Source organism: Lepidochelys kempii, chromosome 6, assembly GCF_965140265.1.
Source record: "Lepidochelys kempii isolate rLepKem1 chromosome 6, rLepKem1.hap2, whole genome shotgun sequence".
NCBI classification, from domain to species: Eukaryota; Metazoa; Chordata; order Testudines; family Cheloniidae; genus Lepidochelys; species Lepidochelys kempii.
In genome coordinates, this window is record NC_133261.1 from 57,086,232 (window position 1) to 57,158,320 (window position 72,089).

Below are 72,089 nucleotides of genomic sequence, written 5' to 3' on the forward strand. Positions count from 1 at the left end.
TAGGAAAAAAATCTAGTCTTGATTTTAAAATTGCCATTGATGGAGAATCTACCTCAGCCCTAGGTAAATTGTTCCAATGGTTGAGAACCCTCACTATTTAAAATATATGCCTTATTTCCAGTCTGAATCTGTCTAGCTTCAACTTCCATTGGCTAGATTGTGTTATGCATTTATCTGCTAGAATGAAGAACACATGAGGAAATATTTCTTCCCCATGTAGGTACTTAAACAGTGTGATCAAATCAGCCATATCCTTCTCTTTGGTAAAGATAGACTCAAAGAGCCCAGTCACTATAAGGCAACTTCTGCAATCCTTGAATCATTCTTGTGGCTCTTTTCTGAACCCTCTCCAATTTGTCAACATCCTTCTTGAATTATGGACACCAAAACTGGACATGCTATTTCAGCAGCAGTCATACCAATGCCAGACGCAGCAGTAAAAATAACCTCTCTATGCCTACTCAAGTTTTCCTCGTTTATGCATTCAAGGATCAGATTAGCCCTTTTGGCCACAGCATTGCTCTGGGAGTTCAAGTTCCGCTCATGATCCATCATGACTCCCAATTTTTTTCACGCACTGTTTCCCAGCAGGGCCGGATTAACTTTTTCTGGGCCCGGATCCAAACACATTTGTGGGTCCCTATGAGAGCAATGGAACAGGCATGGGGAGGCCGGTCCTTGGAGCGAGGAGCCAGCCAGGGGCAATGGGGCATGGCACAGTGGGGGAAGCCCTGCTCCGCCTAGTGTGAGGGCACTGTTTACAAACTGGCAGTTGCCAGATATGCACTGGCCCACCCAGCACTGTGCTGCCAGCATGTCCCTTCCCTGTGGGGGTGGGTCCATGCCGCGCCACACAGTTCCCCCCGCAGCATCCCCTGGACCCGCTATGCCCAGCACACACCTACACAGATGCACAGTGCCCTGAACACCATCTCTACCCGGCACCCCCTGCCCTCAGTCCCACCACATCTGCTCAGTACCCTTTCCCACAGCCCCCCCCCACCACAACTCATAACACCTCCCCAGCAAACCCCGATTGGCTAGCATCCCAAAATACACAAACCTCCCCCACTGCCCAGCACCTCCCACCCCCTCACATCCCAGTATACCCCCCACAGACCAACTTCCCAAGTCCCTGCCCTCAGACCCTGCAGAGCCAGTGCAGAGCAGGGATCCTCCCCTTCCAGCACAGTGCTAGGGGGCAGGACCGCAGAAGCTCAGGAGCCCAGAGCGGCCACATCCTCCAGGGCCCACCCAGCCCTACTCGCCTGGCACTGATGGTGCTTATGGTGGAGGAGGCGGTTCCTTGCATGGGCAGGGGGAAGAGAGGCAGCCTCCAACTTCCCAAGCCTGTAGCTTCCACAGAGTGGCAGGGAGAGGCGGGCATGGCAGGAAGCCCGAAGCAAATGGTCACCAGCCCAGCCAGAGTGGCAGTAGCTGAGGGCTCCTCTCCATCCCTGGCTCCGCCAGCGGCAGTCTGCGGGTGTCGGGGGCAGACAGGAGCCCTCAGCCAGTCGTTGGCTGAGAGGAGCAAGCAGAGGGCGGGGGGAGAGGGGAGAAGTCAGGGGGCGGGGAAGGAAGGAGCCAGGAGGTAAGGCCCAGGGCAGAGAGAAGTCCTGGCTGGCCAGCCAAGAGGAGCGAACGGTGGGGGAAGGAGCCGGGGGATAAAGACAAGCCAGCTGCTCCAGGCACAGCACAAGTGGAGCAGGCTGTGCCAGGCCGGGCCCCTTTTGAGCAAGTGCCTGGCACCATGGTGCCAGAGGTGCCATTGTAAACCTGGTACTGCTTCCCAGAACTGAGACCCCCATCCTGTAAGCATGGCCTACATTTTTTGTTCCTAGATGTACAGCTTTACATTTGGCTGTATTAAAATGCATATTGTTTGCTTGTGGCCACTCTGCATCAGTGATTTTTCCTCTTCACTATTTACCACTCCCCAGTCTTTGTGTCATCTACAAAATTTATCAGTGATGATTTTGTTTTCTTCTGTGTCATTGATAAAAATGTTAACAATAGGGCTGAGAACAGATCCCTGAGGGACCACATAGAAATACACCCACTTGATGCTGATTCCCTATTTGCAATTACATTTTAAGACCTGTCAATTAGCTAGTTTTTAATCAATTTAATATGTTAAATCCATTGATTTTATTTTGTTCTTTTTTTTTTAAATCAAAATACCATCTAGTACCAAGTCAAATGCTTGGAAGAAGTCTAATAATATTACATCAATACTATTACCTTTACCAACCAAACAGGTAATCTCAAAAAAGTATATCAAGTTAATTTGACAGGATCTATTTTCCATAACCCTTGTTGATTGATATGATTTATATTTTCCTTCTTTAGTAATATTATATTTTAATTCTTTATTAATCAATTAATCAGCCATTCCATTATTTTGCCTACATTTCATATCAGGCTGATGGGCCTATAATTAATCTTTTTTACTTCTTTTAGATAAAAACACAACATTAGCTTTTTTCCAGTGTCTTAGAATTTCCTCAGTGTTCCAAGAGTTATTGAAAAATCAACATTCAGGACCAGGTGAGCAATTAGCCAGCTCTTTTAAAATTTTCGGATGCAAGTTATCCAGACCTCCTGATTTTAAAATGTCTAACTTTAGTAGCTGTTGTGTAACATCCTCTGGAATTATTATTGAAATGGAAAGTGTTCTGTCATCATGATATGATATGACTACATCGTCTGTTTTCCCCCCAAACATAGAACAGAAATATTTATTGAACCAGTCTGCCTTTTCTGAATTATTATTGACAATTCTACCATTTCCCGCTAGTACTAGAGCAATACTATTTTTAGGATTATTTTTCCTCTAATGTACAAGAAAAATAAAAAAGAATTTTTTTGACTCTGGTGGCCATAGATTTCTACTTGTGTTCTCTTGCATACTTTATGAAATTTCTACAGTTCCTAGCTTCTGATTTATATTAATTAATGCCAGCTTCACCTTGGTTCCATTTGTTTATATATATAAGGTGAGAGAGAGAGAGAGAGAGAGAGAGAGAGCACACATTCTAGCGGACACCAACTAGTATCCTATCTTGTTCTTTATTTGTTAGGACATTGATCCATAAACATTCATAGGCATTTTCTTCTTGTCAGTGACTCAGAAACAGGTAATATCATTCCTGACATACAATGCCATTCCCCCTCTCCTTTTGCTCATGTTTCTTTCTAAATAGACTATATCTATTGATTTTGACATTACAGTCACATGAGTCAACCCACTTGGCAACAGTCTTTTCTTTATGTCACTGGGTTTCTTGATTAATTTTGTTCTCATCATCATGATTTTGAACTAAATGAGTGCTTATTTGTTCCCTCTTTTCCACCATCCCTTTTGTTATTAGATTAGTATCCTCCTAACTATTCTAGCCAAACTTTCCCCAATAAGTTTGGTTCCCCTTCTACTGAAATGGAGGCCACTCATTTCCACATTTTTCTTCTCAGCTTTTTGGCCCTTCATGGAGTAGCTCTATCATATTTGAGCTTTTTTCTTATTTTCTCAACAGCCATTCAGGTTGGAGTCTGTAGTTCCAGAGCTGGTCAGAAAATAGGATTTCTGTTCTGTAGGAAATTACAACACTTCAAGGTTTTAGTCTGTTTTTGTTTCTGTTTTATTTATTTGAAATCAGATGAAAAGCTGACATTTCAAAATTTCCCGCAAAATGAAAATTCTGAACAAATGTTTATTCAAGACCTTTGAAACAGTTCATTTTGATAATGTGGAATTGTTTCATTTTGATAATGTCAAAACAATAATACATTCAAAATATCATATCACAGAAACCATGATGCTTGTGTTTCTGGGTCCTGCTGTGAGATTCAGTGATTGAAAGTCCATAACACTTCTCTTGATTCATCGCATATGGAGCCTTGATTTAACCTATGCTATGCCAGCACAAATAGTAAAGGTATGTCCTTTTCCATGAATAATGCAGATTTACTCTTCACCAATTCTACAACTTCAGTGATGCTGAAAATATATTGACAAAAACATGTAAGGGAAAACAACCTGTCATTATTACTTCTAGCAGTGATTTTTCCAGAGTGATGGCACAGGTCATGAAAACAGTGTTTCCACTGCCTTAATCATCTGTTCAATGTCAGAAGAGCTGGGACATGGATCTGCCCCATCCATACCCATCATGAGACCCAGAAAAAGTCTATAAAGTACCATGAATATGACTTTGATAAGATCTCCTTCTAGTGTCCATTTGGGCATATCACAGAAGAGAAGGGTTAGTGTGGGTCTGGAATGAGGTGTATTGGCAGAGTTATGTGTAAACCTCCCGTTACTGTGAAAAGAAGTGGCACACTTCCAGCTCATGTTACAGTGACAGAAATTCTTATGTAATACATCTTATGTAAGACAGCATGGTCACCAGGAGAAACAGAATCCAGTACCCAAAGTATCAGATCCCTGCACCTGAGCTACAGGAGTAACTCAGTTAGCGATGTGTAAAAGGAGACCCTTATCCTCACTTGAGCCAGTCACTGGTGGGAAACATGATCATTCACACTACAGCTTGTTAGGCAACATAGTCTTGAACAGTTGAAATGCACAGGAAATTGTCACAAAAATATTACATAAAAACAGCATATGCATGTGTATTGTCCACACAAACAAGAACAGAGCTCTTCAAAAGTTTATCGGTTCAATAAATGTGTAATTGTTGTGCACTGCAAAAGGTTTCATGGCTGAAGCTCAGAACAGAACTCAAGTCCTATCTTGGGTACCACTCTGATGGCTATGTACCTTGAGTGAACCAATAAATAAAGCTTTCTTTTGAAGATGCTGTCTTCAAAACTTAATCAGCCACTGGTCACTGGAGTAAAAGGGTTTACAGGTGCCAAACACAGTGGGACCTATCATATTGACTCTGCATGGAAACAGGAGGACCTGCCACTCAGAGATCCACTCCAGTGTACTTGAAGTGCATGGATCCACTATTAAGAGAGGTGCAGGAAGCCAGGTTTGTCACAGTCACAGTGCACTTAAGAGGGCTAAAAGGAGTTTAAAGCACAGCTTACCCTGTAACCATGACAAAGGTGCTTCAGCGATTCAAATAATGAATCAATGCACTGTTAGTTTAAAAAGGTAAATTATCAACATGGCTCTCACTCACTCATTCTGTAACAACCTTCCCAACAGCACCAATAATATGCTCAGTGTTTAAAAGCATACTGCTGTTGTGATGCCATAAATTCCACAAAAGAATTTACCAAGTGATTAAACTGTAGAAAATTATTCTAGTTTTATTACAATATGTTTTTTTCTCAGAGATGCAAAAAGGTTTATACTGCTTCACATAAAGCCCTGTTACTCATAATAATCAGTATTTATTTTACTATATCCTATTACTGTTCGGGTTTATTTTCTTGTTTTGCATGAGATTCAAATATTAATATAGTTTACAAGAAAGAAGATAAAGTGCCCTACTTCAAAAATACCAGTTAAAAATAATTATCTTTTTTCCTCATTGACAAATAAATAATTTTGAAGAGATTGTATTGAATAAGACTTTTGAATTTTACCTTGTATTTTGTTTTTCTCTCTCGTTAAGAAGTTTAAAAATAGAACAGATTTAATAGAAGAATAAGATCTAATTCTTCCTTCAGTAGCACAGATGTATTTCCTATTGAAGTCTTCCATTCACTATAGTACGAGCAGGACTGGACCATAACTGAAGACAGAATTAGGCCCCATAGAAATTAGAGATGGAAAAGAATTAGGTCACTTTGCCCAGTACCCTGAAAGCCTGTGCAGAATTTTTCCCTACAGGGTATCTTCTAGTGTTTTGTCAGTGCAATTTTAAACAATTCAAGTGATAGGGCTTTGGTCATTTCTCTTGGGGACTCCTATGTAGTCAAACAGATCAGAAAATTAGGAAATTTCTCCTGCTCTTCACACTACACTTTCCTTAGCTCAATTCCATCCCGTTGCTCCAACTTGCATCTCTCTCAATCATCCTAGACAATTTCTGCCATAGATGCTACCGCACCCCCTTTCTTAAAGTGTTTTCCATCACATACAGGGTTTACAATTTGGTTCAATGGCTCTCAGCACCCCCACAATGCAAATTATTCCAGCGCCCCTGATTTCTGCATAGCCTGCAATGAACAAATGTGGCACAGAATCTCTTCCCAAACACCCTGAGTGTTTTCTAGTCCTGTGCATTGCAGGGATATGTTTTACATCTCAAAGCTGTGATGGCAAGCTTTGCTTTTACTTTCCATGCATCTCAGGACACGTCACTTTCTCACAAAAGCAGATTCTTTGTTACCAAGATCAGAATTAAGGAAAATTTAGTGCCCTGTCCTCAGCTACTAGCTGATCTGATCCATACTTACTGCAGAGAAATGTCAGATGCAATCAGACCAAGAGAAGCAGGGATTTATTTCCCTTTATTCTGGAAGAAGTGTTGTGTGCTTCAGTGTGACATGTCCTCCTTTTTAAAACCTATATTCTAGCACAAAATAAATTTGCTTCCATAGTGTGGTCTGTGATGAAGGCCAGACCAAAAAACAAGATTGCTATCCTGTCCATTTTACACCTTTATCTTAAAGGTGAACTGACAAGCATCTGTAAGATAAATAAACAGTAGTTTTCAGACTTATCCAGCAGCTTTACATGGCTTCCCAAAGCACACTCCAAACAATATCCCCAGGAATTGTTTCACATACAGTCAAAAAGCAGCCACCTCTGAGGTGGAATATGGAAGATATATAATGGTATGCAACAATACCGCACAATAACTTAAGATGGGAAGCAAAAAATACTATTTGTGTTGCATGTTCTTACAGTGCCTAGCACAATGGCTCTTGTTCACAAGTGGGGATCCTAACCACTCTCACCATGAAAATAATAAACAGTAGTAATAATGATATATCCATGTAAAACCGCAGGGAGAAGAAAAGGTTAGCAGTATGCACCTGAGTTGTAATTGAGTTAGGGCTTCCTATCTCTTAAAATATGTCAAGAGTGTCTTGTTGACCGCAAGACTTTGGGAATTCAGGAAAGTGGGTGCAAACACCACCACATCAGAGTGCTAGTATTTTACACTGACTTTGCACTGAGGGAATCATATTTTATGTTAAGGTTCCATTTATAAATAGTTTATAAAGAGTTAATTACTAATAGGCATTATAATAAATGGTTAATAAATAGTTATAAAGTCCATCTGATTGATAAGTTGTTTATGACCATGGCTCATAATGATTTATAACACCTTATAACCATCTATTTATTCATAAAAGAAACTTGAATATGCAATTTTACCTACTTAAAATACATTTCTTCTGGCCAGGCTACCAACATTAACCAGTCAAAATCTATCTATCTTTTGTTTCCAACAGACCAGTCTTCAAGTAAACATATTGTACTAATTTTCAGTGAATCCATCTTCTGGTTACCATAGACCCTATGTCTTAATCATAATTGCTCTTCTTTATACTCTGAGCTCTATGGGGAAAAGACAGTACCATTACCTAAGTGTTATACTGTTCCAACCACATTGCCGATGTGCAATAAATACTACAGGCAGCAGCTCATTGTCATGGTATGATATCGATCCCTAGTTCATATTGCACTTTTTAACAGGTTGATATGGTGCTGTTTCTATAGCTTGCAACTATGCAGGTCATCATATGATTCCCAGGGTCATACCTGCACTTGAACCATCCATACCTCATGCTTTGAAATGATTTGTCAGTCACTTTGGAACAGTCATGATCATTCAGCACTAAAAAAAGAAAAGAAAATGTGCATTGCAAAAATTCTACAGCAATATAAACTTTCATCTATGACTCCAAGAGGAATTGTTATCATGCTATAATCACCCTGCAAGGGAATTAGAGCCATTCAGCCATAGGTTCTGCATAACAATGTCTCAAGGGTGTGATTATCTCTCCATTCTTTGCTTAGCCTTTCTTTTTTAATTACATTGATACTTTTGAAACCAAGAAAAATGAAACCTTTCTCCAATCAAACTGCACTGTGGGAAAACCATGCAGGGAGTGTGTTGGTGGCAGCTGGTTGTGTGAGAAGACAATTAAAGATGCCAGTGGATCTCTGGTTAATTCTTCCAACTACTAGGATTCATAGAATAATAGAAGTTAGTAATGGACAGGAACACATCAGCTGTCAAGACCATCTCCGTATCCCAGCCCCAGCCAGTACAGAATTGTTTGCTACAGAACTGTATATAGGCCAAGATTTTCAAAAATGAATGCCTGAAGTTAGATTCCTAAATCCATATCTAGGCACCTAAGCATGTGGACTAATCTCCATAAGAGCAGAGCTCCCAACAGCTTCTATTGACATGAATCAGTGCTCAGCGCATTTGAAAATCAGTCCACTTGCCTGTTTGCCTAAATGTGGACTTGGGAGCCTAACTTTAGGGATCCATCACAGCCACAGTCTATGGAGCTGGTCCAATAATTCTTTGTAATAAATGATCTCTTGAATCTAGCCTTTTACTGTCTGTTTGCAAACCAATCCTGATTTCTGTTACTGTATTTGTTATTCCCACATATTCATCAGACAGTTAACACCAACAAATTTCATCCTACTAAAGTGTTCAAAACATTTCTTTTTGAATATTCTCTCTTTGTAATTCATAGTTTGTGATCAGGTAAGCCACATGGTATTGTTTCTGTTTTCCTGATTGGATGACTAAAAAATCATGAAAAATAGCAGGTAATGATAGCAAACTCCTGGCAAAAATTGTTTGGATTATCATTTGTGCTTAAATTCATGGAACATTTGGGATTCATAAACATTGTTGCTAGTAAAGTGCCAACTGTCTGAATAGTGGGGAGTATAATGTATAAGATCATTCCATGAATAGCAATTCAGTAAACTTGTCACTTTTATTTGAGACAATATTTTTGAATCCATTTTAGTATTATTCATCCTGCTCTAATAGTATGTCTGGGCACTGTGAGGACTCCGAATCAAACATTGGATTATCCTTCTTTTCCTGAAAGTTTAAGTCTTTTGACATCTCAGAGAAAATCTTTATTTGGAGGTTTTAAAGAATACAGACGAAGGAAACTATCTGCATGAAAAAAAATCTACATATTATTCAATGGGGAATGCCCAAACTGTGCTACACTCAAGTCCTCATTGCTTGTTTGCCAGGAATCCATGGACCATACCAAGTTTGCATAAAAATGAACATATATATTTTTAAATTCAGGATTAAATTCACAGCAGCATAATATTTGCTTCTGTCTTCTTGATAGAGGAGTATTAAGCCAGGTGTTGTTGGTTTTAGTTTAATTTCCATCAGGTAAAATCCAAATCACTTCTATAAAACTAATAACTGGTTGTATGCAGGTGAGTTGGGATGGAGAGGTAACTCCACTCCCAACACAGAACTAGGACATAAGTCTTCAATGGAAATCACTGCTTCAGCCATTTAGTTGGAGTTACAGCTGCAGCTTCTCTGTGGCTTTGGGGTCATGAAATCCCACGAAAGCTTATGCCCAAATACATTTGTTAGTCTCTAAGGTGCCACAAGGACTCCTTGTTATATAAACCACCCTCTGTCCACCTTCTTCACTGGCCTATGCAGGCCTGGTTGGAGACCCCTCCCATGAGATGCTGATGCAGGAGATGCACAGGCTCATGTCTGGTCTCCTCAAAGTCCCCCTGGACAGGCCTAATGCAGGTCTTCAGCAGTGAAGAGGGTTTTGCCCTGGGCTTCCACATCCTGGGTAAATTTCACTCGTGAAGCAGTGTCAATAATAAGATCATACTGGTAAATGTGGACTTTGTGATCAGTGGGTGTCTGCAGAACTAAATTGCAAAGTTCCTGACACATACAGCACTTTTACATACAGCATAAACACATATGGACAGTAAGTATCCGTTTTCTTTACTTTGGTTATAGTGTCCACATCACTTGGAGGACAAAACTAAAGAAAGCGATCACCATAATGAGCAAAAGTAAAACATCTGTACTCCCTTCCGCTGACCTCTCCATGATATGTCTTTTATTTTATTTTATTTCACAGCAATTTTATGTCTGTGCTTCTTGCAGCTGTGTTGACATCTGCTGTGCAAACAGAGTTCATGGTGGCAAGGAGATTTGTTGGCCAAGTTTTCTCTAATTTTACTTTTAATGATGACATCGCTAGTGTAAAAACTAATTACTTCTACCCAGGAATTCCTAGTGGCAGGAGACAGTCTCATCTATCATCCAAATGACTTTGTTAGCATCTAGTGAGGTGGCTATCAGAACGCCAACCTAGAACTTAGTTGGGACTTGCCCTTACCTCCTACTATGTCCAGCATTTCCAATCTCAGCTCCTTCCTTTCATCAGTGATGCAGGCCTCATCCTTATCATAGAATCATAGAATATCAGGGTTGGAAGGGACCCCAGAAGGTCATCTAGTCCAACCCCCTGCTCAAAGCAGGACCAATTCCCAGTTAAATCATCCCAGCCAGGGCTTTGTCAAGCCTTATCCCTTCTTCCCTTTCTGTAATTATTCATGCTGCCACTTACAGTTGGAATGCTTTCCCAAACCCTGTTAGCTAAGCTATGCCATGTCATCACTCAAATCTCCCCTTGTCATTTACAAGAAATGAGATTGTTTTATACATAATTTTTAAATTTCTTTTTGGAAAGCGTCAACATGTGCATGTACCAAAACTGAGTGTCCACATGACCATGCCACTCTAAAATTAGATTGTAAAGTGTTCAGGGCATGGACCTTGTCTTTCTGTTTGTTCTGAAAATTGGCTACCACACTTCTGGGCCCTGTAGTGAATTTTAATAATAATAAGAGATTGCTACTACCAAAGTAGCTGGGCTCAAAGCAAGGGGAAATATGTGAGTCTGGTTTAGAAAAGGAGTGGGATCAAAGTAAATTCTTACAAACTACTCAGCATCCCTTAACAATATGCACGCTCATTGGTTCAGGACTGGCTCAAAGGAATGAGTGTCAGTGATTGAAGTACCAACATCTCTTTCTACTGCACCCTTGCTTTTCCTTGGAGGTCCCCTCCCTAACCAGGTTCAGTCTGTTTTGTTTATGAGATCTAAGAAGATGAAAGCCAAAAGTGGTACAGCCAGAGGGAAAAACATTTAGAGGGAGAAAACAAAACGCAAAGGGTCTGATTCTTCCTTGCCTTGTGCTAAGAATAAAATCTTACCAAATAACAATGTATTTAACATCCATTTTGCACCAGTGTAAATGACAACACAAGGTATAAGGCAAGAGAGAATTGGGCCCTTAGTTCACAAACCCTCTTTATTTAGAGCCCTTTCAAGAGAATCAAACCCTCCACTTTACAGTCATTTGTGTGATGATCCCTGGGTTTTCCATCTTCAAGTGAGATGATGAATTTTAAAAGAATCACATGGCAAACTACTTGTAGGACCTCAATAAAACCAAAGGGACTCAGGCCCCAATTTCATGGGTGAGATGTGAGGCTACAGCATTTTATCAGTTGACCTCTTATGAGTTACAACAAACCTCAACTCAAATACATTTCTTATCGTAAAAATGCATCCTGCTTGATAATAAAACAAATGACATTTTAGAGGCAAGCATTGATTTTATTTTAATACTTCTCATCACAGTCCAAGGTTAAGTTGTGCCAAGGTAATTTGCCAAAATAAAATGCAGCAGAGTTTTTCAGTGTATGTGTTTGTTTGTTTTTTTTACTCAACCTGAACAGAGAGATCTAACAGTAGTGAAAATAAATTGCAGAGAATTAAATTATAAGAGAGGAGCAAGAAAACCATTAATCCTTGTTTAAATCCAGGACATATGGGATGTTTTTTGAATGTCATTGTTTCTACACCGCAGATATTATTGATGTCGAGGCTCATTGAAGGAAGTAGCACATTGGGTGATATGAAAGGTACAGTAATGCAAGGTCTTCACCTGCACTCCATAGGAGAAATTCTCAATGGATCATCTCACTTCTCAGCAATAAGTAAAGCTGAATCACTCATGAAACCTTCTTACCTAGCAGCACTTATTTCTCGTTCTCCAGAAAATGTATGATCAGGGCTCAGAAAGAGAGTGAGAGAGTGAAAGATAGATCACTCACCAATTCCAGTTTTGTTTATTTCCATAACACGTACCACATCATGTATGCTGCTGGAATGCCTAGGGTACTGGATCTCCAGCAGCCTTAGCTGTTGCTGGAGAGTAGGATGGATTAATTCAAGAAAGGTAATGGAATAAGGAGTCTTTTGCCAATCTGGGCCACATTGGCAGTGACAAAAAGTTGTTACCATTTGACAGGTGTTTAGTGGCCTACATTAAATGAATAAGTGGCCTCCATCCAGGTTTTTAATGGACTAGAGACTTGTGCCAGACACAAAATGAATACAATTACTTTGGCATTAATTGTTTTCCTTGTAGACAGTCTAAAACTGAGACTCAAGGACTAAACAGGGCTTGGAAACTGAACTCCTCTCTCACCACTAGCTGTGATCCTCATGCAAGAGAATTGAGATAAATTTGAGGAGAGCAGTTCAATCTCGATATGACAATGAATCCTGACTGATTATGAAAGATATAGGTTACTAATCTCCTAGGTTACTCAGAACATTCCAGCAATTAAGCAAGTGTTTCTATGGTGTTAAATCATGTAACTCCACATTGCATCAGGATAGTTCCTCCAGTACCAGTGATCAAGGAGCTCTCTTTGCTTTCCCTTAACATATGTTTGGAGGGAGTAGGGAGCAGGGCTCTGGTCTGAGCAGAGGATAGCAGAGAAGTATACTGTGCATTGCAACAACATAAGCCCATCTGTCTCCATTTGATAAGTAATTTCCCTCTGTCCATTTCAAAGAGGTTTTATGTTTGTATTTTCTAAATGGCTGGAGTTTTATTAAACTCCTTATGGTCAAGCTGGCAAATTGAAAGTTGTATAAATTCAAGTGACTAGAGACTAGCCAGAAAATACAAAGAATTAAAAAAAAAAACCTTCTAAAATAAAGTTTTTTAAATTCCTGTTTTGAATGTTTTTATTGGTATAATAACTGCAACGTGTAAAACAAACCACATGCAAGTTACTCTTCCTTCTTTTGTTATCAGAATGTGACTTTAGTTGAGATGAAAGTATCCATTTTTGTAGATTAGTTCAAGTCGGCAGAAATTAACCCAGCCCTACAGCCAGGGCCAGCTCTAGGATTTTTGCAAATCCTAAGCAAAAAAATTATGGACGCTCCCGCTTTTTTTTCATGCCCCCCCGGCTCCGCCCCAACTCCACCCCTTTCCAACCCCTTCCCCAAATCTCCGGCCCCACCTCCTCCCCCGTGCATGCCGCATTCCGCCCCCCCATTGCTCCCTGCAGCTCCCCCCCGCGCGACCCCCTGCCCTAGCTCAGCTCCATTCCGCCTGCTCCCCTGAACAGGCCACCGCCCCGCTTCTTCCCCCGTACTCTCAGGCGAGGGAGAGGCAGCGCCTTCAGGGGAGCAGGCGGAGCGGAGGTGAGTTGGGGGGGGGGAACGCAGGAAGTAACGGGGGAGGGGGTAGAGGAACCACTCCCCGCCCCAGCTTACCTCCGCTCCACCACCGCCGCCTCCCCTGAGCTGTTTCGTGCGTGGCAAGCCTGGGAGGGAGGGTGAGAAGCGGAGCAGCGGCGGTGCACTCAGGGGAGCAGGTGGAGGTGAGCTGGGGTGGCAGAGGCACGTTTCTAGGGGCGGCATGGCCGGCGCTGGAATGCTGCCCCTAGAAATGTGCCGCCCCAAGCACCTGCTTGTTTTGCTCGTGCCTAGAGCCGGCCCTGCCTACAGCATATTGTTCAGATACATTTATATTGGTGGCACAGGCATAGGGCCTGGTTGTCCCTTCTGCTGCACAAGAGTGGGGGAGCATGGAAACCAATTCCAGTGGTAATAAATTGCATCAATGTGCCCTTGTGCTCCCCCAGACACCAGCAGTATTGTTCAAGTGAGTGCTACTTCTGGGTGCAGAAGATGCACTCACATGGAACAAGATGTATTAGAGGAGGGCAAGTGGGCATGTCTACAGGGTCATTGGCATGCCACAGCACAGGCCTGATCAAGTGCATTTAGGAAAGCATCCTAGTCTGCTTTAAAGAACATGCCGATGGTATTCCACATGGGAAAACATGAAATGGGACTCCAGGAGTGAACATAGTATCAATGTGTATCTCGCTATTAATGGAAACCAATTAAATAGAAGCCAGATAATCACAGCTAAAGGGATTTGTGCATCTGCTTAAGTACTGCCAGCACTAGAAAAACTATCAAGCATAGAGCACCTGTGTGTTGATGTGTCTGTCTGGGGACAACATACCACAAGCACCACCATAGCTTTGGAAAGGACCTCTTCATCACAGCTCAGAAATCGCGGCTGAGATTTTCAAACCCACCTAAAGAATTTGGATACCCAATTTCCACGCAAATGAATCTCACCAACATTTCTTGTGTGCCCTGTATCAGGCTGCCAATTGTGAATATGGGTCAGGAATTTGAGAAGACATGCAGGGGTCCTAAAATACAGTAGTATTGAATACATTAGGGCAAGCATGTACTTCTATCCTACCTCAGTCTCCAGAATAGTGGTTAGATACTAGTTATTATTTTTAACTTTTATTGTAGAACTTAGGAACCCAGTCATGAAGCAGGGCCTCATTGTGCTAGGCACTGTACAAATACATGAGTGTAGCTCTGTTCTCCCCTCAGCCTCTTGGGCATCTTTTGTGACGCCATCAGGTCCCTTCCATGGCTTCTGTGATCTGGCTACACAGCTTCTCTCTGTAAAATGGGTCATATGTGTGGTAACTGGTGTGGTAATGACTGGCAAGGGTTGACTTTTCTAATGGCTTCTAATATACTTGAACTTAGATTAACCAGTGCAAAGGATACTTGCCCACTGCCATGAGGTGTATAGTATATGATCAATAGATATCTGGATAACATAGGTAATGCATTGTCACTCATAGCAATAAATCCTCTAAGTAAATGTGCAAGCTGCTCATACACGATGGTGGTGAACATGGTATAAATATCCAGCTAGGTTAATAGTTCCTGCTCCTGCATGCATCTTTAGCATGAGAGAGACTTACAGTGGCATAGCTTCTTACAAGCAACGCATAGGTTCAGTTAAATCCTACAGAAGCTGAGAGCAAACCAAAGTCTCGTCTGAACAAATCTTTTTTGTATCAATAACTAATGACATCCCTGTTCTGCCTCAGTAATACAGATTGATAGTTCCATTAAAGTGTTTAATTAGAGTAGTTTTTAATTTATTAGGAAGAAATCATCTAATTGGTGAAAGAACAGATGTTGTACGTCACGTGGCACAAGGATAATCAGTGAGATGTAAAATGGCAAACTTGGCTATGTAAGACACATGGAATTTCTTTCAAAGAGGGAAAGGGGAGACCACAGCTTCTCAGGTTTCATTTTAGTCAACAGACATTAAAGAACTGGCAAATGCTACCTGGAAGACCTGGAAAAAGTGAGCTCCAGTTAGGAGATTCTTGGCAGGGCTCCTGCCAGCTCCATCAGGAAGGAGGCTCACAAAGCAGAGCTGGTGTCTACTGTCTACACAGTTTGGGCCTCAGATGCAGTCTTGTGCTGCACATACAGCAAGTGCACCTACTGAAAAGGAGACTTTACTAATTGGGTATGTCAGTTCTAGCAGACACAACAGATCCAAATCAGAGCAAGCACTTGGTGCTTCCTTTACGCCTGGTTTCATGCAATGCTGCTTTCCCTCTCAAGTATGTGAAGGACAAGGAGAGAATTATAACCTCTTTTTCTATCATTCTCTATTAACAAAAACACTGGCTCATGACAGCAACAAAACACTGTGTTTGATTCAATTTATGGTTTGCAAACATGATTGAGGGAAGCTGAAATATTAAAATTCAAGATGGGCCCTGAACCAAAACTTCTAGAGCTGAACAATTTTCTAAATTTTAAGCTGTTTCGTGCTTTTATAGACCTCTGTCATAGTGCCCCTTAGCCATCTCTTTTCCAAGCTGATTAATCCCTGGGGAGGCAAACAGCTGTGCATATCTCTCTAGCAGTGTTATAGAGGGCGGACAATTTATGAATTTACACTGTATAAGCTTTATACAGAGTAAAACGGATTGATGTGGGGTTCAGGCTCCCAGGAAAGCTGAACACTGGGCGCTGGGAAAGTTCCTGTTAACTAAGAAGCCCCTGGGCTGAGTGAATCTCAGTTTCAGTGAAGTGGGTGTGTGCTGGAGCTGACTGGAGTGTCTAACTCAGCAAGACAGGATTGGTGGGGCACCTGTTCTGGCAGGAGGGTTGTTCTCAGTGGTATCCCAGCTCATCGAGTGACAGTCTCGAGGGGAGTGTCTGTGACCAAACCCGTCACACCCCTAAACATTTTTGATAACCCTTCTCTATGCTTTTTCCACTTCTAATATATCTTTTTTGAGATGGGGCAACCAGAACTGCACACAGTATTCAAAGTATGGAAGTACCATGGATTTATATAGTGACATTATGATATATTCTGTCATTTTATCTATCCCTTTACTAATGGTTCCTCATATTCTGTTAGCTCTTTTGACCGCTGCTGCATATTGAGTAGATGTTTTCATCTACAATGACTCCAAGATCTCTTTCTTGAGTGGTAACAGCTAATTTAGATCCCATTATTTTGTATGTATAGTTGGGATTATGTTTTCCAATGGTTATTACTTTGCATTTATCAAGTTTGAATTTCATCTGCCATTTTGTTGCCCAGTCATCCAGTTTTGTGAGATCTCTTTATAACTATTCCCAGTCAATTCTAGACTTAACTATATTGAGTAATTTTGTATTGTCTGCAAACCTTGCAACTTTATTGTTTACCCCTTTTTTCAGGACATTTATGAATATGTTGAACAGCAAGACCTCTGGAGGACCCTGCTATTTACCTCTCTCCATTTTGAAAACAGATAATTTATTCCTACTTCTTGTCTTTTAACCAGTTATAATCCATCAAAGGACCTTCCTTCTTATCCCATGACTGTTTACTTTGCTTGAGAGACTTTGTTGAGGGACCTTGTCAAGGCTTTCTGAAAATTCAAGTAAGCTATATCCACTGGATCACCATTGTCCACACATTTGTTGACTCCCTCAATTAATTCTAATAGATTGGTGAGGCATGATTTCCCTAGACAATAGACATGTTGAGTCTTCCCAAAAAAATCATGTTCATCTATGTTTCTGATAATTCTGTTCTTCACTATAGTTTCAACCAATTTGCCTGATACTGAAGATAGGTTTGCCAACCTGTAATTGCCAGAATCTCCTCTGGAGACTTTTTTAAAAATTGGTGTCACATTTAGCTACCCTCAAGTCATCTGCTACAGAAACTGATTTAGGTGATAGGTTACATACCACAGTTGGTAGTTCTGCAATTTCATGTTTGAGATCCTTAAGAATTCTTGGGTGAACACCATCTTGTCCTGGTGACTTACTACTGTTTAATTTATCAATTTGAACTAAAACTTCCTCTACTGAGACCTCAGTTTGGGACAGTTCCTCAACTTTGTCACCTAAAAAGAATGGCTCAGCTATGGGAATATCCCTGACATCCTCTGCAGTGAAGACTGATGCAAAGAATTCATTACCTTCTCTGCAATGGCCTTGTCTTCCTTGAGCATTCCTTTAGCTCCTTGATCATCCAGTGGCCCCGAAGATTGTTTCACAGGCTTCCACCTTCTGATGTATTTTTTTTCCTGTTAGTTTTTGCATCTTTTGCTAGTTGCTTTTCCAGTTCTTTTTTGACCTGCCTAATTATACTTTTATACTTGACTTGCCAGAATTTATACTCCTTGCTATTTTAACTTCCAATTTTGAAAGGATGCCTTTTTACCTCTGTCATAAATATAAAGGGAAGAGTAAACACCTTTAAAATCCCTCCTGGCCAGAGGAAAAACCCTTTCACCTGTAAAGGGTTAGGAAGCTAGGATAACCTCGCTGGCACCTAACGAAAATGACCAATGAGGAGACAAGATACTTTCAAAAGCTGTGGGGAGGGAGAAACAAAGCCTCTCTTTTTGTCTGTGTGATGCTTCTGCTGAGGACAGAACAGGAATGGAGTCTTAGAACTCAGTAAATAATCTAGCTAGATATGCGTTAGATTCTGATTTCTTTAAATGGCTGAGAAAATAAGCTGTGCTGAATGGAATGTAGATTCCTGCTTTTGTGTCTTTTTGTAACTTAAGGTTTTGCCTAGAGAGATTCTCTGCGTTTTGAATCTAATTACTCTGTAAGGTATTTACCATCCTGATTTTACAAAAGTGATTCTTTTTACTTTTACTTCTATTAAAATTCTTTTTTTAAGAATTTGATTGCTTTTTCATTGTTCTTAAGATCCAAGGGTTTGGGTCTTTGTTCACCTATGCAAATTGGTGAGGATTTTTATCAAGCCTTCCCCAGGAAAGGGGGTGTAAGGGTTGGGAGGATTTTGGGGGGAAAGATGTTTCCAAACAGACTCTTTCCCAGTAATATACCGGTTAAATGTTTGGTGGTGGCAGTACAAGTACGAGGGCAAAAGGTAAAATAGTTTGTACCTTGTGGAAGTTTTAACCTAAGCTGGTAAAAGTAAGCTTAGGAGGTTTTCATGCAGGTCCCCGCATCTATACTCTAGAGTTCAGAGTGGGGAAGGAACCTTGACAACCTCTAACTGCCTCTTTTACTATATTGTTTAGCCATGGTGGCATTTTTTGGTCCTTGTACTATCTTTTTTTATTTGGGATATACATGTAATTTGGCCCTCTATTATTATGTTTTTTTAAATGTTCCACACAGCTCGTGGGCATTTTACTTTTGAGACTGTTCCTTTTAATTTCTGTTTAACTAGCTTCCTCATTTTTGCGTAGTTCCCCTTCTTGAAGTTAAATGCTACTGTGTTGGTTTTCTTTGTTCTGTACCTCCCACTCCCCACAATTATGTTAAATTTAATTACATTATGGCCACTACTACCATGCTGTTCAGCTATCTTCACCTCTTGGAACAGATCCTTTGCTCCACTTAGAACTAAACTGAGAATTGCTTCTCCCTTTGGCATTCAAGGACTATCTGGAAGCTGTCTTTAATGATGTCTAGAAATTGTATCTCTGCATTCCATCCTGAGGTGACATGTACCCGGTTTATATGGGGATAGTTGAATGCTTCACATTATTATTGAATTTTCTATTATATAGTCCCTCTAATCTCCCTAAGCATTTCACAATCACCATCACCATCCTGGTGAGATTGTCAGTAGAATATTCCTACTACTATACGCTTATTATTCAAGCATGACATTTCTACCCATAGAGATTCTATGGAACTGTTTGATTTTTTTGCAAAAAGAAAAGGAGGACTTGTGGCACCTTAGAGACTAACCAATTTATTTGAGCATGAGCTTTCGTGAGCTACAGCTCACTTCATCAGATGTTTACCGTGGAAACTGCAGCAGACTTTATATACACACAGAAATCATGAAACAATACCTCCTCCCACCCCACTGTCCTGCTGGTAATAGCTTATCTAAAGTGATCAACAGGTGGGCCATTTCCAGCACAAATCCAGGTTTTCTCACCCTCCACCCCCCCACACAAATTCACTCTCCTGCTGGTGCTAGCCCATCCAAAGTGACAACTCTTTACATAATCAAGTCGGGCTATTTCCTGCATAGATCAAGGTTTTCTCACATCCCCCCCACCCCCATACACACACAAACTCACTCTCCTGCTGGTAATAGCTCATCTAAACTGACCATTCTCCAGGTTTAAATCCAAGTTAAACCAGAACATCTGGGGGGGGGGGGTAGGAAAAAACAAGAGGAAACAGGCTACCTTGCATAATGACTTAGCCACTCCCAGTCTCTATTTAAGCCTAAATTAATAGTATCCAATTTGCAAATGAATTCCAATTCAGCAGTTTCTCGCTGGAGTCTGGATTTGAAGTTTTTTTGTTTTAAGATAGCGACCTTCATGTCTGTGATTGCGTGACCAGAGAGATTGAAGTGTTCTCCGACTGGTTTATGAATGTTATAATTCTTGACATCTGATTTGTGTCCATTTATTCTTTTACGTAGAGACTGTCCAGTTTGACCAATGTACATGGCAGAGGGGCATTGCTGGCACATGATGGCATAGATCACATTGGTGGATGTGCAGGTGAACGAGCCTCTGATAGTGTGGCTGATGTTATTAGGCCCTGTGATGGTGTCCCCTGAATAGATATGTGGGCACAATTGGCAACGGGTCCAGTCCACACAAGAGATCCACTTCCTGGACACTACAGTGCTAATAAACAATGGCCACATAAACACCACCCTATACCGTAAACCTACTGACCGCTATTCCTACCTGCATGCCTCCAGCTTTCACCCTGACCACACCACACGATCCATCGTCTACAGCCAAGCTCTGCGATACAACCGCATTTGCTCCAACCCCTCAGACAGAGACAAACACCTACAAGATCTCTGTCAAGCTTTCTTACAACTACAATACCCACCTACAGAAGTAAAGAAACAGATTGATAGAGCCAGAAGAGTTCCCAGAAGTTACCTACTACAGGACAGGCCTAACAAAGAAAATAACAGAACGCCACTAGCCGTCACCTTCAGCCCCCAACTAAAACCCCTCCAACGCATTATTAAGGATCTACAACCTATCCTAAAGGATGACCCAACACTCTCACAAGTCTTGGGAGACAGGCCAGTCCTTGCCTACAGACAGCCCCGCAACCTGAAGCAAATACTCACCAACAACCACATACCACACAACAGAACCACTAACCCAGGAACTTATCCTTGCAACAAAGCCCGTTGCCAATTGTGCCCACATATCTATTCAGGGGACACCATCACAGGGCCTAATAACATCAGCCACACTATCAGAGGCTCGTTCACCTGCACATCCACCAATGTGATCTATGCCATCATGTGCCAGCAATGCCCCTCTGCCATGTACATTGGTCAAACTGGACAGTCTCTACGTAAAAGAATAAATGGACACAAATCAGATGTCAAGAATTATAACATTCATAAACCAGTCGGAGAACACTTCAATCTCTCTGGTCACGCAATCACAGACATGAAGGTCGCTATCTTAAAACAAAAAAACTTCAAATCCAGACTCCAGCGAGAAACTGCTGAATTGGAATTCATTTGCAAATTGGATACTATTAATTTAGGCTTAAATAGAGACTGGGAGTGGCTAAGTCATTATGCAAGGTAGCCTGTTTCCTCTTGTTTTTTTCCTACCCCCCCCCCCAGATGTTCTGGTTTAACTTGGATTTAAACCTGGAGAATGGTCAGTTTAGATGAGCTATTACCAGCAGGAGAGTGAGTTTGTGTGTGTATGGGGGTGGGGGGGATGTGAGAAAACCTTGATCTATGCAGGAAATAGCCCGACTTGATTATGTAAAGAGTTGTCACTTTGGATGGGCTAGCACCAGCAGGAGAGTGAATTTGTGTGGGGGGGTGGAGGGTGAGAAAACCTGGATTTGTGCTGGAAATGGCCCACCTGTTGATCACTTTAGATAAGCTATTACCAGCAGGACAGTGGGGTGGGAGGAGGTATTGTTTCATGATTTCTGTGTGTATATAAAGTCTGCTGCAGTTTCCACGGTAAACATCTGATGAAGTGAGCTGTAGCTCACGAAAGCTCATGCTCAAATAAATTGGTTAGTCTCTAAGGTGCCACAAGTCCTCCTTTTCTTTTTGCGAATACAGACTAACACGGCTGTTCCTCTGAAACTTGATTTTTTTGAAGATTTTGACTATATTTGACTCTGTGCTTTCTTGCACATATAGTGCCACTCCACCACCAGCACAACCTGCTCTGTCATTCCTATATATTTTGTAGCCTGGTATTACCTTGTCACATCGACTATCATCATTTGACTGAGTTTCTGTGATACCTATTATATCAATTTATTCATTTCACACCAGGCACTTGAGTTCACCCATCTTAATATTTAGACTTCTAGTATTTGTATATAAGCACTTATCAAATTTGTGAATATTTAGTTGTCTGCCTTCATGTGATATAATGAATGGGACTGTTTTTTGTTTGACTGTTTCTCTTCAGTTCCTACCCATACTTTATCAACTCCTATCCTCTCCTCATTACTAGGATATAGAGAATCCCTGTATATAGATTCTCCCCTAAAGAGTGTCTCTGTCTGAACTGTGTGCTCCTCTGCACTTGTCAGCTTTCCCCCAAGCCCTTACTTTAGGGGATAAGCTGACTCTCCTGTTTTTGTAAAATTATGCAGTTGATAATCACTGTGGCCCTCAATAACCAAGTGATGGCATTAAATCCATCAAGTAAATACATAACCTAGGATATAACTTTCAGCTGAGGTTTGGTTGCTGAAGCCAAGCATTATTTTCACTCTGGTGTTCACCTCTTTCCCCAGTGCCTGGCTGTTGGAATGTCCTATGGCATATACATCAAGGTTCCTTTTTCTTTATTACAAAGCAGCAACAAATATCAGATGCCAAGACCCACATCTTGCACAACCTCTGTGGTGTCTGATATATTTTGAATAGAATCTTTTGCTGTATCAGAGCAGTCTGAGCTCCACAGAAGCATTTGTAACATTCTGTAATATGCTGTGCCAGTGGGGTTCTTTGAAGGGTTATGATAACTCCCCTTCCCAGTCTTTCACAAAGGACTCCAGACCAGTGGAGTTCCTCTCCATTAATAAGGCACATATAGTGGACAGGGGTCTGTGGTGTTTATAAAGCATTTCCACGGTTCCTAGTAGCTCTGGGGCCTCTGGCAATGAGGGCATCTGCACCAAACTGATATGGTAGCAAGTGTTTTAGTTGTAAGTACTGCCTATTTGCTGGGGGTAGCAGGTGGTATGGTTGCTTTAGTATTGAAAAGAGACACAGCCTTCATCATTGACTAATTGGGAAATCCATGCAATGCCCTTTCCCAGTCAGTTCTTCCAAATAATAGGGTTTTCCCCCAATTTTCAAGTCTGGGTTATCCCAGACAAGTGCTCTTGCATGAGAGCCATGGTGATTTGAGATGTTTCTAATTTGTATCAGAATCCAAACACTGAGCCTTATGCCCATCTCTGAACAAGAATGAGAGCTTTAAGCTTTTTATATTTCAAGGTAGAGAGATCTAAAAATTCATAGCTTTTAAAATCCCCAAAACAAAATGTCCCAAGACAGGGAAGAACTGTGGAGCTGTCTAGTACATGGGGGAGGAAAAAATCATAGCCATTTGGCACTGATCACTGCTTTCTTTTTATTTTATAATCATTTTTGTTAGGCCCAAAGAGTAATGAGGAAAAGCATTTAGGTGATAAGAGAAGCAGAATAAAATGGAGAATTCATACACAGACTAGACTTTGCTGATTTACATAATTTTCCTGTAGTAATTGCTCAAATTTAGGTAATGCTTTCCACCCCAAAGGATGCCAGTGCACTATACAAAGCAGAGTACATAGCTGGGGTCACTATAACACTATTGTAATGCAGCTACCTCTAGGGATATACATAATTAATAATTATAGTTATTAAAGAGCCATGGGCATTGTTCACAAATGTGTTCCCAATTTTTCACTGGGAGTTAACCTCAGTGTCATTTCCAAAAGTCTCCTAACTTAATTCCCTTCTGCCTTAAATTTCCACTGCTGTTTGACTCTTTCAGAGATGGGTGAAGTGACCCTATACATAATTTATCACTCATGCCAGTAAGGTACTTTGGGTATTGGGATGAAATGTATTATTTCATTTATAATTAACCTTTGCATACTTTGCTGAATTGTTTATTTTAAAAGTGGGAAACATTAGCTGTAAATAATTGATTTAATGGGCCAAATCTAAAGTCCTGTCTTAAGCTACTATCCAGCAAACACTTATAGAACTACCCACATACATGAAATTAAGTACATGTATGAGTGTTAGCGGGGATAAGGGCCTCAGTCTATATTTATGCAAATCTCCTGTTGAACTCAGTGGAAGTTTTGTTTGATTAAGGACTGAATACAAAGTTGACAAAGGAACTCAGGATTTGGCCCCATTATGTGTAGGAGACAGAAGGGTCCCATCTAAGGATAGTGGCTCTAAATGTTTGAATAAAGCTAGCATTGAATATTTAATTTTCCTGGATAAGGTTACCCTTAAGGACAATTATTTTTGAGAAGGATTTTAATGTATTGTGAGGATCTTTAAAACTGACAGATTTTGCTCTATTTTAGTTATAAAAAACAGACATCTCAGAGAGATCTCATCATAGAAAAAAAAGCTTGCAGAAATGAGAGATAACAGAAATCGTTGCCCTAGAGGGCTTAAATTTTCCCTCTTATCTGTACTATTAATGTCTATGGTAGATTCACACCCATCTATATAATGCAAACAACATTGGCACAGTAAAGAGTGATAAACTTTAGTATTTTAAGAGATGTTAACCTTTGCCTTCTTCCAGTGTCATGTTGCCAAGCCTTAAGCTGAAATTTCTAATCAGAAGTTGTAATTTGGAGCTGAGGATTTTAATGTGTTGCCCACAGTAGTGAAGGTGACTGATGATCTAGTTAATGGAATTATTTTTCCATGAAAATGAAAAGGGTGGGTCCATTAGTAGTGGGGTCCCAGTGCATCATCCCTCCATTAATCAGAGACTGAATTAATGAACACAAGTCACCCTACAGCATTTTCTGGGTGACTGTGGTAGCCAAAGTAGAAAATGCAAGTGCTACCCATTGTGCTGAGAGACAAAGGAGGGTGGACATGAACATGGGCTAATTTACATATTCAGATTTGAAAGACAAAGGATACCCAGTCATTCATTCTAATCATTTGTGTAAATTTTAGCAGAAACTGAAATGTCTGTACTTAGGTTCCCCAAGGTAAAAGGTTTTATTTCCAGGCATTTGTCACCAAGTTAAATAGATATCCTCATCATGATCTGAAGGCTAGTGGAAAGGGCACAAGACTGGGATGCAATTAAGCCTGAATTCTGTTCTTAGCTCTGCTTCTGGCTTAAACTGTGATCTTGAGACTCAAGTCAATTTACTTCTCTGCACTTCACTTCTCCCATTGGGACAATGACACTCACTTTTATGAAGCACTGTGACTCAGAGGCTCATTGGTGGATCAGTACTCTGTCAGCAACTCTCATCAGGCCTGACATACTCAGTGTACCTCACACATGATATTAATCCCAAAAGATGGCATGTAATATATCATTGGAAAACTAATAACGCATTGATCATTGATATTCATGTATGATGTATGTACAGATAACCTGCAAAGAATTATACTAATGTGCTGGAAATAATGTGTTTAAACCGGGCATATCAGGGGAAATTGATAAACAGGTTTTCCAGACAAATGAAAGGGGTCGACACCACAAGTCTGGTGTGACCAAAGACAGTGGACTATTCATTTGTATCAGAGATTTCAGGAAGATCATTTTCAATTGCATTCACATAAAAATCACAGGTAGGGGAGAAGCCAGCATAGCATCTGCACCAGAAAGTGTGCCTTCTACACCCTGAAGGGGAAAGGAACTTTATCTGGGGATACACTTCTGAAGAATATAGTTCAAAGACTTATTGGACTCTACAGAAAGTGGGAGAGAACCCCCATTTTATCCATCACATTGAGGAACTACAGGGACTAGAGCTCTTGAAATCACAGAACAATGGATCCTTCATCTAAGGTTGTTGAAGTCTCTCAGAACTGAGTATAGGCAAGAAACCTGCTTAAGCAAAGATTGTAACTTGCTGAAATTAAGGTTTAGTCTTAGAAGCTTATTTTTACTTCCATGTGTTTGTAACCATTTCTGGCATTATTCCTTATTCTTGGTATCACTTAAATCTATGTCCTTTTGTTAATAAACTTGTTTTACTTTTACCATAAAACAACTCAGTGCTTTGATTGAAGTGGGGGGGGGGGTTGTCAACACTAATTAAATGAATAAGCTGTTCTTTAAAGGAGCAGACAACTTGATACAGTTTTGTGGGTGCTACAGTAAGAGAGATTGAGCACTGCAGAGGAGATAGTTTTGGAAAAACACGGGACTGGAAGTGCTTTTGGTGTCACCCTGCAAGGAGTAACCAGGCTGGTGGAAACCAGGGTGAGGTCATTGTACTGTGAGCAGGCAGCTGATGTCAGGATTCTGAACTAAAGCAGCACTACACAGAAGCATTCAGAGTTACAATGCAGATGGTGACAAAACCCCTTCTTGGTTGGGTTGAATCCCAGAGCATCACAAGGACATCAAGATCTATGAAAAGGAAGTGACAGGTAAGGGATGAGAAGAAATGGGGTATGGAGGACGTCTGGTTCAAAAAATAATTAATGATAAAGGAAAGTTTCTAGAAAGAAGGACTCTGACAAATAGAGTGACTACAGATGGTTTTAAATAACACAAAAAGAATCTGTCTTAAAAGGAACCCGCATGGACCTTCCCACCACACATACCAGTGGTATCTTAAAAGTAAAGCCTGTGTGAACCAAAGTGCAACAAAAAAAGCTGTTGGTCAGCAGGAAGTGGGGAGGAGTGATATAAGGAGAAAAGACCTTGGGGAGAAAGGAGGCTGTAAATCTTAGCTAGATTCAAATTGAAAATTAGAGTGAACTGTCACAAAATAGCTAAAGTGGAAATTGGCTATGACATCATTTGTTTGTTGAAGGGTATAAAAAGAGTTATGAATTTGAGGATTCTTTGTCAAACCCTACCTGATCATGCTGGATTGTGCCAAGATGAGACAGTTTTCCCTAGGTCTGGCCTATTAGTAAGTATACTGATCACATGCTTTATTAATATTTTGTTACTGTATTGCGTATAGTGATTGCTTATTTTTAGACTATTAGGCATATTTAGAGCAATTGTATAAAATATAATTTGGCCTTAATAAAGGAATTTATGGTTAAATTAGGGGTGGTCCCCCTTGTAAATATTAATAATTTCTAATATTATTAATAATTCCAACATATGTAGTGCCCTCATCCTGCAACGATGAAGTTAATGGAGCTTCAGAAAGGTGCAGAGTTCAGTCTCTGTGCAGCCTCTTGTAGGATCAAAGCCTAAGTGGTTAAGCATTACTATTATAGCTGTAAACACTGGGGGAAATGACTCTCTGACTGTAATTGCGACGGCCAGAAAAAAGTGACATTAAAATATCAATAATGCTGCTTTTCTAGGCCTGCTTCCCATAAGAGAATTATAGAGCCTAATCTGTAATTCATCTCATTTGGGCTAGAGACTAACACTCTGGAAATGGACAGAATACAGCCCAAGTCTGCTCCCAGGTGCTCATGCATGGCTCCGGCTGACTTAATGGCCACTGCATTTGTGCAGAATGTGGCCTTTACAGCTGATGTTATTCATTGTCCTTTACACATTCATGAGTTTTGCCTTGTCTCTGAATCCTATGATAAATCACACAATCCATGGATGTGTCTCTGTAGCTTATATTACAGAGCAATAACAAATATATCTTGGTATCATAAAGATGAGGCATTAATGAGTATCCCTGTCACTTTAATTGTCATTTAGAAAACACTCTATGATTATTGTTAGATTATTAATGCTGTTACACGCTTCCCTACAGATCAAATCCATAGAACTCAACATCTTGCCTTATCCTGAATGCAAATAAAGAGCTGCAGGAATTATCAGGAATCTTTCAAGAAAGCCTGTTCTTGCTAGTTTTCCAGCCCAATTTCATAAACTCTCAAGGCTGGGATAGTTTGAAATAGCTTTGGAGATGAATGTGAACTTTAGGCTAACAGTACCTGAATCTGTGAAGTTTTCCCACCAATATCAAGCACCCACAAGTTTAACTAGACAGGCATATAAATAAAATATCCAAAAGTATACCTAGACAGGGCAATGAAATATAGATCTGAATCTTTGATGATGGCTTTAACCAATTGTATTATAACCATTGATTGGGTCTGCTTCATATATTGTCTGCCGGTTATGACATTCTTGTTTTTGGAGATTGGCCCAAGCGATAAATATAACTCCAGGTCCCGATCCCAGTTAGGACGTTCACAGAGCTGAGGGATGTTCAGATCTGGGGCCCACCTTTGCTTTCTATACAATTTATACCCACCTTTTGGATGTAGCATTTCCAGGGGAAACTGCCTGACCAGCTATTTTCTTTAAACTCTAGATTAACAACCTACTTGTGTGTTAAAAGAATTGGCAATAAACTGTATCGCAAATTTAGTGATGGAGAGACAGAGGCAAGTGATGCCAAGTGATTTGCTTAAAGAAGTCACTCAGTGAGAATAGGCTCTAGATGATCTGCTACCTTAGGTAAAATACCTTCTTCTGCCTCTCTGCAGTCATTCACACAAACAGTTGTTTAGGTAGGCTGCTGTTTAGGTTCTTGTTAGGATATAGATATTCAGGCCAGTCTGTAAAGGCCTATACTCTAATTTAGGTGTATTCTTATCACTTGGCTAGTTATAGAGGTATAAAAGAAAGAATCAAAATCACTGTCTCCTGGTGTAAGGGCCTTCTCTTACTGTGACAGTCTGAGGCCCTGTTCTTAGGCTAAGATCTCTGGCTAAGCAGCAGAGGCAGCCATAAACTGGGAAGCATATGGTCACATCCTCACATTCCAAACTAGTCACACTGAAATAAGGCAATCTGGGGCTGTTAGAAAGGTGATCTGATCTATCACCTCCAGAGAAAGAGAAGTGCCTAGCAAATATAAAAGGAAACTTAGTTTGATAGCATCCTGTCTGGCAAGAACTCACTTATCAATACCTGGGATGTGAAATCCTCATTTCTGTGGTGTTCTATCATTGTAGTCCCCATTTCCCTATTGTCTGTATAATGTCTGTCTGGTTCTGTGATTGTTTCTGTCTGCTGTATAATTAATTTTGCTGGGTGTAAACTAATTAAGGTGGTGGGATATAATTGGTTAAATAATGCTACAATATGTTAGGATTGGTTAGTTAAATTAGAGTAAAATGATTGGTTAAGGTATAGCTAAGCAGAACTCAAGTTTTACTATATAGTCTGCAGTCAATCAGGAAGTAAGGGGGAGGAATGGGAACAGGGAATGGATTTGGGGAAATTGGAATCATGTTTGGCTAAGGGCAGGAATGGGAACAGGGACACAGGTAAGGCTCTGTGGTGTCAGAGCTGGAAAGGGGGACACTAAGGAAGGAAACTGGAATCATGCTTGCTGGATGTTCACCCCAATAAACATCAAATTGTTTGCACCTTTGGACTTTGGGTATTGTTGCTCTCTGTTCATGCAAGAAGGACCAGGGAAGTAAGCGGGTGAATGAATAAGCGCCCTAACAGTTCTGTTCTGCTTATATGGAGAGCTGGTCCCAGAATAGAACCCAGAGGTCTTTACTACCACAGCCTGAGCTAACCATTAGATAAGTTTCCTTCCTCTCACATACCTTTATATGTGGTAAGAGAGGTTTGCATCTCTCACTATGACTGTGGCAAGGAAGTCAACAGTGCTGAAACAAGCTATGCTATTAGGCTGGTCTGTGTCTGGATGACCACAGGGTTCTCACATAGCAGTGGTCTGAGAAATTCAGCCTAAAAATAAAGTTTGTTTGTGTGCATATTCAGGTGCACACCCTTAATGGTAATTAATCGCCAAGAAAACAATGCTGCCTATTTAATCTCCAGGGAATCAAGTGGGTAAATTACAGTTTAGGGAAGTACACCCCTGGGCTGTCTCTAACCTTCAGCTGTGCTACTCTATTATTTCACATTCAGACAGTTTAATACAGTTCCTGATTGTTAATATGATTTTAATATCTGACAGTGCAAAAGGGTAATAACATTGTGGAGCTTGGAAAGTAGAAAAGAATAAAATAGCCATCATTGCTGGTGATTCATTGCTGATATGTCATCCCTAAAAATATGTTTTATTGCTCTGATGTGGCTGCACAGCTCAAGGAAGGAATCAGTCATTCAACTCTCAGAGTTGTAAAAAGGGTGTTAATTCCCCCCCATCGTACCAGACATCAGCCAGTGATTAATAGGCTCCACTCCTGGCCGTGTATTTGCAGACCTGAAATGTTCTCCAGCAGTAGTGATGGACAACTACAAATTCTGGGGAGCACTGTGTGCCAAGGATGCAAAGTGGCACTAGGGGTGTATGTGACAAGAAAGAAGTCAGGTGATGGGTTTGTGAGGTTCACTAGTGTGGATCTAACCCAGCTTGCCTCTAAGATTCCCTCTTTTGTATTACCTTTGCCTCTTGTTTCGCCCTTGCAAGTGTTTCCTTTTTATTTCAGATGTTTAGGGGGAGACGTAGCAGAGGGACAAAGGGAGATAGGTGTCCAAATCTCATTGACTTTCAGTGGAAGTTAGGTGCTGAACTGCCCTTTGTGCCCCTCAGGGTATGTCTGCACAGCCCACTAGGCCTGGGTCTATGCAACCTGGCCTTGTTGACTCATATTTCCAAGCCCGCCTAAGTGTCCACACTGCAATGGAAACTCAGGCCTGAAAGTCATGCTGGTGCGTTCATACTGCAATACAAAGACCCAAGTCAGAACTTCAGCTTCTGTGGGCATGGACAATCATGTCCCAAGGTTCCTAGTACCCTCATCAGTTGAAGATGTTCCAATGTGAGTTGTCAATGAACTTGTCTGCCTGTCCCATGGGAGTTGGACGGAAGTGTTTTGGGGTAGTTGTAGCCCACATACTCAACCAGCTGAGCCATTTTGTGTCCACATGCTCCCTGCAGCCAGAGCCAACATGGGTCTTGTCCTGGTGGAAGAATTTCTGTGTTTCATGCTCTCAGTCCTATTTTGGGACACAAGCAGAGCATCTGCAAGATGCTGGTGGACATTGCAGTGGCAGTTTTTGAACTGTCAAAGATCCTAGAGGAGGTTACCAACGTGCCATCTCCAAACCAGGTCATGCTGCTCATGCCTGCTGTTGTCTTAGCTGCAGATTAACCCTGTGTAGACCAGCACTTCTGGAGCAGGGCCACCAGTGCATACTGGTGGGATCACCTCATCATGCGGACCTGAGATGACCAACAGTGGGTCCAGAGCTTTCAAATGAAGAAGCAGATGTTCCTGGAGGTTTGTAATCAGCTTGCCCTGACCCTCCAATGTCAAGACACACACATGAGGGTGGCTATGCCAGTGCAGAAGTGATTCCCTATAGCCACCTGAAAGCTAGCTGCCCCACACTGCTACAGGTCTGTTGCTAACCAGTTTGAGTTGCAAATCAGCTGTGAGGATGGTCGTTGCAGAGATTTGTGAGATGATCAGGGCTGTGATATACTCAGAGGTGACGGGCATAAGAAATGTTCCTGAAACGATAGCTGGTTTGAAGAGAATGGGGTTTCCAAACTGTATCATAGCCATTGATGGTACTCATCTGCCCATAGTTTTCCCCCTGCAAGGAGCACATGAGTACATAAACTGCAAAGAGTACTAGTCCATCATTATGCAGGCCCTGGTGGACCACAAGGGAAGATTCATGGACACTAACATGGGATGCACTGGCAGGGTACATGATGCCTGGGTGTTCCAGAGATCAGGACTTTACCTCAGAAAGAAGCTGGGTGATTATTCCCACAGAACGACATTGTTATAAATGGAATAACTGTTTCTACTTCCTAGGGGACCCCTGCTGCCATGGTTTATGAAATCATATCCTGATTTCAGAGAAACTGGCAAAAGAAGGTTCAGCTACACATTCAGTTGCGATAGGAAGATGGTGGAATGTGCATTTGGCAGATTGAAATCCTGTTGGTGCTGCCTTTAAAACTATTTGGATGCCAGTGTCATTAATGCAGTCTGAATTATTGTGGTTTGCTGTGCCCTATACAATGTTTTCAAAGAGAAGGTGGAACCTCTTCACTGGGGAGTGGACACAGGCTTTCCACATTGACAGAGGGGCAGACTGGGCCATCCGGTAAGGACCTAGCATATGCTTTTGCTGCTCTGGCCTCTGTGGTTACCAGGCTCAGCTCCAGGGTCACCTTTTACTCTTCATCCAGTGACTGACTCTCCTCTGGTGGTGTTGGTGATGGAGAGGAAATAAGGCTGCCATCCTCAGTCAGCAAAAGTTTCGTGCACGGTGGGGGGTGAGTGCCTGGTGCAGTTCCCATTACCTGATCAAATTCCTCATGAAAGAGGCAGGAATATGGGCTGTTCCAAGAGATGCCAATTGCATACTTGACTTTAAGGCAGCTTGATCTGCTCTCAGAATTGATCTGCTGTTTCTCAATTCCCAGTGGCACCAGCTGCTTGGATATTGTTTATATCTATGTTCTTACAGAAGTCAAGTGTCTTGGTCACCTCACTCCAGAGGTTAACAAGAATCCAGCTGTGTTCTGCTGGCCAGCTAGAAGCATACTTTCTAAAGGACTTCGTCATACTGCTGGCCAAAGCTAATAAACATTAGCATTGACTGTGTTTGTTGTTTTCAGTTGAGCAGTCCATGTGGAAATGAAGGGTTAAATGCCCTGCAGCTGATTTTGCTTCTGGTTCCTTTTAATTGAAGGGCTGGGAATCACAGTCCCAAGGGATTGTGGGATAGCGTTGGTGGACTCTCCAGACCCGAGTCTAGTGGCCTGGGCTCGAGCTGTGTCCACACTACAGAATGCCTGGGATCTGACCCACATCACAATAGAGCTCAGGCCCTGACGCACCTCGTAACAGGTTCTGAAGGTCTTAGTCAAGAAGGGTTATTGGCACCACTTTGCTACTGAGTACATCAACGGAAAGTGATACTTTCCCATGATTATGCAAGTGCTGGTAGATCACCAGGAATGCTTCATTGATATCAGTGTGATTTAGTTAGGAAAGGTGCATGACGCTAGCATCTTTAAGAACACAGGCCTTTTCAGCAAGCTACATGCAGGGACATTCTTTCTTCTCTGGCAGATTATCTCTGGCGATGTGGAAATGCCAATAGTAAATCTGGGGGATCCAGCCTATCCCTTGGACTCCTGGTATAGGCTGTCTGGATAACACCAAAGAAAGATTCAGCTACTGTATCAGTAGGTGTAGAATGACTGTGGAATGTACTTTTGGTAGATGGAAGGGTTGCTGACATTGTTTACTCACTAGATTAGCTCTCAATGAGAAAAACATCCCAATGGTTATGTTGTGTACTGCATATCTGTGAGGCAAAGGGGGAAAAGGTGTAGAGGGTAGAGAGGTGAGGTGAAGTGGCTACCTGCTGAATTTGAATGGCCAGACACTTAGCTATTAAAAGAGCCCGTCGTGGAGCTATTTGTTTGAGGGAAGCATTAAAGGTTCATTTTCAGTCAGCTGTGTTGTGTCTTGCTGCCCTTGAGATGTCTGTCTTTAAATTTAAATTACATATTTTATCTTTTTTGCCTGCTTGTCTCTATTCTATTGTGCCTGCTGCAAATTGTAAATATTGCTGGGCCTAATGCTTTGCCTGCTGCTCAGAATTGTGCGATACACTTGCTGTACATGTATAAAAATGGCTGTGTGTTTTCCTGACACTAGGATTTCTGTGGTTCTTGGTACACTTTCAGAAGCACTGTTTGATTTCCTGACTGCTGCTATTCATTCATGACTTGGATAATGTAGTGGAAAGTATGCTGGTAAAATTTGCTGATGACACCAATCTGGGAGGGGTTGCAAGCACTTTGGAGGATGGATTAGAATTCAAAATGACTTGAACAAATTGGAAAAGGGGTCTGAATTCAAAAAGATAAAAATCAATAAAGACAAGTGCAAAGTACTTCACTTAGGAAGGAAAAATCAAATGCATAACTACAAAATGGGGAATAATTGGCTAGGTGATAGTGATCCTGAAAATGGTCTGGGGATTACAGTGAATCACAACTTGAATATGAGTCAACAATGTGATGTAGATACAAAAAAAGGCTAATATCATTCTGGGGTGTATTAACAGGAGTGTCATATGTAAGACATAGGAGGTAGTTGTCCTGCTCCACTTGGCACTGGTGAGGCCTCAGCAGGAGTGCTATGTCCAATCCTGGACACCACACTTTAGGAAAGGTGAGGGCAAACTGGAGAAAGTCCAGAGGAGAGCAATAAAAATAAGAAAAGGTTTAGAACACCGGATTTATGAGAAATGGTTAAAAAAACTGGGCATGTTTAGTCTTGAGAAAAGAAGACTGAGGGGGGACCTGGTAACAGTCTTTGAGTGTGTTGAGGGCTTTTAAAAAGAAGACGGTGATCAATTGTGCTACATGTCCACTGAAGGTAGGACTGAAAAAATAGGCTTAATCTGCAGCAAGAGAGATTTAGGTTAGATATTAGGAAAAACTTTATAACTGTAAGGGTAGGTAAGCCCTGGAATAGGCTTCCAGGGGAAGTTGTGGAATCCCCATCATTGGAGGTTTTTTAAAAACAGTTGGACAAACATGTGTCAGGGATGATCTAGGTTTACTCAATGCAGAGATCTGGAATTGATGACTTCTTGAGGTCCCTTCCAGCCCTACTTTGGTATGATTCTGTAATATTTGTTGTGAACTAATAAGGATATTTTGATTCTCCAAAAATAGACTGTTAGAGTGCAAAAATGCAGTGCACAAAATCAAAGCACAACCAAACACCTACAGTGTCATACAAACATCTAACATAACTTGATAGGGTGAAAAATTTATAATTCCTATTGAAAAGGAAGTAAACATATATGTCCATTGTGTAAACAAAAAGGTAAGGTCAATATAATCTGTTGTGGCTACACATACATCAATCTGTGGTTTTCACAGTTCAGCGTATGGGAAGCTGTGGTTTTTCTTGCTGTCCCCTGGCATGGAGCAGTGTGGTAAAGGATGCAGTCTGTGTTACTATGTGGTAACTTGGGAGGGGTAGGTAGCAGTGACCATGGAGTTCTTCAAGGACTGCACAAGCTGATGAGTCTGGGATTTTGGGACCTGTAGAGCAATCAGGCTCTGCAATGTTTGGGCTTGCTGCCTGAAAAGACGCTCCTCATCTTGCTGAGATTCCTGGGCCTTTGGCCTGTCCTCTCTGTTTTGATCCATGTTCTCAGTCATATTGGCCCTCCAAGCCCTTTGTTCTGATCCGACGCAGCACTGGCTTGTAGGATCTCACAGAACATGTCTCCCTTAGTCCTCTTCCTTCTCCTTTTCCTCATTCTGTGGACATGGAGGGAGTCTCCTATCAAGGCCACCACACCAGAAGCTGCTGATGAAAACAGACTCATGAATCATTAGACTGACAGTCACAACGGAAAGGGAAAGATAAGTTTCCAAACTTCCTTCCTTTATTTCCATAAGTACTTGTAATAAGAAATGTTTATTGACACTTCAGCTTTGGAGCACCTCAGCACAGAACCATACCCAAGCTTCAACTATGAGGAGTATGGCCTGGCAGGGTGGAGGTGGGGTGGATTTTATGTTGCGTGAAGCTATAAAATTTTGGTCCCTATTCCATGGTTATAAGTATAGGACAATTTCAGGGAATATTGGCACTATTTTTCACAGGCACTGGTGATTTTTGGCTGATATCTGACTCCTGAGGGTCATAAAGACAAAGAAAATCCACCTGGTACTGGCATCCCAAAACCACCAAGGCCAAGATGCTGCTAGCCTGTTTACTGCAATGTCGAACTCATCACAGAATGGCATGGGAAAGTGTCCTGCCGCAATCCCTAGAAACTTTCATGGAGATACTCCACAAGCCTCTCCTGAAAGTATCATCGAGATCTCTCAGGAGGATAGACAACTAGGGGAATGAAAAGTAGATGTCAACTCAGCCTCTGTTTGTTCTACCGCTACTAGAGCACTGGACACTGAATTGATGTGTATTATGTAATTGAACTTCCAAAATACTGTTCAATAATTTGTTTTTCACGTATTGCCTTTTTTTTTTTTTTAATTTTCTCACAATATAATAGTAAGGCAATGAAAAGTTGAAACCTTTGTCTCATACACTTGGGGATGGGCCAGGCACCATCTTTAAATGTCAGGGGGAGGGTGAAGAGGAAGGAAAAGCAAATGAAACATTGTAAGGAAAATACACGCACATACCTGAGCTCTCTTCCCTGTCAGCAGCGGGATCATCTTCACTCACCTGGTGGACTAGCTAGACTCTTGTTGATTTTCAAACAGGTCCTGGTCCACAGAATGGTTGGACTCACTTGAAATGTATTCCCCTCACCTCCTCATCCTCCTCCTCTCCATGTTCAAGGCCAGGGCCTCCATTAAGGTTCCTCCACAGTATCCCCAGTGACTTGTATGGCACCTGTGAGGTCATCACCATGTATAGATGCAGTTTGTTGTAAAAGCAGCAGGTCTGTGGGCAGCACCAGATTTCCTGTTGCCCTCCCTCACCTTGTGGTATCCATGGGGAATTTCCTTCACTTTCATGCAGCACTGCTACTGGTTCCTTTTCTTACACCCCCCATGCAGTTTGCTCATAGATATCCTCATTTCTACAACTGTTCTATAGTCATGCTTGCACAGCCTCTTCTCCCCACAGGCTCAGGAGATCCACTTCTTGCCTTCTCCAGGTAGCAGAGCATCTAGTGGCGCTAAGTGTGTGGAGAGTTTGTATGTCAGTTGGACACAAACAACAAAGGTGAGCTGCTTAGGTGTGCTGGGTGTGCTCACCAAGGTGGCAACTAGGAAAGGGTATTTCAAAAACATGTGAAGCTTTTAAAAGGAGGGTGGGGGCTTCCAGTCTCTGTGACCCTGGCAGTAGAATTTAAAATTGTAAGCAGAGCAGTCACTGTTGCAGGGACTGAGGCATTGTGGGACAGTGCCGGGAGGACTGTTGAGGTCGACACAGCTCATGCAGCGTCTATACTCATGCAGCATTGACCAGAATAGTTGACCATAGTTCTGCACAGTTCGGAGAGGTGGTTTTACTGGATAGCCATGACAGGGTGCTTACGTTGGCTAGAGACAACATTGAGCATAGAGACATGAATAAATAGGTTAATGAAAGGTAACTTATGTTCACCTAACTTTGCAGTGTGGACCAGTGAATTTGTGCTCTCCTGCAGCTCAATAATCCCTTCACCACCCTATGACTGATTAACACTCATGCATCCAGCCCTATTAATTTCAGCCCTTCTTCCTCACCTCCCATGTCGTGGTAGCTAATGTGCAAAACAAGTTGCCCACAAGTTTGAACCCAGTGTGCTGCTTGCAGAGTTAAGATTGCAAACTCTGGTTCACTTGGTTTCTTCTTTCCTCTGTGCCTTTCGGTGCTTTTGCTGTCTGGTGGTAATAAATTAGATAATCATTATGAGCAAGAGGATTATGAAGATAATAATTAACAAATGAGGGTGCTGAAGGATTTATAGCTCTGGCCTGATCCTGGACTAGTTTCGCTGGGAAAGAGCAACATCCAGCTTTCATTTGTCAGTAATTAGCCTTGCCTTTATTGCATTGTAAATACTGCTTTAATTACTGTACTATTTATCTTGGGAGATGGGACTCAAAGCAGGAGCTTAATGGGTTTCATGCACTACCACTTTTTTCTTTGCTCCTTATATAATAAATCTATGAGAATGAAGACTGGCAAAGTCATCTGGACATGTTTTCAAGATTAAGGCCCTCATGAAGGCTTCCTATGGGTCAGTGTGCCCCATAATGCAGCCACTCAGGAGGCAGCCATGATGGGCCCGTTTCTCAAGCCCCGTTACAGTGGGGTGTGATGGGGATGTGGACATGGCCCCACTCCCATGCATGCCAGCAAGCAGCTGCAGGACTGCTCTGCAGAAAAAGACACTGCGCCTATCCTCCAGGGGCAGCACGTGCCCCTTTTGAGCATGTGTGCTCCGGCCCCAGTGTGGATTAAAGTAGCGCAAAGCACAAGAGAGCACAGCTCCCTCTCTTATACTCAAATGGAGGGAGAGCTCCTCCTCCTCTTCTTATGTTTGTGGGGGGGATAAAACTGAGCAAAGGGTTGATTGGATATCAGGAAATAATTCCTGTGACATCTATTAGACTGCACAATTATCTCTCAAAGGAAATGTTTGGAACCCCATTGCTTCAGACATTTAAAACTAGACTGGACAAAGACTTGGAGAATTCACTGAAGGGGACTGTGGTGGGGCAGTTAACCTCCCCACCAGTCAAAAACGGGTTAAAGAATTCCTGTGGTTACAATCAACCCCAACCCATGGCACCTATGCAGCTTTTCAGGGCTGGGGTGGGCTCTTAAAAAGAAGGAACTCAGCACTCCTCTGAAACAAGCAGAGCTAGAGCTCCCAAGGTTACTTTGCTGAGGTACAGCTTGAGAGAACCACTAGCCTATACCCTCTGAGGAAAGAAGATGGGCTGGTTTGTTTCCATAGTTGAAATCTCCAGGGCTGAATCATGGCCTTTAGCCATGCAGGACAGTGGGAGCCAAGACTTCCTGGGGAGCCTGAAACATGGCTTCCCCTCTTTTGTCTGAGGGAGAGACCCTGGCCCCTCAGGAGCCTTGGAACTATCTTCCTTTTTGTGGGGACTGTTTAACATCCCCTGGAAAGGGAGTGGACTTGATAAGAGATACAGCTGGATGACTATACCTCTGGACTGTACCACAGGACCACTGTTGCCCAGGGAACAATATACAAAATAAGCAAGGTTTCTGCCTCCATCCCAAGGGGGTGACTTTGAGATATAACCTTCAAACAGGAACATAGGCAGGGAAAGTCCTATATCCTCTAATGGAGTTCCCATCCTAAGGATTTAGGACATTGGTTTTCAAACTTCATTGCACTGTGACCCCCTTCTGACAACAGAAATTACTACATGATCCCAGGAGGAGGGACCAAACCCCGAACCTGCTTTCCCGGGCAGAGGGTCTGTATTCTAAACTCCACCATCCAGGGCCGAAGCCAAAGCCGGAGCCCTGCCACCGAGGGGTAAAGCTCTCAGGCTTTGGCCCTGGGCAGTGGGGCTCAGGCTTTGGCTTCAGCCCCAGCAAGTCTAGTGCCAGCCCTGGCAACCCAATTAAAATGGGGTTGTGACCCACTTTGTGGTCCCAGCCCATAGTTTGAGAACTGCTGATCTAGGAGGATAATTCTGTTTAGGGTCTGCACTGAAAACATCAGCATTAATCAGAGACTACCTTTCCTGGCCAAAAATGGCAATGACTTGAAAACAAGCTAAGAAATAACTGGAACTGGACCCAAAATCAATCAGAACTAATTAAATTAATCTTTTTTCTGATCAATGTCTTTTCTAGCTATATGAAAATTGCAAACTATTTTCATATTATTAAAATTTCTCATTTTTATTTATTTAAAACAAAAGAACTCTCTCTCACACACATAGGGAAACATGGTCACACTTAGGATGCTGGGTCACGTAAATGCCTTTGAAACACTCCAGACCAAGAATGGATTGGATTTACAAGAGTCTCATTTGGAGGTCTCAGGAGATCTGAGGGAATCTGGTCTCTCCAGAGAGTGTGTGGTAATGCCTCCAGGATGGACAAAGGTCTCAGTATAATTCTAAAGTACTCCAGCTCTGTCTCATCAGTTTCTGTATGTCATTGATGATGATAATACACACAATTATAGATGGCATTCATATAACACATATTCCCATGCATTCTTTAGTTGTCTCATTTGATTGTTGTCATCTTAGATTCTAAGGACAGAAAGGATCATTACGATCATCTAGTCTAGGGGTTCTCAAACTTCATTGCACTGCGACTCCCATCTGACAACAAAAATTATGATATGAGGGGAGAGGAGGGGAGACCGAATCCTGAGCCCTGCCGAGTCCCACTGCTGCGGGGAGGTGGGGTCCAAATCCAAAGTCCTAGGGCTTCATCCCTAGGCGGGGGGGCCTGTAGCCTGAGCCCCGCTGCCCAGGGTTGAAGCCCTTCAGCTTTGGCCCTAGGCAGTGGGGCTTGGGCTTCAGCCCCGGGCCCCAGAAAGGCTAAAGTCAGCCCTGGCATCCCCATTAAAATGAGATATCAACCCACTTTGAGGTCCACACCCGCAGTTTGAGAACTGCTGATCTAGTCTTACGTCCTGTATAGCACAGGCCACATAACCTTCCCTAGAACGTATCTATTAAAAAAAAACATTCACACAGTGTTCTAGCAACATCACACCAGTGCCAAATACAGAAATAAAATAATCTCTCTCCTCCTACTTGAGATTCCCCTGTTTAAGCATCCAGGGAGCACAATAGCCCTTTTGGCCACAGTGCCATACTGGAAGCTGAAGTTCACCTGATTATCTACCAGGACCCAGAAATCTTTTTCAGAGTCACTGCTTCCCAGGATAGAGACCCCCATCCTGTAAATCTGGCCTATGTTATTTGTTCCCAGATGTATACATTTTAGGGCTGTCAAATGATGTAAACAATTAATTGTGACAAATCGTGCAATTAAAAAAATCACCATTAATCATGCTGTTAAACAATAATAGAATACCATTTATTTAAATATTTTTGGATGTTTTCTACATTTTCAAACATATTGATTTAGTTAAACACAATAGGAAGTGTACAGTGCTTACTTTATATTTTTTCATTACAAATATTTGCACTATAAAAAACAAAAGAAATAGTATTTTTCAATTCACCTAATACAAGTAGTGTAGTGCAAACTCTTTATCATGAAAGTGCAACTTACAAATGTAGCGGGTTTTTTTGTTACATAACTGCACTTAAACAAAACAATGTAAAACTTTAGCGTCTACAAGTCCTATTTCTTGTTCAGCCAATCACTCAGACAGACAAGTTTGTTTCCATTTGCAGGGGATAATACTGCCTGCTTCTTGTTCACAATGTCACCTGAAAGTGAGAACAGGTGTTCACATGGCACTATGCTAGCCGGCATTGCAAGATATTTATGTGACAGATGAAGCATGAATGGACATGAATCTTTAGTTCAACACAATTCCGGAAGAGACATACAGTTCTCCCCCAAGGAGTTCAGTCAAAAATGTAATGAATACATTATTTTTAATGAGCATCATCAGCATGGAAGCATGTCATCTGGAATGGTGGCCAAAGCATGAAGGGGCATATGAATGTTTATCTGGCATGTAAATACCTTGCAATGTCAGCTACAAAAGTGCCATGCGAATGCTGTTCTCACTTTCAGGTGACGTAATTAAGAAGAGGGCAGCATTCTCTCACGTAAATGTAAACAAACTTGTTTGTATGAGCAATTGGCAGAATAAGAAGTAGGACTGAGTGGACTTGTAGGCTTTGAAGTTTTACATTGTTTTGTTTAAGTGCAGTTATGTAACAAAAAACCCCTACATTTGTAAATTGCACTTTCACGATAAAGAGATCGCACTGCCATACTTGTGTGAGGTGAATTGAAAAATACAATTTCTTTTGTTTTTTTACAGTGCAAACATTTGTAATGAAAAAATATAAAGTGAGTACAGTACACTTTGCATTCTGTGTTGTAATTGAAATCAATAGACTTGAAAATGTAGAAAAACATCCAAAAATATTTAATAAATTTCAATTGTTGTTCTATTGTTTAACAGTGTAATTAAAACTGCGATGACTTGTGATAAATTTTTTTAATCATGATTTTTTTTTTGTTAATTGCGTGAGTTAACTGTGATTAATTGACAGCCCTAATACATTTAGACATATTCAAACAACAGTTCGCTTGGGCCCAGTTTATCAAGCAATCCGACTTCCTCCGAATCTGACCTCAGATATAAATCTCCCTTGTTTGCAAAATAGAAAGTATCTTTGAATGGGATATGGATCTATAACTCCTTGGCTCATTATCTGGTCAGGCCTTGTAAACTAAGCAGTGTCAGTTGACAGGAGCCTTGGAAGGAAAATGAAAGTTGCTGTTAAGAAGTGGTGCTGCAGACGCATAACTGGGTACTTTTCCCAATAAGTCAACATCTTTGTCTATCAGATGAGACACAAGACCTAGTCATTTGTTGTAACTAAAAAGAGGGAAAAAGGTGGCAACCAACATGCCCTCATCAAATCCCAGGTGTGTAATTACATTCTGCTTACCTACCTTCCTATGATAGCTTTAATTGGATAAAGTACTCCTTCGCGTCCTATCCTAAACCATGATATAGTACTGCTGCATGCTGTTTTGTTGCATCTTTTGCTCTTTACACAGCAATAATAATATGAAGGAATCATATTGGGTCTGAAATAACCATATTTACTAAACAAATATACACTTCCAAAGCCTAGTTACATCCTACTGCTTTGGCTGGTGTCTGGTCTTGTCTTACATATAGAACGTGATGAGTGCCACTAAAGAGTTCACAAAATACTTAAAAGAATTTGAGCTTATTATTCTACACCAGTGGTTTTCAAACTGAAGGTTGCGACCCAGTACTGGGTCATGGAATGTAAGGCACGGGATTGCAGCGGCTCTGGTCAGCACCATCGACTGGGCCATTAAAAGTCCCGGATCGGCGGTGCTGCCCAGCTAAGGCAGGCTAGTTCCTACCTGTTCTGACACTGTGCTGCGCCCTGGAAGCAGCCACCAGCAGGTCCGGCTCCTAGGCAGGGGAGCCACGGGGCTCCATGTGCTGCCCCTGCCCCGAGCACCAGCTCCACACTCCTATTGGCTGGTAACCAGCCAATGGGAGCTGGGGAGACTGTGCCTGCTGGTGAGAGCTGCGTGGAGCTGCTTGCATGCCTCTGCCTAGAAGCTGGATGTGCTGCTGGCCGCTTCCAGGGCGTGGTGTGTTCCACGGTGCCAGAACAAGTAAGAAGCCTGCCTTAGCATCCCTGCTATGCCACTGACTGGGAGCCACCCAAGGTAAGCCCACACCCCAATGCTGTGCCCCAATCCCCTGCCCCAGCACTGAGCCCCCCCAAACCCAGAGCCCCCTCCTGCACCCCAAACCCCACATCCTTGGCCCCACCCCAGTCTGCACCCGCAGCCCAGAGCCCTGACTCCCTCCTGCACCCCAATCCCCTACCCCATCCCTGAGCCTCCCCCCCAACCTGAAACCCCCTCCTGCACCCCAAACCCTTTCATCCCCAGCCCCACCCCTCAGCCCTCACCCCTGCACCCCAACCCTCTGCCTCAGCCCTGAACCCCTCCCACACCCCAAACCCCTCATCCCCAGCTCCGTTGGGTCACAGGCATCAACAATTTTCTTCAACTGCCAGAAAAAAAGTTTGAAAACCACCCACTATACTGTGAAACAGCTGCTCTTTTTTCCCCCCAGTGGCAGCTACATTTCATCAACTCGGGAAGTGGCCCTTAAGTATATTAAATCCATGTAAGCACTTTGAGACATACGGATGAAAGATGCTATATACAATTCTTTCCCTATCATGAAGGATAAATGAGCCCTCTTGTAAAGCAGTACTGACCGTCCAAAATACTCAGCAGAAACTTCATACAGGATACTGCTCCGTAGCTAGGTTAGGAAGCTATCTAGGATTAAATGCTTGCAAACTCTGTGGGAGTCTTTCTGCCACACGCTCTCTATATTTTTTCCCCTGCCCTCAGCCCTGTTTCATCAACTGCATTGACTGTCCCAGTAACAGATGGTTGGAGGAGGGGGATAGAAAATGCGCCTGCCCAGCTAGTAGCGCTCTGATGCCATTGTAATGTGGGCATAAAATCAAGGAACATATGTAGAAGCGGCTGCTCACAGATGTGAAGGCATGTAAAAATATGGGGCTGTTGAATACCTCTGATAGATCTTATTACTGTAAAACTATCGATTTTTTTGTGTGCAATAGGAACCCACAAAAAGTGATGTTTTTCTTTAGTGCCTTTATTCATTGCTCAGTTAGAAAAAAGTAATTCCATCTTGCAATAAACTGGAAGGTTTATGCCCAGTCTCTTTGCCGAGTGTTGTAAGTTAGTGGCACTATATGTGTGACAAAGAAACCAAGATAGGGCTGGAGGCACTGCAGAGAAGGCAGACAGGGGCCCTGGCTTGCTTTGGACCACCTCTCTAGCCGAAATTCAGATCATTGTGGATGGACTCTTAAAGGAGCCTTGGACCATCCTTGGCTGGAGTTAGGGTCACTGCAAAGTGGGGTTTTTGAGTGGAGTCTTTGAGGAAGGTTAGGGATATAATGGGAAGGCTGCCCAGAAGAAAAGTGAGCCAATACTTGCATCTAGTTCTTCTGGGCTGCCTTCATGCCATAGCTTTGGTTTCTAAAACAAGTCAAAGGAGGAGATCCCTTATTCCAGCAGTTCTTCAAAGTATGCTCCTTCTGAATCAGTTGATAGTGGCTTATGGTGAGATTCTAGTATCTGGAGAGGACTGGGTTATAAATCATTGAATAAAATTGGTTCAACAATAGAGGAGACAGAAAATGTAGGGAAAGTCTTATTTCCTACTCCATTCCCCACAGACAATGGCTGGCAGCTTTCCTGTTGAAATAGCCTGTGAACCACTCTTGGAGATCTGCTGAAATAAAAAAATGCAAGCTAGAGTGCTAGACCTGTGAGGAGGATAAATGTGCATTAGACTGGAAAACTATGCACAGAAATACAACAAAGTCCTCTAAAATGGCACGAATAATATTGTGTGTCAACTTCATGCCATGAGACCTTTGGCCCACTCCTGGGAGTTTGGCCTTTGACTTTAGCAGGGGTAGGATTAGGCACCTAGAGTGCAAGAATGCCATCCTAAACTGACAATCTCTGACACTGACTTTGTGTGTGGCCTCAGGGAAGCCACTTAACCTCTCCATGCCATATTTTTTCCTCATTTCACAGGTGGAAAAACTACAGAAAACTGCACCTCACAGGGGAGCTGTGAGGATCAAGTAGTCAGTGTTAGCTAAAATGTATGAAAATGTATGCACTCTGATTAGTATTACAAGCTAGGCAAGCCATTTCAGAACAACACAATTTAGGGCCTATTATTTATTGTTCCCTTTTCTGTGGTTCAGGTGCAAATCTATTAAGACATAAAATACCAGATGCAGTAACTGAGCAGTCTGGCGTGAAGGGTGAGCTTTCCAGTAGCCATATGTAGCATTCCATATGGCTTAGTGATAAAGACGATCAGAGCCCAGAAAGTGGGAAAGAGGTAGAACAAGGGGTCATGGCCCTCAAGGTCCCATCAGTCTGGTACATCAAAAACACAGTCAAGATCATCCTTGGTCTAAGCCTCCAATGGAAGTCCATAGACTTACATCAGGGATGAATTCAAGCCATGGGTTTTATGGCTAGGTATAATTTGCTAGGAACTTCCTTGTATATCAATGCATAGGTTGCAAAGCTCTGCTTTTTGGAGTGAGTCCCAGTTTGTTGGGGAAGTTTTGTGTGTACGCTCAAACATGGATATTGCTCCTGAAAGTGAGACGCTGGTAACAATAGAAAATCAAGTATGATGTGGCAGGTGCAATGCAAGTAATCCATCTCCTTTGCTGTTATACCATAAAATGTCTCGGAGACTCAAGTTACTGTTCAGAATTCAGACTGGGTAAGTGCTAAATGAAAGCTGTCACCATCAGATGGCTGTTCAGTGATCTCTGTCCTATTCTTAGTGGACAGGTGTCAATATCATACAAGTCACTAATTCAATCAGCAATAATTAGCACTGCTGTTGATCTCAACAGAAAGGACACGGAATGAATATGCTATGCAGAGCACATTACTCTCTCATCTCTAAGAAACTGGTCCCTGGAGAATAGGGTTGGGACACACTTGTGGACTAGTAGGTTAGAAATTTCCACTACTATTTCCCATGCTATATCTAATCTGAGGATAATTAGGGGATGTCAGTCTCCAGAACTGACATTTTACCATCCCTAAAATTCCATTCGAGTTTTTTTTAAAAGCAACTCTTACAGATTGTTTGATGGGAAATTAGATTAACTTTCCTCTTGCCCATCCCCTTTCAGACTCAACCTACCACAGGTAACCTGAAGGGTTAACAGGGGCTTTTCTTATCAGTCACTGTTATTTTTTACTTGGCTGCCTGCTGTCTTTGGGACTGAATTGGACAAAGGTTAAATTGGAGGTTTATTCAAAACCTCTGGTGAAATTCCAATCTCTCTTGCTCACTTTCTTTGTGCTATCAAAATGCAACTGATTAGTTTATGTTCAGAAAGCACTTTATATTTTCAAAGCATAACCTGTAATGCATTATTATTAGAGTCTTAAAAGTAATCAGTCCAGTTAAGCATTCAGCAGTATTTTTGCAGGCGTGTTGCTGAAATGGAGGTCAGAGGTGCCTTATCTCCATATGCTCCAACCTGGCTGGTGCCAAGTTTCTGTCTGCCAATATCCTTAATTTCAATACTAGTATGTTTCCACAACTCTGACTTGTTTCCAGTGTCAAGAGGTTATTCTTGGCCTCATCATCAGACTTTTTTTCTTTCCATAACTACAAAGATAAGAGAAAACATTCCCTTTGTCCATAAAATTCAGAACAAGTCCTTAAAAGTTATTGGTTGCTCCTGAGCAGCAGGGCCTAGGAATAAAGAGCCTGCAGTTGCCTTCATCCCTGGAGTTAATGGGAATTATGGGTGATGACTAAGTGGCCAAGAAAAGGTTCAAAGGTCAGAACTGGGTGGGTGGTTTTTATTAGAAACATCTGTAGCAGCGGTTTGTGTTCTAGGAAGTGTATGTGGGGGGGTTGTTTTGAATATTAAGATTAAAGGGAATAGTGTGTAATGGTTGGAGCAGAGGGCTATGGAGCCAGGATTTCTGGGTTTCTAGTACAGTACAAGTTCTGCCACTGACTCTCCTTGAGAAAGTCTTGTATAGTGACACTTTCAAAAGTAGCCACTGATTTTTGGGGTACTAAAATTGAGACAGTGTGGTTCTCTCCCCTCACAATCTTTAACATATTTATCTTCACAACATTCCTGTGAGGCAAGGAAGTGCTATTGTCCCCATTTTATGGACTGGGCATACTCTCTCTGTATCTAAGTGACTAGAGTAGGAAGTATGTGGCAGGACTAGGGAGACCAGATGCCCCAATTTTACAGGGACAATCCTGATTTTGGGGGCTTTGTCTTATATAGGTGCCTATTACTCCCCATCCTGTCCTGTTTTTCACACTTGCTGTCTGGCCAGCCTAGGCAGGACAGGAAACTGAATCCATGTCTCTTATGATCTTGGCCAACATACTAGACACTATACCATCCTTTCTCCCCACTTTGTTGAAGAGAGCTTTGAAAAAGCCTGTGAGAGCAGCAATATACCAGCCAGGGAGCAGGTGCTCTAGAGATAGAGTAAAAAATAGATGGGCATTCCCTGCTTTGCTCTTTGGCAGCTGTAGCCCAGCCCATTCTGAAAGGCTCCATTTCTTGCTTTGTACAGAGGAATATTTTCTCTATTTTTTAATTATTTTTCTAAGGCTGAGGAAGCTACTAAGTCCCTGTGGTTGCAATAACAACAACCAGAAACACTAGAAGAGATGTCATCTCAAACAGTAGATCATCATCTACAGCAGCTGCAATGGGGGAAAAGTTTTATTTGCTCTAAAACAAATTAACTATAGCCTTGTTTAAATTCAACTGTCTGTAGGCTGGGGAAATGTTGAATACAAAACTAGTGTAACAAGTGACAAGGCCTGCCCTCTGACCTCTCTACTAAATGCTTGGGGCCCGATTCTCCTTTACACTAACATCCCTGTATACTATCAGAACAGTGTAACTAAAAGGGCCTTAATGTAAAGGAGAATCAGGAAGAGAGTCAAGAGAAAATCTGAAGGTATGTCTGCACTGCAAACACTGTGTGCAGGCTAACCTACCTGAGCTAGTTTGAATCCAGTTAAGTGGCTAATAGCAGTGAAGACAATGAAATGTGAGCTTCAGAATAGGCTAGTGAGCAGAATACAAAACTGGGGTCCATGCTGAGCTTGTACATGTGTTAACGTTTGTAAAATCCTTTGAGAAACTTAACTGAGGGATGCTCGAAAAGTCCAAAAGTATTTATCATGTTTTTGTTTTAATAATAACTCTTCCAGCTGCATGTTGTCCTACTATCTCCCAGTCTTTAATGCATAACAAGGCCTAAAACCAATGTGCTGTGATTATTGGTTTTGCAATTAAACACTTTAAATTTGGCTGCTTTTTGAGTTGTATCAGGAGCTTCTCTTTGTCAAAATACACTGCTGTAAACCAGCATTAAACCGATGGAAGTCAATGAATTTACACCAGTGTAACTGAAATCAGAATCTGGGCCTCATTTAAAATATATTCTGTTTTCTTTAGATTATTAGGACTCAGATTTAAAAAAATAATCTTATTTCCTGTTCATTTTTCTTGTTTCACTCTTTATGATTTTCTTGGCTTGGCCAATACAATTAGTTTGATCTTTCCCTCTCTTGTTTCTTTCAGTCTTGGCACATGCAGTTGTGTCTCAGCTGGACACACCAGGGAAAGGATGAAATGAAAACAAAATAGTGAAAAGATTTCCTTTCATGTATGGTGCAAAAATCTAACTTTGGAGAAAAGAGGACCCCTTTAAAAAGTAAAACTTCTGATCAGGTTCCAGATCTCACTGCATTTAACCCTTGTTGTGCATTTTGACTGTGCAGTAATGAACCCTTGGCATGTAACTAGGTATAATGGCCCTGATCACCGTACGTTAGTGTGATGGGGTGTCCATCCCACACAAGGCAGAATCAGCTTGTTAGGACCATTAACATGATAGGCTGCACCTGGAGGAGAGCCAGGGTCTGAAAGACTAATTGAAGATGAAGTCCAGCTGGGGAGGGGCAGACTGAGCTTGAATAAAGCCTGCAAGCTGAGACCAGAAGGGCTGTAAGGGAGATAGTTTACAGTTTCTCCCTGGGAAAAGGGAGGTGTGTTTGGGGCGGCAGTGACTTGCAAGAAGCCAGAGAAAGGAGTAGTCTACAGTTACTCCCAAGGAGGAAGGCATTTGGGTTGGTAACCCCAGAGGAGGGGCTAGAAAATGGACCAGGGAAGAAGGAAGGGAAGTATGAATAGGGGGCGGGAGCATACAGGCTACACATAGGGTTGTTAGACATAGGGCCTGTGGGCTAGAACCTGGAATAATGGGTGGGCCTGGGTTCCCCTACTAGCCACTGGAGAAGTTGCAAGGAGCTGGCCTTGGAGCAGAAGTCTGTCTGGAATGGCTTGTGGACAGCAGATCCAGTGGGACTTTCCTACCCTGGAAGAGGAGGTCTCTAGTAACTTGCCCAGAGGGCTGAGTCATGAAGAGGGAGCATTCTAAGCCTGAGAGGGGAAGGGGGGCACAGTGTGAGGAAGGGGGCATCAGACCTGAGTGGCTGGGTCTGGGGATTAGCTCCTCAAAAAGGTGCTCCAGCAGTGAGTAAATCCTGTAACAGACTAACAAGGGAAAAGAAATATCATTTATATTTAAATTGTTTGGCAAACCTTTATCAATTTTTAATTAGATATTTTACCCTCAGTTTAAAATTTTCTTGAGGAGTAGTCTGGGAGTACATTAAATTGCTGTATCGCAAGATCCATCACTGTTTTTAATTCAGTTAAAGGCTTCTTAAAAGCTTGTTTCTATTGTAGAAATCCCTACAGCTCGTCATTTGAGTTTAGGTCAAATGTAGCTCCCTCTGTTCTCAGAGTAAAGCACTGTGGATGGAATGGTGTATGAAATAAAACTTGGTAGAATTATCAAATGTACATCTGTACCACAACCTACAGTGCTTTATCTTATTGCTGTAGGGTATTTTGAGGTCAAGTGGTATGTCTACTTTTTTTAAAGGGCATAATCAAATCATGAACACTTATGCTTATACCAGCTAAAATATTATAGGCTAATAATATCATGCATCATATGAGTTGATGTCTCCTGGGGAAAGGTGTGAATCCCCTTATGTTGGTCCATTATTAGGTGGACATAGTAGAATTCTCAGTAATAATGCAGAAAAAGCAGCTGTGTTCAATAAATCTGTTCTGTATTGGGGAAGTAAAGTACAGCTGTAATTATATCAAATGATGCCTTTTTTAAAAGTAGTAATACAGAAGGATATTGATTGGAAGCTACTAAAATTAGACATTTTTTAAATCAGCAGTCTCAGATAACTTGCATCCAAAAGTTTTAAAAGAGCTGGCCAAGAAGCTCACTGAACTGTTAATATTGGGGGGGGGGGGAGATTTCCCCTAAAAAACAACCCTTGGAATAATGGGGAAATTCCATAAAGTGAGAGGAAAGCTAATATTGCACCAATAGTAAATGGGACAATAGGCCAGACCTGGATCCCAGGCAAAATAATGGAGTGGTTTATAGGGGACTCTATTAATCAAAAATTAAAGGATAGTAATATGTGTAATGCCAGTCAACATAAGTTTGTGGGCAATAGATCCTGTCTAACTTGATATTTTGAGACCTTAAATTTGGTTAGAGGTAGTAGAGTTGATCTAATATATTTAGACTGGGTAACAGGTTTAAAAAAAAAAAACAAACTAGAATGATACAAAATCACCATGGCACATATTAGATGGATTAAACTAACTGAAAGTTCCAAACTACAAAAGGGAAGCGGTGAGTAGGTGTGTATTTGGTAGGGTCTCCCAGATGTTTGTTCTTGGCCCTATACAATTTAATATTGAGTCATAATTTAAGGACAGCAGGGACAACTAGATATCTACTCTACCCTCTTGTATATCCCAGACCACTGCACCCATAAACTAAGCCCAACTGAAAAGATCAGTTTCACAGCCTGCAGGAGTGCCACGGACAGAAAATAGGCAGGACTGAGATTCATTAATGGCTGAGGCCCCCACAATGGCAGGGAAATGACTAAGGGACACATACACAGACGATCTTGACAATTGAGTTGCACCCCTGTGCTGCAGAGGAAGGTAAATAAAGCCCAAAGTCACTGCTATTCTGACCTGGGGAAAAATTCCTTCTCAATCCTACACAGGGCAACCATTTAGACCCTGAGCATGTGAGCAAGAACCAACCAGCCAGCCAGGCACCTGACACAGAGAGTCCTCAGAGCCCTGGCCCACTCTACCCAATGTCCCATCTCCAACTATGGCCATCCCTGATGCTTCAGAGGAAGGAGATTTAACACAAAATACGTTGATAGTGGGGACTCCCTTCCTGAACCTTGCAGGTGGCCAACTGAAGTGCTGATGTATGAGCTTTTAGGAATATAAGACATAAACCAGAAGTGATCTTCAGGGCTGCTGAGCTCTGCCCCCATCAATGACCTGATTTAAAATATAGTCATTACTGTTGGGGGAGTGGTAAATAATGAAGAGGACAGGTTACTGATAGAAAGCAACCTGAATCACCTGGTAAGCTGGGCACAAGCAAACAATATTTATTTTAATATGATCAAATGTAAAATTATAAATCTCGGAACAAAAAATTCAGGCCATACTTATGAGGTGGGGGGAAACTATCATGGGAAGTACAGATTCTGCAGAAGCCTTGGGGTTCATTGTGGATAATCAGATGAACATTAGCTTCCAGTGAGATGTTGTGGCCTAAAAAGGCTAATGTGATCTTTAGATGTATAAATGGGAACATTAAGAGTAAGGAGGTTTTATTACCTCTGTATCTGGCACTGGTGCAACCACTGCTGGAATATTGTGTCCAGTTCTGGTGTCAACAATTCGAGAAGGATGTTAATAAATGGGAGAGGGCTCAGAGAAGAGCCACAAAAATGAATAAAAGATTGGAAACCCTGTTTTATAGAGATTAAATTCAAAGTTCAGTCAACTTAGTTTAACAAAGAGGCTTTTAAGGGGTGACTTGATCAGTTTATAAATACCTATATGGGGAACAGAAATTTGATAACAGGCTCTTCAGTCTAGTAGATGAAGATATAACATGATCCAATGACTGGAAGCCGAAGCTAGACATATTCAGACTGGAAATTGGGCATAATTTAACAGTGAGGATAATTTCCCCATTGGAACAACTTATCAAGGGGTCTCCATCAGTGGCAACTTTTAAATCAAATTTGGATTTCCCCCCGTCCCTCCTCCCTACCCCAGAAGATATGCTCTATCTCAAAAGGCATTATTTGGTGGAAGTTCTGTGGCCTGTTATACGGGAGGTCAGACTAGATGATCACATTGGTCCCTTCTTGTCTTAGGGAAGGGTTCATAGAATCTATCTACTGCTTTTCAGGACTGTAATTAAGGATTTATCTTTTTTCTGAAGCATCAAGTGTCATGAACTTCCAGAAACAGTAGTTATTGAACTTACTTATCTAATGGTCTTATTTATTATCACAAAGCTCTTGTTCCTAAGCGGAGTGTGTGTGTGCATTTTTCATGCAACTGGCCAGGAATTCTTATGCATACAGCTTCCACTAATATTCTGCAAAATGCATTTACAGAAACTCATTACTTTCCTGAAGGCTAAAGAAATCACACAACCATTTCCCTTTTCAAACTGCCAGGAGATAAGCAATGAAGAATGCTATCTTCAAGTGCAAGAATAAGACAGGCCCTGGCACTTTGGGGAAATCTGGATCCAAACTTTGCTGTATGGCAACATCTCTAGTAAACTTTAGAACACTGGCAGATATGACTTTTAAATGGCATCTTTACATTGCCTTGTGTGGTGGGAGCAATGTATTGATAAGGGGGAACAGGGTGAAATAGTAATTATCACAGCTGGTCACTCACTGGTTTGAGGGAATATTGCAGCTGAGAGTGAGGTATAAAGAAACTACATCTTTAAGGAGGCTTGACATTAGATATGGTTGGTTTGTGTTCCTCCAAGTTATGCTGTTCAGCTGTCCCCAGAAGCAGACTTCTGAAGCTCAGCTTTCTCCATTGCTGGTTGTTGTGTTTTGATTTTCAACTCCCTCCTCTGAAAATCAGAAAAGAGGTGTATCAGGTGGGGAACCCCACAACTGAGACACACAAAATTAATGTGCTATTCTGGAAACTTGGCTGCAACTAGTGCCCATGCAAAAGTGGCAGATGCTTTAACCAGCTCCAGTGAGCCAGTGTTCCCAGAAGACGCACTTCAAGAAGGTGCATCTTAAATATAAAGAATCTTTAGTTAAGTCTCCTCATTGGCATGTTCCTTGTGCTCTTCTGTAGCTGTAGAGGTCACCCTATATAATAACTTAGCAGAAGAAGAGAGTGAGGTGGCAGTACAAGTAACATTTCCTATTAGTTGGGAAGAGCCTGTTTTCCATTAAATATAATACTTTGTCCTTCTTTAGCTCTTCTATGTGAGGAAACTTCCAAAGCACTTTCCATACTCTAATGAATTCAGCCTCACACCATATCTTTGAGGAGCATGTCTACTATTATCTCTATTTTACAACTGGGAAAGGGAGGAGGCTAAGCAACTTGTCCTAGGCCACCCAGGAGGCCTGATTATGTTCTCACTTATTCTAGTATAAAACAGTAGTAACTCCACTGGGCCATATTCTGATCTCGTAAGAGTATAAATCTGGAATAACTGCTGAAATCAATGGAGTTACAACAGCTTTGCACCCACATATCCCAGTGCTGAAAGTAGACCATTGGCATTGCTCCATATTTATACCAGTGTAACTGAAATCAGATGTAGCCCAGGAAAACTGTGGCAGAGCTGCTAATTTAATCCATATCATCTGATTCCCCGTCCTATGCTCTGTTAGTATAAACATCCTGTTCTTTCTTCTGGAAAGGAGAGGTATTGTGTTTATTTTTTGCAGAAGTAAAACTACAGAACCTTTGTAAGCTTTTTTTAAAAAGCTTATATACGAGAGTTCAAAATAGTAAGTGGACAAGGAGTCGATTTCCTTCATCTGAATGTGCAGGCCTTCAGTTTCTCAAATGAATTCTCCCCAATAGCTCCAATTTACTGCCCTTTTCAAGCAGAGAAGGGCAATGGCATCCCAAAGGTGCTCTGTAAGGAAATAAGGAAGCAGCCCACATATCAGATGAAACCAATGAGACAATTATCCACATTCATCAAAATCACCACAAGTCACGCAGAGGAGTGCAGTGGAGATATTTTATATTCATGGCAGAGAAAAATGGGTAAACGCTGCTAAATGTGAAACTTGATTCCCTTTCTTCTGTTCAATCTTTTTTAATTTAGTCTGGTCGTCTGATCTATTTTCATATGTGATAAGACAAAGGATTCTTCCAATCCCATCATTTTATTACTTCCATCTACAGTGCCTGGAGAATCAACTGATTTTACACAGGGAAAAAACAAAACAAATGAGTATAAGTGTAATTCACCCCTGAGATCTTTTTCCAGCCATTGGAGATACAACTTACCATAATTGCCACAGAAAGAAGTGAAGCTAAATTATTTGTATTGTCAAAACCCTTGATATTGAAGGAAAAAAAGCAGCAATCTTGCATGCAAATCTGTTTCATACCATACAAAAGGTTTTTACTGCTTGCTTCTATATCATAATAAATAAGAGACTATTGCTATCAAGGTTCCTTACCCACTCTGAACTCTAGGGTACAGATGCGGGGACCTGCATGAAAACTTCCTAAGCTTACTTTTACCAGTTTAGGTTAAAACTTCCCCAAGGTACAAACTATTTTACCGTTTGCCTTTGGACTTTCGCTGCCACCACCAAACGTCTAACTGGGTTTATTATTGCAAAGAGAAGTTTGGAAAAAAAAGTCTTTTCTCCCCCAAAATCCTCACCAAAACCTTGCACCCCCCTTCCTGAGAAATCCTCACCAATTTGTATGGGTGACCACAGACCCAAACCCTTGGATCTTAAGAAAAATGAAAAAAGCATTCAGTTTCTTACAAGAATTATTTTAATAGAAGTAAAATGAAAAAAAATCACCTCTGTAAAATCAGAATGGTAAATACCTTACAGGGTAATTAGATTCAAAACATAGAGAATCCCTCTAGGCAAAACCTTAAGTTACAAAAAGACACAAAGACAGGAATATCCATTCCATTCAGTACAGCTTATTTTCTCAGCCATTTAAAAAAATCATAATCTAACGCATATCTAGCTAGATTACTTACTAAATTCTGAGACTCCATTCCTGTTCTGTCCCTGGCAAAAGCATCACACAGACAGACCCAGACCCTTTGTTCCCCCCCCCCCCCCCCCGCTTTTGAAAGTATTTTGTCTCCTCATTGGTCATTTTGGTCAGGTGCCAGCGAGGTTATCCTAGCTTCTTAACCCTTTACAGGTGAAAGGGCTTTTCCTCTGGCCAGGAAGAATTTTAAAGGTGTTTACCCTTCCCTTTATATTTATGACAATTGCTCTACAATATAAGCAACCAAAGGACAGACAGGAGTTGAAGAGGAATCAAAAGGGAATTTTTACCATTGGATATTGGTTTGAGGGGAATCCTAAAAAGCTACTAATGTATGAGAAACACAGTATCATTCCTAATTGTCTGGGGCAGAGGGCAAATCACCATATGTTTCTTAAACATTTAGTTCAAGGTACACTACTAGACTGTCGCCTTTTACCTCTGGAGACCTGGATATAAATATGAGCTAGATAATATGTGAAATAAGTTTAGTGGTCTAATTCTAGTTCAGAACATGAGTTCAATGGGACTGTTCACATGAGAAGGTGAGCATAATTTGGTTCATATGTGTTATGCTTTTGACTTCTTCCCTCTGAAGCTAAATATAACAATCTGTCTGGGTGTAAATCAGCCTCCCCCCTACCCTATGTCTACTGTCAGTTACTGGATAATAGAGAAAATGTCATTACTCGTTTCCTTAGCTCACCTAAGTACTGATTGCCATCACCTTGTTTTCTGAAGTTCTCACAAAGTACTACATGTGGTATATCCCAGAATGTGGCCACATCATCCTACCATTCTGACTGGTTTTATGTTGCAACAGCACTCCACCAGTAGTTCCAGCTTTTTAGCGTGTTTTTTTTTTCAGTTATGGTGAGTTTTTATGTGTCAGTGGCTGGGGCGTAGGGGAAGAGGGAGTAGAGAGAGAGATTCAGCATAGCCACCTGGTGTCACCTGCCAGGGTAGGGATGTGCCAGTTGTGGCTCAGTCTGAGTTTATTAGTATCATTATTTAAAAGGCTCAGCAGATTGAAAGGGTCACTGAAGTTAAGTATCTGAAGGCAATGAGAGGAAAAAAACCAGGATTTAATATTGCACACTCATTTAATTCATTTAATAAACAAAATCAGCAAGATAGCAATTTTGTTGATCTAGCTGGCACAGCAGAAGCTTAGAGGACAAATAAGAGATATAAATGCCTCAAACAGGATTTGTGAGAAGCCAATATGGGATTTATCCATAGCATCAGTAGCTTGCTGGAGAGAAGGTTAGTCTAGTTAATAGGAGTCTTTAACCAGTAGCCATGTGGGAAACAAACTTATTTTAGCTTGCTTTGCATCTCCTGTATGTGACTTTCAACGCCGCGTGAGCTGAATACAATGACTAAAGTATTTTCCTCTGCTGTTCCTCATTAAGCTGCCCTCATCTGCTTTGTTGCATTTCTGCAGACAGTGCTGTGTGCTTAATCTAATGCCACATCCTATTTCAATCAGGTTTGGAGAGTTTAATTCACTATGGTCTGGAACTGAAGCTGTGTTTAACACAAGGGAAATTGGTCTGGAACTGAAGCTGTGTTTAACACAAGGGAAATTGCTTGCTTCTGTTGTTTCTCAGCTGAGAGTTTCACACTTGTAGCTCTTGCTCTTACATTCTCATGGTTCATCTCTGGGCAACAAAAGGGCCAACCGAATTTTTAGTGTGACTGTGATCTCCATTGGCGCAGGTATTTACATCATCTTCAAAAGTGCTCAATAAAGTTCAAAAGACTAATCCTCAGTCTAGCTTCATTTCAGAGGGGAATTTGAGGGAAAAAGAACATGCCTTGCTCCGGACCACAGAGAGAGAGTTAGTATCAGAACCATGATTAGATTTCATTGGTTCTTGAACCTGACTCTCTGGTTTGTGCTTATTCCACATACCAGAGTTCACCAATAGACTTCATCAGAAGAAGTGCAAAGGGAAAAGAATAGAGCACTGGTTGTGTAAATGCCTGCTCTGAATCTACCAACAGCACTAAGACAGTCTCAAGGATTACGCAATTGCAATAAAAGAAGCTGTTTATTCCTCCACCATCACAGCCACAAAATCACATCCAGCAGAGCTGGTCCACACAGTGAGCCAGCCAATCAATATGAGCAGCATAATCCAAACATCAGACCAAAGCACCAACTGCTGGGAAAAGCTCTCATCCTACTTTGCAGAAGAGAGCAACCCAATAAGAGCAGACCTAAACAAATAGTTCTACTTATGTCTCAATCATCTAAAGTGCTGGAACTCAAGTGCTAATGCTTTAGTACCCTGAGACAAACCTATGAATGATGTTTTTTGTAAAAAGAAAAGGCGTACTTGTGGCACCTTAGAGACTAACAAATTTATTTGAGCATGAGCTTTCGTGAGCTACAGCTCACTTCATCGGATACATCCGATGAGGTGAGCTGTAGCTCACGAAAACTTATACTCAGATAAATTTGTTAGTCTCTAAGGTGCCACAAGTACGCCTTTTCTTTTTGCAAATACAGACTAACACGGCTGTTACTCTGAAACCCATTTTTTGTAAGTACAAGCTATTGGTACCTGTGGAAATGTAGTCCTAATCTATAAATCCTTACTCATGCACGATTGCATGATCTCACCTACCCTGTTCTCTGGGCCAGAGGCTGGGTTTTTTTACTTGTCTGCACCTTTATAAAGCAATGTACCAAGCATAATAAACCTAAATTGTGGTTCCAAGGTGCTACTGTGATATAAATAATTTCAGTGGGAGTTTGCCTGAATACAGAATCAGTGAAAATCTGAGCCCAGATTAGGACGAACTCCTTTACAGTGAATAAATTGGCAGTAGAATTAGATTTGCAAATGCAGTTGTCAAAAATCACTCTCATGCTTCTGGGGATAGCTAGGTGGATCCTCCTTGTACCACCACTGTAAGTCTGAATGGGCCAATTGCCCATGATGTGTCACATATGGAAGTGGGTGTAAAGCAAGGAGGAGACCAGTGGCCCACTTTGGTCATGATTTCTCTGATTTTTTTCAGATGCTGCTATGATGGAAGCATATAAACACACAGACTGATTCAGAACAATGGAAATCTATTTCATTGTCTGCCTGAATATATTTGAAAAAATTAAGTAATTTTTGCAGGCGGAAAAAATTTCCATTTCACACACCAATAACCTCACAAAGTGGTGACCAGAATAGCTCTCTCAGGTGCTACTGTAAATGCCTCTGTCTTCATGCTTTCATGTCTTAGTAGTTAGATTTAATTTCCACTCCCCACACTCACTGCAGGCTTTGATCCCACTTTATCATGTGATGTCTTGTAATTTTAGTCTCTGAGCCAACTTCCAGGTGACCAATTACTACTGAGAGTCCGCAGGTTTTGGCAGCTGCTGTGACCATCTTTCAGCTCCTATTCATTGGTCATCTCAATTTATGGTGGGAATTTAGTCCAAGTTAAGTTTAAAATGCAATAAAAAGTTATATTTATCCTAAATGAAATGTACCTGCAATTTCTCTAACTACTACATCGTTTACACCAATAAAAGACTGGAAATAATTATGTACAGGACACACTCGCCAGCATTTTACTTTCTTGTGCTATAAATAAGCCCCGATGAACTGTAAGTCATAATAAAAAAGGCAGTGTGTATTACTTTTATATTGTATACTGTATTTCAAGAGATGCTGCAAGTTTATATAAAAGCCATTCATCTGCAAGGGGGAAAGCTCATTACACCAGTGACATATGAGATATACAATATCTCATGAAGGGGAAACCTCCATGCATATATCAAAAAGAAACTTCCTTTCTAGTATCTCTCTAAAGAGTGATGTTTAGCTGTGTTTCTTTGGAGAGAAATCTTGTTTCATTCCTATCAGTCTCACAGCCTGATCCTGTCAGTCACTCATCACTCTCTTTTAATGTAAAAAATAATGGCCAGCAATTACATAATAGGTTTCATCTATAGATCTAAAAGCACTTTACAAAGACAGGGAAGCATCTTTATTCATCCCATTTTACAGATGAGGAAATGGAGGCTCAGAAAATTAAATGCCTTCAGAGTTAATCAAGTAATGTTCATGCCAAATGAATGTTCCAAGTAAAAGTCACAGGGCTGTTGAAATGGGGCTTTATAGTAAAGCTAGTTATGGTCTTAGCTGTTGAGAGGGTACTATCTCTGCATGATGAATAATAGCTTCTTTAATGTCTATCCTGAATCCCCCACTACAACAGTGTTTCTCTTATTCATGTAATAATACCCCTTCCCCATTGGGATATCAGCAAGGTTGGAACCAGAGCGGTAATAGGCTGTAATCCTCAAATGGGCAAACTGAAAGCCAACTGGAGGGTGCAGCATGTTCTTTGCCAGTCTACTACATTCAGTCTGGTTCTGTGGGGACATGTTGGTCTGAATCCATCTTGTCTGAGCTAGTAACTCGCTGATCTATTTTATTTTTTGCTGTGATCTCAGGAAAAAAATTTGCTGTAGACTGATGGTTCTGTTAGTAGGGGACTGATTATATACCACTTTCTTTGCAGCTTCTTTTACTTGCCTGATGCTCAAATCCTATTTAAATAGTTTTCCTCTATTAGTCAGCCCTCTAGTCACATCTCTATAATGCTTTATTCACAAGTGAAACTCTTTAGAAGTCTGGGCTGTGGATATATATATATAGCTGCAACATGATTAGTTCAGCTGACAGTGAGAATTTAGTCAACCCATTAGTACAGTAGGTGTAAACTATAAATATAGCATACCCATGAATATAGGGCCTGTGACAGGGGCTTTAAAAACAAACAAACTGCCCCTACAAATGCTGTCAAGATTGCAGAGGAAGGCAACTGCTTTGTTACCTAGGCAATTGGGCTTCTTTGGATTTTAGGAAAATTCTAGTGAGCAAATGGCCACAGCTCACTGAGGGCAAGGAATGTAAAAAGCAACAACAGTGGAAGGAGGTGGCTAGAACTAGGGAGGCTGAAGGCTAGGCAGAGGGACCACAAGGTTGTTCTGTTTCATCCCTACCTCTTGGCTGTTTTGAAGCCTTTCATCCCTTTGAGTTTAGGATCTGGGCTGCTGGAAGCCTTTTTCCTTGTGGAGGGCGAGGGGAACTTGATGTAGTCAAGTGCTCCTTAGCTGCAGCTCAGGACCTGGATCCCATGCTCCAGGAACAAGTAAGCCAACTACTGCCTCCAAGCCGTATAGAAGATGTTTCACTCTTTAGGATGTTTGCATGCTACGTTGAACCTATGAGCCAAATTGAATCTATGGACTTCACTGGAGCTCTACCAATTTACACTGATCAAGGATTTGGCTCTGTTTTCCAGAGGGAAAGGATGGAAGTTGACCAACTCATTTAAATGTAGACTGGAAAAGCATTGAGCATATGGTCCTGTGTCCTTCCCCTTCCTGTCTATCTAACAGTCATTTAATAACCCTCCTACCCACTCCCCACACAAGATCTGGAATAAACATGATTTTGCAAACCATCACATTGTTCACTCTATGGGATGTTACAGCCCTTTCCCCACCCCTGTGTCTCTTGTTTACTTAGATTTGGGGTCAGAAATGCCTCACTGTGTGTGTAGTTTTTATATATTGTGCGTGGCTTGCACAATGGGGCCCCAATCTTGGTTTGTCTTTAGCTACTACCATAATCACAATACTATAGTGAACACAACTGCACTGGCAATAAGAAAGGGTGGAGAGGGACAGTCCTTTTGAGCTTTCTTTTTCCATCTCTTATGTCTATGATTCTCATCCTGTGCTGAGTAACTAACTAAAACTGAGATTTCCCTCTTCTCTGGTGTATAATAGACTGGATCCCTACCACCTAAAGGGATATTTGGAGTGAAACATTGTTTGGTTTTCAATCTTGATTGGTGACATGGCAATGTATTTTACAATGATAAACCTTTGGGAAGGTTTAACCAGGTGTAGAACCTATGGAAATACCTTTCTGTCCTACCTCCTAGCAAGACACAGCCAAATAAATACATCAGAGAGTGCAACTCAAACATAAATAGGCTCCTAGGTATTCAACTCTTCCTGCTCCTTTCCTCAAATTGTGCCACTGTTGACAGGTAGATGAGTCTCCAAAGTGCTGGAGAAATGGCTCTGCTTGTTAGTTGTCTTGTGAATTGCCCCTTTTGTTTGTTTACACCCAAGCAATTCTTAGGAATAATAGCAAATAAAATATTAAGAAATGGTGACAATTTTTGCTCATCTAAACTTGAAGTTCACTTAAGGCCATGTATAAAATACCCAGGGAAATGAAAACAGGAGTCAGTGTTATTCTTTAGCTTTCAGGATAAGTCACCCACATTCATCTGGGGAAATCTGAGGTTTTGCCTCATGAAGATGTGAATATAGTGGCATATGGGAGATGAAGGGATTGTGGAAAGTAAGGTGCCTGAGGTACAAATCAGAACAGAGAATTTACCAGTAGTAAAATACATTGCTCACCTTATTTTAAAACTCTCCTAAGGATTTATCTCAACCTATCTCAGTGGTTCTCTAACTTTTGTACTGGTGACCCCTTTCACGTAGCAAGCCTCTGAGTGCAACCCCCCTTATACATGAAAAACACTTTTTAATATATTTAACGCCATTATAAATCCTGGAGGCAAAATGGGGTTTGGGGTGGAGGCTGACAGCTCATGACTCCTCATTTAATAACCTCGTGACCCTCTGAGGGGTCCTGACCCCAGTTTGAGAACCCTTGACCTATCTTGTGTAAATCTTGCAAGAAATCTGCACCCTGAATATATGTCACAGTTCGGGGCAACTACACTTGTATTGCTCCTCCATAGTCCACCAACTCCTGGCTCCTCACCAGTCATGTCTCTTGGGCAGAGATGCACATCTCTCTCTCTCCTGACCAGGATTTTTCCAGGCTGCATAGTTCCCTGCTTACATTTTTAATTCCCCAACAAATCACAGTGCGTAAGCAAGCTTGCTTTGCCTTCTCCTTAGAGGCTGTAAGCAGTGTAATTGCCCACAGTTACATGATCACACAGCCCTTTTCTAATCAATTACATTTATTCTTAAGATAAAAGTATTAAAGAGAAAACATATTAGAACAAATAAAAGAACCTGCATGCTAATACCCTTTCCAAAGATCACCCCAACTCCACCAAGGACTCTGGCAGTCCTTCAGTCCCCACATAGGGGTATTTCTGTGGTTACAAGTTCATAACACTTTTTCCTCAGAACAAGAATGCCTATGAATTTGTGAGTCACTCCGTTATACACTTTGGGTCTTTGATCTGCAGAAACCATGAATATATAATCAGTCAGCCAATGGGTTTCTTCTCAAGGAGTAGCTTGAAAAGGTTGGGTCTGGCAGTGGGGAATTTGTATTCCCTTCCTCCCAAGTATTTCCTAGGAAACCCACTCAAATTAAAATCTTCAGTTTGGTCTGGCTCATTGTTTAACAAGAGTTCTTTGAAATTCATAACACTTCCCAGGCTTTACATAATCATCTCTCCCCACTTCTTTACACACAATCCCACAAGAATACATAAACATTTGGCTTTTAAATACAATGGACTCCTAAAATATTTAAACTTAATTCAATAAGGTTTGTCCAGGATATGGCAGGAAATTGCCATATCTGTCACACTGAGGCTTGGCATCTTACACAGAAGTAAACTTCTGAAAATCAGAAGGACCTAAGTATGGAGTTGGGTGCTGAATTTAGAGACTCATACATGAAAACTCTGGTATCAGTAGCACAATGGAACTTACAAACACAGTCTTTCAAAACATGGTGTCTTCAATGTCATTGATAGAATACTGCAGGAAGGAGCCATTCCTGTTTTGAGGTGGTTGAAATTTTTGTAGCGCTGTTTTTTCCATTGAAAAATGGCAATTTTTAATTAACACGTTTGCAAAACTCACTTTTTCAAAAAATTATTTTGTTGTTGGCAATATCATCAAAATGGTCACTGAAATGTTTTGATAACTTTCCATGTAGTCTTCCATTTTTAAAAAATTCAATTAAAAATGTCAGTTAAAAAAGTAATTAAATGGGTCCTTGTGAATGGAAAAAATTTGCAATATAAAAAAAAGTTTTCTGGTTTTTTTTGTTTGTTTCCCCTTCCCTCGGCGAGCTCTATTCATGATGTCTCAGAGAAGATTTTAACTGCTGTGTGGCATAAGGAACTGAAAGCGCCATAGAAACAACAAATATTTTCCTATAATGCTTCTACACTAACAAGTGGGTCGGGGGAGGGGGTTGGTTCTCCCGCTTATTAACAGGTGAGTCGCATCATATGCACATTTAACTTATGCGAATTCAACTATACACGCTCGGCAAAAAAAAAGAAAAATAACAATATACCTGTAAATAGTGCGGGCAATTTCGCCCACCATTCCACTCAGTGAGCGTATGCCCCAGAGTGAGCTTGAGATGGGAGATGTGAATCTGCTGTTCCCTCAGTCGGTCTCAGTTCCCGCGTGCCTCTCATAGTGTGAGCATCTAGCCGCGCTGAGTGCAATTCTAGTGTTTAAAGATACTGTACGTATTTTTCATACAACAGGGCCCCTAAACACAAGCCAACTACTTTATCTAGTGCTCAGCCAAAGAAACAGTGATCTGTTCCAACGGTGGAGGAAAAACTGGCTGAGCTGGACTTATTGAGAGATGGTATGTCAGTCTCCAACGTGGCATGTAAATATGGCCTCAACGAATCTAGCATCCGTGCCATCAAGATTCGAAAGTGAGAAATTCGTCAAGCCTTGGCAACAAATTCTCCAATAACTGCTAAGGTGATGAGCCAGGTATGTGATAAGACTGTAGTGAAGACTGAAAAGGCATTAAACTTATGGCTGGAAGACATTAACCGTAAACATGTGCCTATCGATGACAACACATTGCGAGAAACGGCTCTTAGCCTCTATGCGCTGTTCAAACCTCCCGCTGAAGAGGGACAGCCTTCTGATGAGAAGGAATTCAAAGCCAGCCAAGGTTGGCTTAACAGTTTTAGGAACCACTTCAACCTCAGGAATGTGCAGACTACTGGTGAAGCTGCATCTGCCAATGAAGAGGCAGCAAAAGCCTACCCCGAGCAAATAAAGACAATCATAGAAGAAAAGAGCTATCTTCTGGAACAAGTTTTTAATGCTGACGAGACTGGGCTCTTCTGGAAAAAAATGCCCAACCGCACTTACACTTCGAAATCAGAAAGACAAGCCCCTGGCTTCAAAGCAGCTAAAGACTATGTGACTGCGTTGTTTTGTGGCAATGCGGCTGGACATTTAATAAAGCCGGGCTTGCTCTACAGGGCTGCAAATCCCCATGTCGTAAAAGGCAAGAACAAAAATCTCCTGCCTGTGTTCTGGCAATCAAATAAAAAGGCTTGGGTGATGGCAGCATTATTTCTGGATTGGTTCCACAAGTGTTTCATTCTGGAGGTCAAGCGGTACCTCGAAGAGAAAGGACTTGACTTTAAAGTGTTGCTGATCATAGACAATGCTCCGCAGCACTCCAGTTTGCACATAACAACATTGAAGTCATCTTTCTCCCCCCACAATACCACCTCCATCCTCCAACCTCTCGACCAAGGCATGATTCACTGTTTCAAGGCCACATACATGAGGCTTACGTTCTCATGGATACGTAGCACTATGGATACTGATCCCAATCTTAAAGTGATGGAGTGTTGGAAGTCCTTCAACATTGCCGGTTGCATCACTTATATTAAACAGGCAATGGATGCGATCAGGCCTGAAACAGTCAATGCATGTTGGCGAAACCTATGGAAATAATGTATAAATGATTTTAAGGGTTTCCCGACCATTGACAAAGAAGTGAAATGCATTGTTCAGGTGGCCAGGCAAGTGGGTGGTGGTGGCTTTGTTGACATCCTTGAGGAAGAAATTGAAGAATTAATTGAAAACCATTGAGAAACATTGACTAATGAAGAGTTAGAGGAACTGATAAAATCATCTACAGAAGACGAAGATGATGACGATGAACAGGAACAGCCAGCAAGTTGAAATCTTCATAAATTTGCTGAAGTGTTCCAAGCAGCGAAACACTTGAATGATTTAATTTCTGAATACAAAGCCTCAAAATCACACATAGTATTACGGACGAGTTGAGACCATATCAAGAAATGTTTGAGCAGCTCAAGAGACAACAGCGACGGTTGCCGATCACCATATTTTTCAAGGAAAAACAACCAGCAGCAGATGAGCCTATGCAATCAACTTCTCAAGCTGAACCAGAGCCAACCACTTCGTCTACAACTCGCTCTCCACCACCCAAGCTCTCCGTCACCTCCGTCTCCTGGATCGACATCAAGGCCTGACAACCCCCTGTAATTACCCGCTGTAATTAAAAATACAGTACTGTAAAATTATATTTTTATATGTACTCTTTATTATATACTGTACATTACTGTATACATTATACATGTATACATATTACTGTATAGGGTTGTATACACAAAACCATATACTGTACTTTATGGGTAATTTAAGGGATTTTCAAGGGTAATTTTGACGAAACGCGATTTTCACTTTACGCGCTGACTTACGCGCTAACCCCCACGTAAGATGCCACTCCACTGTATCTGTTTCGGATCTGATTGCTTCAAATAACTGTGGGGAAACTCAAACACCTTAAGCTATGACCTACTCATGTCTCATAAGCAAAGCAGACTTGGACTTGATCAGTGCTGGGATGAGAGCCTCCTGGAGAACAGTCAAGTGCTGTAGTTAGCAGTGAGGTAATTCATTAAGTACCACCCGTCTTCTTTCTGAATTATTCCTCTACTAATATTCCGGGACAGCGTTTGAAGTGCTGTTGCTGTAGGAATTGTCTTTCAGATGAGACATAAAACCACGTTTCTGATTATTCACGTCGATTAAAGATCCCCAGATACTTTTTCACAAGAGTAGAGCTGTTAACTCAGACATCCTGGCTGAATTCCAGCTTCAGCAATTACACACTGTTTATCAGGACTTCATCTGTATTCAGTTCAATTTTGTTCACTTCAAGAGAGATTTGTCCCTTTACAGAGGGCCAGCACAAGGTCTATAGCGTGTTTTGAGGACGTGCATGGTGCATAAGCTTTGTGCTAGCAGCACAAGCATGTGTTTCACCTTTCCTGTCCAAAGCTGTCAAATATCTGGTGCAACCCACTTCAGTGGCAGGTGAATGATTCCTTTAATACAGAGTGTACAGTCATTTAGTACATTTTCCTCCAGTGATCCAAGGCACTTTATAAATATAAGATTATTGCTGTCTTCTCTGCTTTTACCTATCAAGTGTTTGTAGCATTCTGTGCATGCTCCAGAAGATTCAGATTAATTTCATGGGACTAAAGTCTATACTTTTACTGTCTGGTCCCATTGGAAATAAGAGCATTAGAAATTGCTGCAGCTCCAGCTCTGGAATCAGCTGATAGAAGGCCTGACTCAACGCTGTGTTACTCTGGTTTTATGCTGGTGTAGCACCTTTGATTTCCATGTAATTACATGGGCATGAAACTGGAGTCACACACTGATGAATCAGGTCCCTTGGTTGTAGGACAAAATAATTAAATGTAATAGGAGTTGTAGCCTCTAAATGAAGATATATGGCATTTTGGAATAAGAATGGCTTATAGTGATTACACATTCAATAACAAACACGTCGCTGTCTACTCAGCTATTGCTTTAGTTGTATTGATTTTTTTTAAAAAGAACACTTGTAATTTTACAAGAATTTTCATTTTTCTTGGTGCTTCCTAGTGATTTATAATCCAATAGAAAATGTCCCTGCATTGGATGGCCCTAATCCTGCAACTAGATCTGAACACGGAGTTCGTTGCACCTCCATGGAGCCCTAAGGTTTCCCAAACAAATCCAGTTGCAGGATCGAGACTTTTATGTTTTTGTGACATATTGATTTTTTTCTTATCAAAGTTCCTAAATATATATTAAGCATATGTACAATGAGTATGCCCATTTCTAGAAAGGGCAGCACCAAAAGCATGCATTAAACACATGCTTAAGTGCCATTGATTTCACTTGATTTAAGTGCTTGCTTTAAGTTAAACGTGCTCAAGTGCCATTCCTGGATAGGGATTTATTTCTGAACTGGAGTCTCCGTTGGAAGCAGAAGGCTACAATGTTTAGAAGACTTTGGTGAGAATGAAAAGCAAAGTTTTTTTGCTGTCCAGGAGCCCCCACCCACACCCCATGGGCATGGGCTAAATAAGTCTTTTCAGGACACAAAGTTTAATTACAGTATATTGAATAACCTCTTAAAGGGTACATGTTTGGACACTTTTCTGGAATCACTAGGGCATAAAACGAAGGACACAGCAGTGTAGGATGGCTACAGCTATTGGACACCCCCCCCCCCCCCCCCGCAGAGTTGAAAGAGAAAAAGGAAACAGTTCCTTTTGTTATTCGGAAAGAGGAAACTTTGCCCTCTCTGTCTCATGTCAGTTGTTAGATTGTCACTGGGTGGCACTCACTTGCAAATTCATTGATTTGTACAAATAAATGAACAGTAACAATTAATTACACACTCCATGAGTACAACTCTGTGAGAAGGCAGAAACTGTGCAGACTTGCACAGCCTCCTATCCCTGCTGTGTGATCAGGAACCTCATTAACATGCCATGCAATTTCTGTCTATTCCCTCTAGCTATCATTTTTTCTTGCTCTTCTGATTATAAAAACAGAACCTGGCTGTGTTTGGTGGAGTCAGCTAGCAGTCTGAATGCACATAGCCTTGAGGAAAGGGAGGAGCTGGTAACACCAAATTTGGCCTATGGAGAATTCCTGTACTTGCCACATAAAATACCTTAATCCCCATCAAAAGACCTCATGGTAGGTGCTGTGTATGGTGAGCTCTAACATGAACTAATGAAGCTGCAAAGTGTTATGTTTAGCACAGCGAGGGGAATAGGCTGAGCATTAGGGCCAGAGTTTTGAAAGCTATTTATGCACCTAACTCCCCTTTTATTCTCTGAGGAGAGTGCTTGCCTTCTGTCTAGTCAGCTTTCAAAGAGAGGCACTATGCAGGGACTTGGCACCTGGGGCTAAATTACATGGCTTGCAGGCGTGGCTAAGTGTTGGGTGAGCAGCTGGGATTTTCAGAATCTACATGGGAATGCACATAAAGAGTTTAGAGCCTGAAAAATAGGCAAGGGTGGGTCACATCACATGTAACTCATTAGAACAGGTTCAGGCGAGTTCAAGATCTGTCCCTATTGGGTTCTGTAGTCACAAAAGAGGCATCAGTCAGGTCAGGTGAGTGATACCGGCATGAATGCAGACAGTCAGAAGGGGCTAGCTTACTGGATAGGCACGGCTGAGCAGTAAGTTAAGCAGCAGCTAGAGAGACAGGGCTGGGGTTGGCAGGCTGTGGGGAACTTGGCTTTCTTCACCAAGCATTCATAGTTCTCACTGATTTTAGTGGAAGCTTTGGGTATTTAGGACTTTGAATATCTGGCAACTTAACAGGGTCCCTAAATATGGATTTTGGTGTTTCATGTTGGAAATCCAGGCTTGAAAACTTTGCCATATGTTTTTTATATTAGTTTTTAAACCACTTTGGGATTCTTCAGCTGTCATGTGAATATCAGAGTGTATATTTTCCAAAGGGACTAATAATTGTGGATGCCTTTATATCAGGGACCTAACTTGAGATCACTTTAAAGGGGCCTAGTATTCAGAAAGTGCTGAGCACTGGCCCTCTGAAGATCAGGCCCTTTTAAGGTGTTCCAAGTTGGTCACCCAAAATCACTAGTTATTGCTGACAATGTAAGTCCTTCTATTTAATTATAATTGTTGTTTCTTACTAAAGTTAGCCTTATAGGAAAATATACACTGCAGCATTTTTCTGAAACACCGAACTTCCAGGAGTACATTTGGTATTTGAGGTAAATACTGTAGCATACTATAGTGTTCACTGAGGACATGGTGTTCACTGATCTGGAAAAAGCCTCTGACCAAGTTCCAAAGGAAGTCACCTGTTGGTATATGAGGGCGAAAATTGTATCAGAACTTTGTGTGGCTTGTTTAAGACATTATTAGTCAGAACTTCTAGTGGTGAAACAGATGAACTATTGGTAAAGGTGGGAGTGCATCAGGGATCAGCACTGAGCCCTTTTTTGTTTCTCCTCTTCTTGGATAGCCTCACAAGAAACATACAGAAGGAGGTCCCCTTGCAGTATATTGTTTGAAGACGATACCCTTCTATGTAGTGAGGCAAAAGATAGTCTAGAAGAGGATCTTGATAAATGAGTTGAAATACTCCATGCATCTGAAGAAGTAGGGTTTTTACCCACGAAAACTTATGCTGAAATAAATCTGTTAGTCTTTAAGGTCCACCAGACTTCTTGTTGTTTCTGTTTACTTGCAATCCTTCCTGTGAGTCAGGCTGGGAAGAATGAAGGCTTGGGGTCTCACAGGACATGTGACCATGTCACCTGGTACTGGAATCTATCTTAAACCTGGTGCTTTCCTATTGAGAAGGAGGAGTGGGTATCTAGAGAGACAAAAAATTCCCGCCTGGTGCCAAAGCTATATAAGGGGGTGGAAGAGAACAAAGGGGATTCCAGTCATGAGAAATCCCCTAGTTACTACCTGAGCTGGAGCTAACAAGAACTGTACTGGTCAAAGGATTGGGCCCAGACTAGGAAGGAGTCCAGTCTGTGAAAGAAGCTTATTGGAACATCTCTGAGGGTGAGATTTTATCTGTGTTCAGTTTCTTAATGTATTAGGCTTAGATTTGCATGTTTTGTTTCATTTTGCTTGGTAACTTACTTTGTTTTGTCTGCTATTACTTGGAACCACTTAAATCCTACTTTTTATACTTAATAAAATCACTTTTTGCTTATTAGTCACTAACTCAGAGTTCAATAACACTTGGGGGAGCAAACAGTTGTGCATCTCTCTCTCTCAGTGTTATAGAGGGTGGACAGTTTATGAGTTTACCCTGTATAAGCTTTATACAGAGTAAAACGGATTTATTTGAGGTTTGGATCCCATTGGGAACTGGGTGTCTAGGTGCTACAGACAGGAGCACTTAAGCTGTTTTCAGTTAAAGCCTGCAGCTTTGGGGGACGTGGTTCAGACCTGGGTCTGTGTTTGCTGCGGGCTAGTGTGTCTGGCTTAACAAGGCAGGGTTCTGAAGTCCCAACCTGACAGGGAAAATGGACTCAGAGGTAGTCTCAGCATATCAGGTAGCAGTCCCAAGGGGGTCTCTGTGACCAAACCTGTGACATCCAGAATCTGGGGAAATGGGGGATGAAATTAGATTAGGATAATACATGTCTGGCTCAAATGGAGAAAGATAAGTGCTGTAATATGTGACAGGAAGATACTAGTAAGATTAAAAGGGAAAATCTATAAAACAGTAGTGTGTCCTGTTTTAATGTATGGTGTTGGGCAACAAAGAAGAAACATGAGTAAATGATCTATTCCACAGAAACCCAAATGTTGAGATGAAGCAAGAAAGACCAGCTGAGGAATGTGTATGTTAGACATGCTCAAAGTAACACCTATAACTGAAAGAAAAGAAGAAAAAAAAGGAATGCTGGCTCAGATGGCTTGGTTATGTAAAGCACAGTCCTGACAGCTATGTGGGTAATAGAGTACAATAGACGCAGATTGAAGTAAAAAAATAAAGAGGCTGACCCAAGAAAAAGTGGTGGAATATCATAAAGGAAGATGTTAATATGTGGTATGAGAGAATATGACATTGAACAGAGCTGTTTGGAGGGAGAGGACTCATAGACCAGACCCCAGTTGATGGGATTAACACAAGGAAGAAGATTACTATAGCATAATGAAGTATTTGTAAGAGGTTGCATTTGTCTTTTCCCTATTTTCTGTCAAAAGTAGAAAACAAAAATAAAGTGCTGGCACTTAGTGGCAGTATTTTCCCCTATAATAAATTACTTTGTTTGTATTCAATTCATCCTCTTTATCCCTGATATCTTTTACCTATAGTATTTGTTGTGCTTAAAGCCCAAATAGAACATTCATGAGAAGCTTCATCTATAACGCTCTTCAGTCAATAGAAGTGTTTTCCCTTCCCATTACCTACCACAGCACTGACATTTTATTGCACGCTGAAATAGCAGACAACAAGGGGAAAGACTGAGTAATTTTATTCCCACGTCTAAACATTAAATAATGATAACTCTTTGCAAAAATACAAGTAATTGCTGCCGCATCCAAGAGTGCCACTGTTCATCAAGGGGAGAGTATTCAGGAGATGAAAAACAGGGCACTGAAAAACAGCCAGTCATGTTACAGCTCTGTTGAAATGCCAGGACTCGCATATGTCCTTTCTTTCCATTAATGTTTTTAACTGATGGCGGTTAGGTGTCACATTTATATACCTAAGTGTTTATATCTCTCCTACCTCCTGGTAGTATGTGAGAATTTCACAAATATTCATGAGTTTAGCCTCCAACACCCTTGTGAGATAGGGAAATATCATCCTCATTTTACAAATGGAAAACTGAGGCATAGGAAGATCAAGTGATTTGTCCAGCATCACACAGTGACTCTGTTGCCCAACAAAGATCTGAGCATTGGTCCACTCCTTTAACCACAGAATTATGTTTTCTCCATAAAATGGTAACAAGTTCATGCCTGGGCACATGCGAATATCGTAGCGTTTAGCTCAATCATGCCCCTGCAGTGCAAAGGTGCTTCCAAATCCATAGGCTTCTACCATGTGTTCAAAGGAGACTTGCAAAACTGCCATGAAAAGATAGCTGTGTGGGCACACGACCTATTCAGCTATCCATTGTCATAATGAGTGGGGATGATGGGAGGAGGGAGGAAATGGTGTCTTATTCACAGGTTTAAAAAAAAATTGCTTGCCCTGAGCAAGTGGGCAAGAATTCTGCCAGGCAGTGCTATAGAGACTCTGTTAACATGAACCCTTATAACCTTTCTTCTAATCACTAGAAGTTAGCAATACCCAGAACCACAGATCCTCCCCTAAATCAGTCTCTGGTGAGTACAGTACTGGGAGGAGGATGTGCCCACAAACTACTTTTGGCTTCTTAACATAGGGCCAGTTTTACACTGGCCCTATCAAATTTTAGAGCTGTCTAGGGGTTTCTCTAAAACTCTGTCTGCTTATAACAGCTCCCAATAAGCCCTATGACGGTTGGGAATAGCTGGATCACTGCTCATCCTTAAAAGATGATTAAAAAACTGCATGAAGGAAGCCATTTGCAGTGCACAACAATAAGTTTTGTTGGCCCTTAAAAACTCAAGGCTATGCTATGTACACTTGAGCACCATCTATTGGAACTTTATCTGTTGACTAGCTGTTTCCATATATAAAGAAAAGGAGTACTTGTGG